Raw genomic sequence first — 60,948 nt, forward strand, 5'->3', positions numbered from 1 at the left:
CAGTAGTGACAGTAGTCTCCTGCAACCATAAAGGTTTCCTACTCTGCTTGTTCTTTTCAGGAAATTAGATAAAAGCCAAGAGATCCTAGTAGATAATATGGGTGAGGTGCAGAAAGTGCTTTTCACCTCCCTTGAAGCAGCTAAGGCAGTGAAATATATTTAGCTTGATAGACAGAATTATTACTCAAGTTTGGATTGAGTTAATTTTGTCAGTTATTGACCCTTAACTAATTGGTGTCCATTACACTCAAGAATATCAGTTTACAGTCGGGTCAAATCTCATTGTGTTCTGAAGTGACTGATAACAGAACTTTGGGCAGAAGCTGCACAGTCTCTTGTGATAGAGACCTCTACTGTCATTAAGTAAAAGAACAAAAGCAGCATTTCTGCTGTACATGTTCTGTATTCCACTCACAGTGAAGTTCCCATTTGCTACTGCTTCTTATTGATCTTCTGTTGCACCGGGACACTCTGACAACCCAGTGACACTCTTTGTGTGCTACTCTGTAATTTCTCTGGAGAATCGGTTCAGTAGAATTCCTACTGGGCTTTTGGTATCACCTGTAAGGAAGGGAACAGGGCTGTTAATGCAGGGAGTCAGAAGTTCAGGCTGGATATATTTTACTGACTGATTAGGGATAAGTAAGAGACTGACCTTCAAAATATTTTTTCATCGTTCACACCCCTGGTCCCCCCAGTTTATATTATGCAAGGTCACATAAAACATGTTATCAGAGAGATGTGATCAAGAAACTCATAAAAGTGCAAGTGGATTGTAAGCTTTATCAAACAATAACTTTTATTTTGTTGGAAAGGACCAACACATTTGTAAGGAGTGTGCAAACACATAAAGAATACATTAATATAAACCACATATTATGTGAGATGACAACAGATATGTTTTTATTACTGCCAAAATACACAGCAATAAGCTGTAACAGCATGTTAAAAGCTTTCAAGATACCACTGCTGAACTGCAATTCCCTAGTGCAGTTAAATCACTCCAAAAGTCCAGTCAGGAAAAGAGGTCTACCTTCAAACAAGATTTGTTTTATTTTATTTCAACAATGAATAAACCTTCCCATATATAATAGCATCTATGGAGCAACTGCACTAGAAGGGGACAGCTTGAGACTTGTGGAAGTGAGTTAAGCCTAGCAACAGCTTGAGTATTTGTTCCTGGACAGGATAAATACTTCCCAGAGCCCTCAGGGAGCCCCAGATTCCTTAGCACAAATTGACTGACTGCATATCTCACTTTCTTTAATGGAGAGTTAAAATGAAATCCCATTTCCCTCCATGGGGTAGCTCACCTAGTCAGAAGCGTGCTTGGATTAGCAAGATGCTCTAATTCAAGTACAGTGGCAATTTTACAACAATCTGTTCTGACAACTTTGTACTCAAGAGAGCATAGGGATTGTTGCTGAACTCTACCCTCTTTTAACATGATAAAAAAACCCCACTTGTTTTGTTCTTTCATGCTCTGTTCATCCACAACAGGGAAATAAAACCAAGTTATGTTTTCATTCTAGTTGCACATAAACAAGCTTGCATGTGTGTGTACGAGGAAGAATAATGGGAATGCAGAAACAGTCCAATGCCATTAAGGCTTCACCTGACTTCCTACACTTCCAGTTTTTCTAAACGTTTCCTTTCAGGCTGTTTTCCTGTTACTCACAGTACTGGACTGATTTTGAGTCCCTCCATTCTGTCCCGGGTTTTCTTAGCAATAAGATTGCATATATGAATGACTAAAAAACTAAAGTGTGAGGGATGAATGTCTTCCTGGGTAGCAGACCAGTTTTCTACTAAAATCATGAACAATAACAATTGAATTTTCAGAATTTATATTGAAAATATGTCTTCTGTAACTGCAAGTGTCCCTATTGCAATGTGCTTCATTGGATGAACCAAGTATATTGAATTTGTATAGACCTGAAACCATACATCACATCCACACAAATTATAGAACTTGCATTATACCTTTAAGCATTTACACTGGAGGTCGAACTCCAAAGGGTTTCTACCTTCAGTGGCAGCAGTAAATTGAAATATACACAACCAGTAATGTCTCTGGAGACCCAGCCATAATAAGCAGTTAGTTTCCAAAGGAACAGATCCAATAGCTTCATTACTTGCAGCTGTTTGGTATACTGAAAGCTCAGTGTTTATTCCTCTTATGGAAATGCCTTCACCCTGACACAGTAGGAGTTTGCCTAAAATTCCCTACAGACTACTCCAAAAGCTGTATTTCTTAGGCTGTGATTCCCATTCAGTAGCAACAGAGTGGCCTCAACCAGCCATGCTGTTCTCTGCTGCTGCTTGTTGCCAGCGGTGTTTTTTTCAGCCTGAGCAGCTGTGATTTAGCTCAGCATGTATGTGCAAAAATGGGTTGAAGTGAGACTTATCAGCTACAGGGCAAAAGGGCTGCTTCAATCATTGAAAATGTTTTTACAGAATCAGAACAATTACAAGCCTCAGTTTAGCAAATCTGAGATTAAACTTGGACTACTCTTGTAAAACTCAGCTACCTTGGTCTAAAAAAAAGTTGTAATGGCTGAAGTAAAATAAATGATTATAAGCAAAAGTCCCTTAACTCTAATTGTGGTGGTGTAGTGCAATAGTGATGCAGGTGTTGGTGATGCAGGTTTACAAAGGAAGAGAATAATATTCCCCCACCCCCTGGAACTTTAGCTGTAATAGAAAGATATACTTTCAGGTACACAGCCCTCCTGAGGTTGTGAAACTGAAACAAACTGCAGCAAAGTACAAGCAGGGAATAGCCATTTGAAATTCTGTAATGTTCATTCCTTCACCATTTTGAGAGTAAAACCAGATAAAATAAGAAGAGCCCAAGTCTATCTAGTGGAGAAACTTAAAATATTTTAAAACCCTGCAGGATGGGCAAAGGATCAAATGGCCAAAGGTTAACTAGAAGAAAGATGCCAGAATTCTAACTGCAGTATGTTTTAGTTTTATGCTGTTCATGGTTCATTATTTTTAATAACCAGCAAAGGTTTCAATTTTAGCTCCCAGGCTCATCTTTCAAGCACCTTTCATGATAACCTTAGGACTTGGGGACCATACAAATATAACAACCAGTTTGATGTTTGCACTACTCCCTCCCCAGTACTTACTACGTGGCTAAGGGTGGAAACAGCAAAGGGAAGGGAGGGAACTTACCTTTGATCTTTCACTCCAGTGAACAAAACTGGGAAGAGTTCTGGACAGAGTGTCTTCTTATTCATTCCCATCAACAAGTAATTTGCATTACTTTTGCTAGGAAAAACTTTGATATGTTTACTGTATGTTAAGTACAGGCTGTACTTTCTTTTCCCTTTACATCATTAAGACAGTTTTTAATAAGTTTATCATACTAATTCATGTAACAGTGGATGATCATTAAAGTTCCCTTCCAACCCCCCTGCCATGGGCAGAGACTCCTTCCACTTGACCATCTTGCTCCAAACCCCATCCAAGCTGGTCTGGAACACTCCCAGGAAGGGGGTAACTACAACCTCTGGGCAACCTGTTCTCACAGGGTGCCTCACCACCCTCACAGTAAAGAACTTGTTTCCAATATCTAAGCTACATCTACCCTCTTTCATCTTAAAACTATTACCCCTTGTCCTATCACTCCATGCTCTTGTAAAAAGTCCCTCCCCAGCTTCTCTGTAGCCCCTTCAGGTACTGGAAGGTCACTGTAAGGTCTCCCCAGAGCCTTCTCTTCTCCAGGCTGAACAACCCCAAATCTTTCAGCCTGCTTTGGCAGGAGAGGTGCTCCAGACCTTTGATCAACATCCACATCATTCCTGTGTTGGGGACCCAACATAACTTTGTTATAAGTTTATCTTACAGCAAACTTGAAGAAACTTAATAGCTTATACTCAAGAAAGGCTAAGTCATTATCAGCCATAAAACAGAGGATGACACAGCCTGTCTTCATACTTCTCTGCTGTGGTACTTAGAGCCCATCTCAAAGGTCACTGGAAAGTGACAAGCTATAGTTTAAAGGATGTTTATTTTAAACACTGTTATTAAAGGCACTTCTCAGAAGAACTGACAACTTCATTATTTAGCAATGAGAAGTAAAATGTCATTACTCAACACTAAGGTCCATCTTACCCTAGTAATATAAAACAGCACACATGATATGATAAGGGCTTCTTTTTGGTTCCATGAAGGAAGATACAAGCATTCTCTTCTCTAGGACAACTGGCCTTCCTATGGTCTCAAGAGGGCATCCAACATGTTATCTGGGAAAGAAAATGGAGTGGAAAGTCACAGATGCAAAAAAGGAAAAGCTTCCCTACCACCAATGTGTTGTCTTAGGCTTCTTATGGGAATCATGATCTGATATTGATATCTAAAGATCTTTGCTACCTTTCACAGATGTTAAAGTTGCAATTGAAGGAATCAGTAAAAAAGCTTCACTTTATCAGATACAGCACATTAACCAACCTGTCCTGCATTCTTCATACCACTATTTATGATTAAAATTCTGAACTTAGTTTTGCTTCTCACTCTGTAGAATTGTATTTTGCCTTCCATCATCAACCAACAACTTAAAAGTTGATGATACACCAACAGTCAAGAGGAGACATTTCAAGATACACAGGATTATGACAGAGAAAAAGAAGCCATTTAAATGATCTCTACAATGCCTTTCACAAAATATCCTGGGGAAACAAGCTAACATCTTTTGATCATGGACTTAGTCTTACTTTAAAACATCTGATACAGCCCCAAAATCGAGCATTTTATTTAATATGAAGCTAGATTTGCTTAAATTGAAATGCAGATACACATATTAACATCACAGTTTTCCTTGTGGTTGTTGCAAAAACATCAGCCTCCCTAAAATAATGGTGTGAACAGTAAAAACAGTCAAAAAAACCCCAGCACATTTCCACATCAATAAACAGTTAGCACCTCACAGGCATAACAACTCCATGAATCTCCCTCAAATAGAGGCATTTCTCAACCTTTTTTGTTGTTGTTGTTGTTGTTTTAATCTGGTAGAATAAAGAAAACAAACTTTATACAGTCTTTTAGTGATTTTGGGTCGATGGAATTTCAATAAAGTGTCTTTGAGCTGGAACAGTGATTCAAAACTCAAAGGAACATAGCAAAGGGTTTTCTGCAGAGTATCTGTAAACTAACATGAAATATGAGTCAACATATTTTTCCCTTTTGGCACTGAATTAATGGGGAAAAATTAGAGTAAAAATTATGCATGAAAATTTAATGTTTAAAGAGAGAATGCACCAGGCTTCATTAAGGAAATAAAGCCTGTCCTTTTGAGCTACATGAAAACTGGTGAAAAGCTTTTATTAAAAGCAAAACCCATTCAAGTAATCACAGAACATACTTACCAATTTTTTTATTTATTAGAGGCATATTAAGCATACATCAAAAAATACAGGAGGCAACTAGACAAAATGAGCTCAAAAGCCTCAAAACTGAAGAAAACAAATGAAAACAAAAAGAAAACAATCAGGTATAAAATTTATCCTACTGAAGAATGTCTGAAGTCTGTAAGAGAACTCTACTGTGACACCTCATGGCCACAGTCTTTGGTGGAGTATCAGTGTATCCTAGAGCATAAAGAAATAACTTGTTTATACATGCCAGCATGTATACATGCCAGCAACAATGCTTAGTGCCTGCAGAAAAGCTTTGAGATATTTGCAGAATACCAAGTGTCACTCAAGAGTATTTACCCTGATGTTCAATTTTTAATGCCTTGTGCCAGTAGAGCACCACAGAATGGGATTAAACACCTATTGCCTAGGAACCTTCTCTCTTTCCCCATTTTCAGGAAAAGTAGACATGGTTTTCTTCAAAAAATCTTCCTATTTAAAATACATCACTTGGTAACTAGAACTCAGTATGAACTATGATTTGATCTAATTTTTTTCTCTTGGTTTACTCATCTGTACTATTAAAGAAACACTGAGCCACAGGTAAGCTAAAGTTTCTTTCTGAAACTGCACAAGGCAAACTGAGATGTTGGCTGAACATGAGGAAGCTCCAAGTGGCTCTACATTCACTGACCACAAGCTAATAATGACATCAGTTCTCCATTAAATGCAAATAATGAAAATAACATATGCATGGCATGTGATTCCTTAAAAATAAATGTTATATAAACCATCTGAAATCAATATTGAAGCTAATGAGATAAATACCTTGAGATGAGGGGAAACGGTGATGATGGTATGGATACCAAGAACTGACTTTAACTTAGTGGGTTTTGGTAAGGCAATGAAAACTCTGAGGTAAAATGTCTGTAAGTACAGGAAGGGAGGTGGCTAGAAGGATAAGAATTACTGACAGCTGGATGGAAAGAAACTTCAGAATTACTCAAAAACAACCAATCAAATTAATTATATGCACTTACATTCAAGAAACTCAAAATGCATGCAATGTAACTTCACCTTCAGGAGTGACTTCAGCCAAAAATATCAATTTAACTGAAGAAAACCTAAGGAAATCTCTCCAACAACATCATAGAACTTAATCTTAATAATTATGCAGTCTCCTATAGTGTATAGTCAGCAAATCAATTACTTCATAGAGGAAGCATTGGAATGAACTATAGTTTCTCATTCACAAAAGTACCATGCCACTGTTCTCATGATACACCTTAGTTGCCTATTTAAAGCTATCTGATGGTCTTGCTAAAACAACCTATTTCTTCTCTCTTACCTGTCCCTTTGGAAGAGCTACTAAATACTTGAGGGTCTTATACCTAACATCATCTTTTGTATAAGCATTCTCTACATGGTTTGAAAGAAACAACACTTTACATATTAATTATCTGAGAATATATATATACTTCTGCCAAATATGCAGATTTTTCAATGAGTTTTCCAACTTGTCATGATAGGATGTGGCCAAATTCTTCCAAATTCTTATAAAAATGGTAAATGTTTAAAAAAGTTAATAATAATAATAGCACAACAAAAGACAGAGGGAATTTACAAGCAGGTTTCATAGAAGTGGTTCCAGTTGAACTTAACCTTTTCCAAAACCGAATCTCAGAGTGTTCTTCAAAATATATTAATTTGCATGGAAGATCAATCAGTCAAAAATACTAAAGAGATTTCTCTGGGTTTAAAACCAGATGCATTCAGGAACTCCTTCACTAACATACACATCAAGTTCCATCACTGATTAGGTAATTTAAACTGTCCTCATTGCAATGATGTATTTTATAATCTTTCATGTGCACATGCATGAAGACATCAGACTAGTTAATCACACCTTGAGTTAACAATGTCACTAAAATCTTTCAATGAACAAAAGAATACTGCAGCTTATTGCTCTCATCTTTTTCATGTGTCTTGTTATTTGAAGTTCTTAGTGGCAGATCTTGAAGAGCTGTGACTAGGTAAACTGTTCCACTTTTCTTTAAAAAGTCTTCTAAACCTGCATGGATGAAAATGAAGATGCAATTCAAAATTCAAGTCATGGAACTCTTTGGAGTCTGAAGCAATTTTTCAGATGCTGAGATTGATATGGTTTATTTAGAGGCTCCAACAGTAAGCTGGATGGTGTCTAAATTTTACTACTGTTGCTGATTAGAACCATTTGGCAGCTGAGCCCAGTTATCCTAGGAGGACAGAGTAGACTGGAGTTGCATGCTAAAGGTCCAGAAAAATCTCTCTATATAATCTGGAACCATCTTACCACAACACACACCTACAAAATATGTTTAGGGATAGGCACTTGATTTTTTAATTCTAAAAAACCTAAAAGACCAGCCAAAAGAAACCCCCCCAAACCTCACAGAAATCTCAAATTCACAGCTTTGAAGTAAAATAACTTTTCTGTAACTCTCAATATGTTAAAAAAATGTGGGAAGAGTATGCCCAAAGTTTCAAGCTGAGCATAAAATTATGCACAAAGACAAAATTTTGTTGCAAATATTTACTCAAAAAGGAATAATTTACAGCAGTACTTTAACAGCTGTTCAAAACATTTAACATTCATTAGAAACAAAACTGTAATTCCTAGCACATTCTGAATGTTTCAAATGGAGCAAGGAAGTCATAAGAGCAAGCTACCATTAATCATTAATCATATGCATTCCTACATCTAGCTGCTAACTAGAAGACAAAAACAAAAAAAAATCCAGCAGCCATCTTTCTGTACACAATTTAGACTACAAAAACTCCTGAAATTGAACTGTACAATCCTACTCCATATGCTTTTGTGTCCTTTTTGTAACAGCGAGCCAGTAGCAGCTGCAAAATGGCAGAATGCATGTCCATTGATGCTTCCAGTTTGGGGTTTTCCTTCTTTTTGCTATAGTTTTTACATTAAACCATACTTTGGTGTGACTTACAGACCATTCCTACAGGTCTACAGCTAAGAATAGTTAAAAAAAGTGATAAAAGCCTAACAGCTAGAGTACTTTCAGCAGCATATTCTACTTTATACAATTATATTCGGTATTTCTGCACAGCCTGCACACTGAACCCCCCACAAATATATATTTTTATTGTAATAATTCCACTTTCACTGAAAGTTTATTAAGGTAAGCATACAGCCTGGCAGGATTACACCTGTACAGAGGTGCATAGATTCATATAATTCTGTTTACATGCTTTTACAGACAGGAATGTGACAGCAAGTCGAGAGGTTTATTTTTACCCAAATTATCAGTAGACCAATAACCATCACTACAAGTGTGCTCCATTTCAGCATCAGAAGTGAATTAATTCTAAATTCCACTGTTTAATGATATTCACACTGAGGGATTTAAAAAAATATTTTTTTGGCAAACAAATAACCTTATCACGGGCTAGTTAACTATAAAAATTAGAATTTATTCCTCCTTTCAAATATCAATCTAATAAGATATATCACAGCCAAGAAAAAGGAAGATATATATGAAACGTGCTACCTTTGTAGATTTAGTTAATTCAGTTGTACATACACATACATGCTACCCTCATATGCAAATCTTCCATTTAGTGTCTCTTTCTCTCCTCCCTCTTCCACTTTTTCATTTTTAATACTTAGCATCAATGAGCACACTCCTCAGGAATGGTCGATGGTGTTCTTACCATTGTTTATAACAAACAATAAAAGTAACATTATTTCAGCTTTCTTCATTTTCATCTGTCTTGTTTGCAGTTGTTTCCATTCTGCTGGGACTGCTTTCTTTAGAAGTCTCATCTGTTTGTTCAGAGAGCTGTCCAGCTTTCTTTGATGAAGGTGCAACATTACCTTTTTGAAGGATTTCAGTAGCTTCATGCTCTAGCACTTCTGATGGAGTCAAAGGCTCCAAATGAATACTGCCTTGTTCACTAATGTCTGAACTAATGGATTCGGGGTCATCTCTTTTTCTCAAGAACTGCTCAAAACTAACATCTTCACCCAATGTTAGTTTTAAATCCCTTGCATTCATTGCTGAAAGTGTAGTTTCATCCAGGCCATGTACTTTAGTCTGCTCATTCAGATTAACAGTAGCTGAACTTTGGCAAGTCTTCAACTCGCTTTCATCATTAATACACTTTTGTTTTTCATCTACTAATTGTTTGTTAGTTTCTGCTTCACAACATGCTCCTTTCTCATGTGAAGAATTCTTCGAGCTGTTGTCTGGGAGTTCCAAACTAGGAACAATTTCTGTATTTGACAAGGATGAGTTTTCTTCATTCTTTTCAACTGGTGACATTTTTTTAGTTTGATTTCTATTCCATTCTTTTGTTTCATCTGAAGAGTTATGTTCTTGTTTGCTGAAAAAGACAAAACAAGTTATTTTTGTAACGAATTAAATACAGCAACACATGGTTGTACTGTGCAAAGTGGCATTGTAGATTTCCTATTTTGTTTTTCTGACAAATGTCCCATACCAAGTTGGGCTGAATTTAAAAAACAGTTGAATTTTTCTTTCCCATTTGCCAACTCAGTTTTGTATTCAGCAGTGATTTACCACTCTTTAGTTCTTCCATTTCATCTCCAGAAAAGAAGGTTGTTTTCCCCTTTGTAAGACACATAGAATTTTCCAAATTACCATGTTAAACTCCTCTACCTGCACAACCTCTTCAGCACAGATAAAGCCACATGGAAATTTTCACTGATGATGTGCAAGGAAGAGAAGCCAGTTCATGCTATCAAACCATCTCTGCAATACTTCTGAGAGTAAAGTGAGGAAAAAAAGCTAAAAGCTGGAGATCTAAATTTACTTCAATCTAAAATTTAGACAACTACACATATGAAGTCATGGGAGAAGTGAATCTGTGAAATAGCATTTTCAGTTACTTTTCAGAGTAAAACTTTGTATTTATAAAAAGGTAATATAGATCAGGACTGAAATATTCAAGTAAAAATGAGAACTTTATTGCATAGTAAGATCTAAACCACAGCATATGAACTTTGTATACAGACTGTTTTATGCCTTGTATTACTTCAATAAAGCCACATGTACACAGTGCTCCAGGTGGACCAGGAAGACAAAAAACCCAAATAAATCAGAATGCTCCAAAGGAATATTGAACTGTCCATTTGGTAAAAGTTTAACATAATTTCTAACCCATTCAATTTTTTTTCAGAATTATAATTACCACAAATTACCTAAAATGATGATAGTGACAGACAAAAGAAATTGAGGGGGAAGATGGAAGAACAACAGTTGGTCTGATTTCAGATGTAAGTTCTATAGAGAAGTAAAATTAGGTGCAAGTTAAGTCTCCCAAATTAATTACTAAAATTAAAACCTGAAATTTAAAATAGTCTCTGAAAAGTGGCATGTGAGCAATATAATATCAACAAATATAATTAATTAAAATACATTTATATTTTATTTCTTCAAATACTTTTAGAAAAAGCTTGAAATAATTATTGGCTGAACTACCTTTTACCATTACCTAAGCAACAGATACTTCCACAACACTTAAAATGGACAACCAATTTCCTGCTACTATGTTTTTATGATGTATTTTCAAGATGAAAGTCTAGACATGTTGTTATGCTGATCCAGGAACTTAAAACAATTCAAGTGTTTTGCTTATATGCTAACTGATAAAGTGCTAAACAAAATGGTTATTCTGGAAGAGAACCTACATACTAAAAAGATTAAAAATTTTTCTCAAGTTTTACTTTCACTTAAATAAACTAAAGCAAGAATATTCCATTTCCTACCTCAAATATAAGTGAGAGGAATTTTTTGAACAGGGATAGAGACAGTCAAGATATTCTTAAGTGGTGAAATCTTATGGTCCCTGATGCATTCATAATATTATTTTCATCCTGTTACACTGAATTTTCATTCATAAGTACTTAACTCAGGAGACAAGCCAACCTCTTTATTAAATCAGAAGCTGTGTTTGCTACTTGTGTCTAAGGTTTTGTTCTTTTTTTTCACTTATGGGACTATAAACCAGTAAATGACATTCTCAAGTATATAAGTTTTCTATCTGAGTTCTTCTCCTCTTTCAAACTTCTGAATAAAAAGGGAGGAGAGGGTAATATCTGAGAGAAAACTCAAGAGTAAGTTCCAGCACAAAAGCCAATACTCATAACTACTCATCAGCTATGGCTGACTTAACTGGTCTTGCCACAAGTATTCCTAATTACCTCCTCTATTCCAGAAAAAAATAAATATTTAAGCTACATTAACCATCTAAATGCTACCATATATTTAGAATTTTTTTTCATATGAAAATACAGTCAAGTCTTTATGAAATAATGTGTATACATGACCTTTAGCTACTACTTCTCAACAACCAGCTTGAGGATGAGGTGTAGTTGCAGAGTTAACAACCACATTACGCTTCATAAAAGAAGATTTGACCACAGATATGTAAAGTAATTAAAAAAAAAAAAAAAGTTTTCAATAAAGGGATGCCTCAGTAGCACACAAAGAGCATTTCCAAACTGGAAATCCCAGATGGATTACATACATGCATATGGACACACGATTCACTCAGAGAAACTCTCCAGAGAAAAAAAACCTCAACATAAAATAAGGATCCAGTAACCTGCAGACTGTCTGCTACAGTAACCAAATCCCAGCCTTCATCCAAATCCCAGCCTCTCATTCTCACTCATTTTTGGTAAAACAGGAAGGGAAGGAGAGGGAGTAGGGAGAAAGAAGAGAAGAATTTACACATATATATGTATTTCTCATGCAGGAAAAAAACCCAACTGTCTTATCAGCATATCTTCCCATGCATCATTTATACCAAGATGAATGTAAAAAAAACTGAACAAGACTTTGTACAACAATCATCATCACAAAAACAATTATCCATGAGGAACAGTGATAAGCACAACAGTCACTTCATTCACATAAAACAGTTCTCCAATGAAATTATTTATCTCTGCTGTGAACTGTAGCTGAATAAACAAAACATAGCAACTATGGCTCACTAAAATCCCACAGAAAAAGAAAAATCATAAAGCATTTCAAGAACACATTCTGTTACTAACTCTATAGCAAAAAGAACAGCCTTTAATCCAGTATTAGGGATGAAACGTACCCTTATGTGCAAGCAATACTGCTTAACATATAAGTAAAAATTCAGACATCATAAAAGACTGGAAAAATGCAAGAATGATAATAACTGCATTTTATAGAAAGGAGGATTCCAGTGAACAGTTAGAATAAAAAATCTGATTTTTATATAATAAACTTGTTTTCTAAATGATGAAACAAACCCTGTTCAGACTATGGAATGTGGGCTGTACTAATCAACTGGCTGCTGCATCAGCTACATGAGATCAGGGTTTAGAATACGATGACTTCTAGCATAAGGTAATTTTGAATCCAGCAGATGAGTCTACCAGGTGCAAGCATACACCCACCCCAATGTACAAAAGCTTAGCAATTGAAGTTTTGTTTTTTCTTTCTTTCTTTTTCTCATTCTACAGAAACTGCAAGATTTGGGTGATTTATTAAGATGATGTATTGTGAGATCATTTAAGCTTCCTTGTAGACAGAGCAGGAGAAATTTTGTATATGTGTCTAATAAAAAAAAAACCTCAGGCCTGAAGAGGCATTTCCAGAGGTTCTCCTCTTTAAAGCTGTACAAATAAAAAAAAATAAAACCCACTCATAAAGTACAGTTCAGAGGCAATATTTAACAAGACCTTGGGTTGTATTTCAGGTAAATTTTCAGGTTCCCTGAAGATATATCTTCATCAGGCAACTGAACCAATCCTTCACTGGAGCCTGGCATATAAGGGAATAAGAATGAACAGACAACAAACTGGAAATATTTCAGTATGGCAGAAGTATAAAGGTGTCCCTACAACACTGCCATATCTTTTTGTAGTAAAAGACAGAAAAGCAGGATTCCCACGCTATGTTTGTTATCTGAACACCATGGCCCAGCAGTATATGTACAGTTAAAAAGAGAACTGTCTTGGATCTTCAAACTAGTTATCAAGTTCAGAGGTATTATTAGACTGTGTGGAGAAAAAGAAAGACTAACTCCAAATTAGCTTCTCCCTCTGTAATGATGAGTTCATTCTTTAGCCTAGCAGATAATGAATTAAGATTCAATGTTTTAAAACACCGTATGGTTAAAGTAAAGATAAGGCTGAAGATAGAGCAAGAAAGCAAAGTGGTAATCTGAAATCAGCTTTTGAAGCTGAAATTTATTTTGAGCTTAAACATACTTCAGAGTTCCAGAAAAGTATTTCAGAATTTTAAAAAGTTGTATGGGCTACATAGAATTTATAAAATAAGCTAGTTGCATGTAACCTGTAAGCAAGTTTCAAGATGCCTGGCTATATTTTTATTCTAGCACTCTCTTCCATTCTACGCGAGGAATAATTTCCTTACCATAAAAGCCTTTGAAAACCATGACTGAAGTATTCAAGATCTGAAATGATAACTTTGCTGTTATGCACTTTTTAAAAGCACATAAATCTACATGTGATCCAACAAAAAAATTCTGCTAAACAAGCTCACTTTTCTTTTAATTGTCTTCTATGACCCCAATACCCAGAACACAGCTGTAGCTTACTTTAGGCCAACTGCATTACCATTGCTGATGACCTCCAACTGCTATTTGCTGAAGATACTTCCCTCAAAATACCTTCACAGGTACAGTCCAGAGATGAGCTATAAATTATTTAAATTTATTGACTTTTAAAACCACATTAAAGAGCTTATCACAACATCATTAAAATTGATTTTCTGTGTTTATATAAGAAAATGCTATCACAGAGATAGCAAAAAGTGTCTCCTACAAAACCTTGTTAAGTCATCAATATAAAATCTAACCTTTCAAAGGTTTCCTACAAAAAAATAAAAGGAAACCCCTCAAAATTGCTTATACCTGTATCTTCTTTGTTGATGCTGCATTAAAGGCAAATTTAATTTGCTGAACTATGCTACTGCTTCTGTTATACTGAAGCAATGTTATTAATCATAAACTACACGATTAGCAACCTCAGCAAGTCTTAACTGCTGTCTGCAAGGCACAAAATACTTGACAAAAGAAATAGCTTTATCAACTTAAATTCTATGAAAAATGTATACTAATACTAGATTGACATCCACCACATGTACTTTCCTGATTTAATCCAAGAAAGCAGTGCTAAAACCAGACCTTTTAAAGAAATTTAGCACATGCTTCCAGTACACCATGAACACCTTCTAAGATTAATGTCCTAGCAGTTTACCAAGAAGGCAAAGAACCATTTATAATTATTCTAGTTTTTACATCTTAATTTTTAATAAAATGTGGAAAAAAAGGACCCAACTACAAAAGGGATTGTTTTAAAATAACATTGCTGTGATGGCACTGTAACAATTGTCACCTAACAGCCAGAAACAAATCCAGGGTAAATTGAACAACAAAACATTTCCTGGGGCAGGGGCTTGAAATACTCTCAAGTATTTAGTCATGAGCAGCAACACCAGTAAAAGATGATGCAACACCAAATACTTAGCTTAGCTTCACTGCTTTAATGATCACTGTGCAAGAACTTAAATATGTTGGAAATTTGTCTAAAACCAGTAATTCTTGAAAAAGCAGAACAATTTAGACAGAAGTAAATCATATATTGTACATCCAAGGACAACACATACTGTTCTTGTCTAAATAATTTGAAGTTTTATCACCAAAATATGAGTATGAATTGTATCTAGTATCTATAGATTGTTTTAAATACCATTATAAATACTATTTCACATCAGTCTCCAATAGATTTCTGTGGACATGTTTGACAGCTTGAAACCAGATTCACATTAGCTATTTTATGCTAGTGTGGAAGCAAACATGATTCCTAACATTTTGTGATAACTGCATCTTTCTTAATATGGTTCACCTTGGATTCCAGACATATTTTCTCAACCTTAATTCTGTTTAGTAATAAGTTTCAGAAAGTACTTCCTTCTAACTTAAGCAGAAGTTTCATAAATGGATACTAAGCCATAGAAGACTATCTCCTTGTGACATTCCCAACACTCTTACAATAGAAGAGAACTGAAATCCCACAGTTCTCAAACAGTAACTGTGTATTTTTGCACACCTGTGGAGCTATGGTGCTTCTGGCAAGAACATGATACAAAAAATCATTACCATCTCAGCTAAGTACAGCCTGCTGGTCTACAACTTCAAGCAATTTTGCAACCTGTCTAGAACTCTCCAAAGATTCTTTTTTCTACTAAATAAACTTTCTAAATAAGCTTTTAGTAAGTACAATGAAAAAAATGGCCCTTGCCAAGCCCTCAAGGAAATGCCCCCAAAATGTAGCAGCTGAGTACATTTTAGCTTGACTGAAACACTCAGTAATATTGGCCATAAAACCAAAAAGACTCAAAATAAAAGCCAGGTAAGTAACAACAAATTTAGACACCTCAAGTCTAAATTCAAGTTGATCTGAAACCTGGATACATGAGGAGTCACCTAGGACTAATGGAAGAGATTCAAAATCAGTGAAACAAGTAGACTTTAAAAGTGCACAGTCGAAGCATGGCTGGGAGCAGTCTCATTTCTGACATTCATACTCTCATTGCTTCTTCTGCTCTCACATAATAAAACTATGTATGTTTGCACACACATGCACAGAGCTCAGATTACAAGCAACTGTCTTCATAGTGACCTGTCATGTTTTCTTACAACCAAGAAGTTATCCCCATGGCTTCTTTGGGCAAACAGTACTGAAACGTAGCTGCAATCTTTTGCCAAGTATTTTTTTTTGTCCACCCATAGCCAAAAGTAGCTTTTTCTAGGATGACTGTAGCTTCAAGAACTTCTAGGAAACATCTTTACATTATTTAACTGGTTTAAGGTACCTTCCAGAAATTCCCCATATTGCAAAATGTAACTCTTAAGTAAAGCTAATGACTTATAAAGCACAATTCTCCCCCAAACATCTGACTGTATGAGCACTTACTTGGAAGGTACATGTGAATTCATAGAGGGAAGAAAAAGCTGCCTCTTCACTACGGTGTTTTACACTGTTAATGAATGAATGGGAAAGGAAAGATGGTGACAGTCAGGTTAGGTGACACTGTCTCCAGTTTCTCCACCTGTAGAGTGGGGTATAGCAATGAAGACAGCTACATAAAAACTACTATTATCACGAGCAGTGAAGTGTTATTATTCAGAAAGCTGCAGTTACAAACATGTAGCAGAACAATGGAACCAAACATTTACTTTCTTGTTAGAAAGACTTTGAAAAAAGGTAGTCTAAAATCAAGTAAGGTTGGTCTGCAACTACACTTCTTTTAAGAACTCATAATGCAGTGACACACAACATCCTAAATATAACAAAAGTAACAGCTTAGGGCATGTAAAAATTAAATCTTACTTCTTTGACCATTATAACCATCTATAACCAGCTAAACTAGTTATACCATGGATATTCATGACTAGTCCTTGTAGATGTGGTTGCACATGTGGTATTATTTGTGTAACTTGCTAGTTGTTGGGACCACTAGGGATGGATATTTATTGTATCAACTTAAGCAGGTTTACTTGTATGTTTACTAGTATTGTTTTTATGTTATGAGTTTGCCACATGAGTAACTTTTCTGAAATCCTCACACAAATCAAAACAGGATGTGGTGATGCCAATTCTTTCTCTATAAGTTATTTACGCAGGGCTGGCAAATCTGAATGTAGCTTCTAAGTCTTTTTAACTGTAACTCAAACTTGAATGATTTCTGTAGCAAAGCTGTAAAAGAACCAAATGATAATATTCCAAATGAGCATTCAAAAGAAGTATAATTAACAGAAAAGTGATGCGTCAATCGGGTGTAATTTCTGGGAAATTAGAGAACATTTCTGAAAGCCAGGAAAATCTGCAATCATATTCCAGTCTTGCTGTTGCTATAAACCTGAATGAAAGTGAAATATCAGACTCAATGTTCTCTGAAATGCAAAAGCACGTTCACAATGAAAACACAAACCCACTATGCTTTTCTGAATACTGCTGTGCCAGAACAGAAAAAAGTCCTGCAAGAAAAAACTGTAATAGGTAACTGATGCTTGAAGTTGAACAGCAGCATTCAAGATGGAACATAGCTTCTGTCAGAAGAGAAAAAAAAAAGTAGCAAAAAGAACCATGAGACTTTAGAGCACTGAGTAAGCATGTAGATGCTCAATCACAAAATATGCATAAGAGACAATGGATGGCAGGATCCTTGCTATTATTAGCAATACCACAGTGGGTGTCGAAGCTCACTATCACCAAAACTGTCACTGAATACTAGAGCTGAAGAAGACAAAAATACCAGTAAAAACGGATTATTCTCACAGAATTTGATTATGCAGAAAAAGAAAAGTGCTGCAAATCAAGAACACCTTGCGTTTATCAGAAATAATCTCTTTATAAGTAGGAGATTGTAACAGTGACTGCTCTCAGAGTAAGATTAGCTCACTCTATTAGGTTACTTGGAAGTGAATAAATTAGAGTTAACCAAGACACATATCCACTTGCAAGCCCGAAGTCGAGTTCGGAGAAACACTGGATATTCATCATGACAAAAGAAAAGCCCATCATATATCCAGACAACCTGTTGATGGATAAACTTGCCACAGATAATCTAGAACTAAAGATGAAGTCAGATGTAGTGAAATCAAAAGCAGCAGATGTCTCAGCAGCTTGAGTAGAGCATCCCTGAGGATGAGAGATGATACCAAAAGAACAAGGTGTGAATGAACTGTGGCTGCTCCACTCTCAGAGTCAAGGCTCAACAAATGTACCTGCTCCCATCACATACTTTCCTCCTACATTTAGGAGCAAAAAGAAGCTTAGCTACCGGAGCAAAGCAGCTAATAAATTCCTTTAGCCAAGATTCAGTTTATGCAATTACATGTGACAGAAGTAATTCAAAGCATATTTTGCCACTACACACTGTAAAGTCTCTGGCAGACAAAAATGCAACTTACTTGAATATTAAACAGATCAGGACTTTTATGTTTTAGTGAAAACCCAAAGAGAATGACAAAGCCCTTTAGGATCAAGTTCAGAACAAAATGGGCTTTGATGTCAACACATACATATCATTTATACACTACTCTAGCTTGGGATGATATAATTAGACTTAAGCAGCAAAGAAACTGCAAACACGCAGCAAAGAAACACTGCAAATCAGCAGCAAAGAAATGCTGCATCCCAACAGTGAAACTGGTAAGCCTCTCTTCAAAGGAGTACAGCCCCCAAAAAGCTGCACATCCATGCTGCAAAGCAGAGAACATTATCACAGAAGGGCGTTTGCCAGACTACAATACTGGGAGAAAAGACCAGACCTGCTGCCTAAAAGATACAAGAAGAGAGTATCACAGCTTCAATGCATGAAGAGAAAGAAAAAGGTCTGGTCAGATCCTTGTTCGCTTACATACCAAAATAATCCCAAGCTGGACTGGGTTCAATTTTCTGGTCCACAATGATGTATCAGTGAGGCAAGGCAGTATAGGATACCTGCTCACTTTCAACTCCCCTGCAACAAAAATGTCTGCTGTCAGTTCATTTAACAATATGTTAATTGTTGCGCAAAGCAGAGAGTTGAGCATTAGAAGTGCACTGGCATAGTTATTAAGTCTTATTCCCTCCGCACAAGGTGGATTCAAAACAAACAAGGCAGTGTTTTGCAGAGTAACAATTTAAAGAGCAATTCCTGCTGGAACATCTCCAGCTAGGTTATCTGTATTACTAACGGCAGGATTCTGATCAAAAGACAGCCTGATCAACCCTACACAGAGCCCATAGAGCATATCTGGTCATTAGCAATATAGATGAGTTTTACAACACATACAGACAGTCTGCTATATAATAAAAGATACCAAAAGATACCATCTGAGAGATGCAAGAGAAGATCCAAAGGTATTCAAGATAGTAACTGTGAGTCATTGTTTCCGACGATGAAGCAATTCTGAAGAGCCCCATATGCAAGTCATACCTCATTGAATTATAGATCAAAGAATGGGAAGAAACATCCATAGATCATTGAGAAACTACACAGCAAAAGTTATGACTATAGTCTGCAAGTTCCTCTTCTTCCAAAGCAAACCAGAGTACCTTTAAGAACCATCCCGCAAAAGATGAACACTTTTGTGCATATTCTGTATTTCAATTATAATTTTAAAAATCTGCTCATACACTTAGCAATGGTATGTTCTTGTCCAAAGAACCACAGAATTAGCATACAGAACAGGACAAGATTTACTGAAATTCATGACTTATGAGCACGACAGTTTCAAAGAGCACCATCACAGACTACATCACCTCATGTGTACAAGGAACTAAACTTACGCAAACAGAGCTCTCAAAAAATGATGTCTATCTGCACCTGTCCTCATTCAACAGCTTGCAGAAACAAACCTGCAAAGATTGGTGACTATAGTTCAAATCTTTCCAGTGCTCACCCACCTGTTTCTGTATAAAACATACTTTGCATATCCAATATTTTTACAAATTTTCCTATGACATATGACAGTAAGATCCTTGTGCAGTACTGACAAAAGACTGCCCCAAACAGACCTCTTTCCCGACTGTTCAACACATTTATCACCTTGCCTTACATGCAGTTCAGCAACTACCAATTCCCAACATTTAATCCCAACTCCAAGTAGAAAAGCTAAGGTTTTATCACAGCTCAACACTTGATTTTTCCATTGTCTGCGTTTCACTGAAATCTAAACTGTTCAAGGACAGAAGGGAATCTGAGAATATAGCTCATCTTCCTAGATGACTTTCTAGTGTTTTGTCCAGTTTGAATTTTCTGTGTTCCAAAACAAGAAATTCCAATTTTCAAATGGCTTACTGGAATGCCTCTTCAAATTAGCTTCCTTCCCCTGTTTATTCCTGCCAGAATATCCTCAGTTCTTTTTAATAATGTATATTAATCACGCCATCAGATCATCAATTTTATCCACACACTAAACTGTTACTGGTAGAGGTTAGAGGTTTACAGCATATATTTTCCTCTACTACCACTCATAGCCAAAAGATAAGTATTTCTCTGTTTGGACCAAATGACAGATGATTCCAGTAACTTGCCTTACGGGCCACTTTATGGAAAACAAGAAAGAAAATACTTAGCAGTTACTCAGTCACCTATTGGGGATATTTCACACAGTGAAGGCTGACTTATGCTTGGAGGCCTACAAAATTCTGTTGGAAAGGTTCACATCATGCATGAGAACATGCAAAATCCCTTTTAGGATCTTGCTCAAGGCTTAGATGGACTCAATAGCACCATGTTTTTAAATCAGGGTCAAACTATTTTCTTCCACCTTTTGAAATACTGCTCTTTGCAGCCTGATTGAACATTTTTGTTCCTGTGTTCTGAAACAGTTAAGAGAATTCAAATGTTTGATACAACTGACACACCTCTGAACCTCCATTTAAGGCAGAAGTAAGCCCACAGGCTACACTGTAAAGCCTCAGGTACTGTTCCAGCATAACCAGGGATGGCTTGGCATTCTGATTCTTCTAAGGTTAAAAAAACCCCAACCAAACCCTGCAACACAATCTCAATACTGCAGGTTTTTTTTCAAATCCTTAAAAAACCAAAAGCCTAAACCCTCAGATTATTTTTATTTGACAGTCAAAATTAAAATGTTAATACCAAAGAGTATGCCACTGTCATATAAATAACATAATTTTGAAAATAATTTGCTTATATTTAGAAAATGTTAAGACCAAATTTGACCTACTTCAATAAAGATCACTTTTTCATTTATATTACTATTCCAAAAAGAACAGAAAACATTTAATGAAGCTAATATTAAGAGCACAATGAAGCAACAGTCTCACTATGTCTAGACTTAAGGCTGAGAAGTTCTAATACTGCAAGAATTATGTCTCTTTGTCCAAACTGAACAAAAAACAGGTTTTGGTTTTGGCTGTAGTAGGTAACCATTTTATTTCCCTATTCATGTAATTGTGGACACGGTAGGAGCAAAAGGCACAAGTAAGGGACTAGATTCATCCCTTTGTTTCAAAGTCTGTGAAATCCAAAGAAACCCAATTTCAAAGTGCAAATTTTGACTGTCACTGAATTAATAGAAATAAAAATTGAGCAGTAAAACAAAACTTACTCAGATACTTGTTCAGCAGCTGGGATATCTACAGAAACTGCAAATAAGAATAAAGGATTTAATTAAAAATATTTTTAAAAGTGGAAACAGAGAAGTTTTAAATCCAAGTAGACAGAAATCATGATAATGTAATTGAAAAATAGGACAGCAGTAACACAGAGACATCCCCATTTAAGGACTTATATATGTACACTTTATACAAAGAAAGACACTTCATGCACTCACCTTTCTCTATAATAACTTGACAAGTATGAGTGTGGCTTTCACTCAGATGTGTTGCCATGCTATCTAAGCCAGAAACATCAGTGAGGAAATCACAGTTAAGACATACTACAGTCACACCTCTAGAGAAGAGAAAGTAAAAAGAAGTATAAATACAACACTGTTGTGAAAACAACTTTAATTTACAGCAACTGAACAGGCTGTAAAAAGATAAATAGAATTTCCTGCAACTTTAGATGAGATGACCCAAAATACTTCAATTAGCACCTGGAAATCCCAGTTAATGACCAGGGCATCTCCATGCTGGATGTAGTACAACACAACTTTACACAGAAAATTATCTGTAAAGCGTAAGTTTCTTATTTTGTTTGGGGTTTTGTTTCCCTCCCCATACTGCATTTTGTACATTATGAACAGTTCTTTATCACTGTAAAAACAATAATCTGTAACTGAAAAAAGCTGAATTACCGTAGCTCTTCTGAATGCTTCTTATAGATCCAAAACCTTTTACTTGGACGAGCACTGTGAAAACTAAATATAAGAAGACATTACCACTTAAGACTAACTTTCTTGAATACACTCCTCCACACATCCCCTACACTGCACATGATAGTGTAGTTTGCTGGTAACTAGATATGAAAACAGAAGGCTCTATTATTGACCTGCATTATTCTAAAACAATTAAATTGCTGAAAGCTTACAGGCTTGTGAATCTCAGCCCTAGTTGAGAACACAGTCTTGCAAATAAAAAGCTTGGGAGGGACAAAGCTTAATTTCATTGAACAGTCCTGTAAGAACATTGTTACATTGCTCCCATCAGCAGTTCAGCTCTTGAAGCACCAGGCTATAGCTATACAGTGCTCCACAAAAGTGAAGCTTTGCTGAACTTCCTAGAGAGATGGCTTTAAAAGAGATAAATCACATTTTCTGACAATCTAAGTTCTCATATGCAGGTTAAGTATGTGCCAACACTGCACTCCCAGGTGAAACAAAAAGTGAGCAGCTGAGCACAGGGGGTGCTGCTGCAGAAACATCCTCCCTCTGACTGCCTTCCTCCTCACCATCCCTTGGTGCCATCCACTCACCAAAAAAGATGATGACAGATACTGTGAGAACACCAGTGCATCAAGAAGGCAAAGGACAAAAGACTACCTCAGATTTCTCTGGGGTAAACTTTCTCTTTACATCCCAATTAAGTAACTAATTTGAATCTTGGGGTTGGGGTTTTTTTTGTTTGTTTGTTTTGTTTTGTTTTTTTTAAGCATGCAATCAATAGGTCATCCGCATGAAAGCATATATGCTATTCACCTAGGACTTACATAAGCATTGAAATGAGTATTAATATGACAACACAAAATACAGACAAAAACTTTTAAGGGCAAGGGTCATAAATTCAAGACTTCCAGCATTCAAAAATGCCAAAGCATTTTATACATACATATATTAAAAAAGATAAATGCATTCTGTATTTTTCAATACATCTGGCTTGCTTAGGGCATAGGATTAAAAATAAGTTTTCAGAATCTTGTTCTAGCATCACTGCTACATGATCTGTGTCTCATTACTGCACAGTACATTTCTAATGCTCTGAAAAGTAACTCATTTTCTTAACAAGCTTTTTTACAGCTGTCATCACTACTTTGCTACACTGTCTCACAATCAGTGACAAACTTCCTACAAAAGTGAGCTATTATTTTACAGATGACCACAAGCAGCATAAGAAAAAGCATCCACTTGAGAATGCTCTAGAGACACAGTATTCTGAGCACAGACTCCATTAGCAATAGCTGTGCCTGTATGCATTCAGCACCTGTAAAATCAGATGGGGTATTCAATCTGAAATCCAGAGAACATGCAACAATTAGTCATTGTTTGTTAAGTCTGTCTGAAATGAACATGCACCATTCCACAGAGACTCTGAATCAAAACCAGAACACTTCCTGAGCCACTGGAAGAACATTAACGTGGCCCTCAGGCCCTCATTACAAAGTAAAAATTTAACTTTACACATTTCCCTGCCAGTCCTGTGTCCCAATTCAAAATTCAGCTAATAGAAACACCTAACACACCTTATATGAATTAAGGAAGTGTTTGATAACCCAATAAAAATGTGGAGTCCTTACCTCATCATGTGATTCACATAGGCTTTGCTACAGCTAGTGTTGTATCTGCATAAGCTACAGTGGACATAAGCAGGAAAATGGCTTGCAAAATCTTTTATTTCTGAGTAACACTCAATGCATTTGTGAGCTCCCAAACGACACCTGACAGTTATATGAAAAAGTTAATAGTTAATATCAACACTTTTAAGAAAAAATAACTTTTTTTTTTGCTTTAGGTTAGTAGCAAGCTTGCCTCCATTAGGGAAAAAATGAGGAAATTGCAAATGTAACACTGTGACCACCTTATTGGAAGTGAGATATCTACATGCTTTGATAAAGAAAACTGCCAATTAATCTAGGTCAGTAAAATTATATTCTAGTCCATAAAAGACCCATATTATTATTAACATAAGGATAGCAAACCCCAGGAATTTGTAAATATAAGGAAAGCATTCTCCCAGCAGCTTGCTTTTACTTTCATGGGGTTGGCTTTGTTTGACTGTTGTTGGTTTTTTTGTTTTGTTAGCTTACCAAATTAAGGTATCTCCTGGGACAGACAAGGTTTAACCTTTTAAATAACGGGTTCAAATAAACCCCTTAAAAAACAGAGAGGAAAATACTTTTACCTCTATAATAAAACTCCCAAAGAACACCCAGGCAGATGTATCTCTCCCAGCAGGTCACTTTTAAACATGAATCTGCCTAACAAGTCATTATTTCAAGAGTCTCTATCTCTGTGCAGAGATCAATTTTAAGTTTAGAACAGGAAAGTTTCCAGAACATCTGTTCCTTCATCATAAAGTAGCTTATCACAAAGAAAACTGGTGAATAAAGAGTCAGAATTATAATTGCATTACCAGTATGTTAGAAGTTTGTGCATGTGCTTTTTCTGCAAAACTGAAGTGTCAAATCTTCTGTACTGCAGTATGAGAAGTTGCCAAAAGATAATTAAATGATCAGTTATTTATATTCAAAGTATTAAGACATTTTTAATGGTAACATTTTACCTTAGATTATGCAATGCTGTATTTGTAAGTTCATTTTTTTTTTTCCTGTTCGTCCATGCATTTTGCTTCCTGGATGTAGCTGGTTTTGATTTTGCTTTCGACCTATTTGTATTAGATCTGTTATGGTTTCTAGTGGTTGTATTTTTAGCTTTAGGTGATAACTGAAAGGTGGAAGTGCTTGTACTAACAGAAGATGTAGCTGATGCTCCTGATTGAAGAGATCCAAACGATGCTCGAATAGTCACCTACAAGTATGAAATTAAAAATTTTTTATTTAGACTCAAGCTTTCTAAGTTCCATCTCCTATTTGTCTCAAAGTTTAAGCCACAAAGGACAAAAATCAGAGTTAGAAACACTCCCCAGTAAAGACTGCTCTGAAAAATATGAAATATGACTTGAGTAAATCTAACCTCAACAGCCTATTGTATACTTTAAAAGCTCTTGTTCTGGTGGAAACAGTTAACCATGACAAAGCACAACTGCTCTCTTTTTCAGATCTTCACACATCCTGCTTTTGTAAAACCAAAAAAATGTAGCTGTGGAAGGGAAACAGAAGGGCCAGGCCAACTAGAGCTAATTAGAATATAAAACAATACCATCAGTACCTGGATTTTACAAAAAACTCTGTATCTTGTTGCTTCATGATCAGTTTCCTTCAGATATTTTTGCTCCTCATTCTAGACCCCCAAGGACTAAGTCTGGTCTCTGATATCCCATCTGGCATCATTGCACTCCCTTGTCTTGGCCTGAAACTGAGTTCTGCAGTTTTCACTCACAGCTTGATTCCTCATTATACTTCTTGCCCATGCTCATTGTTTAGAAGCACCTCATCTTCTAAACCTGGTTCCAAGCTCTCCAAGACTCATCATCTACATCCTGTCAAGGTCAACTGAAACCAAAATTTTAACATAACCCAAGCTTTTATTAGACCATGAAGACCCTGAAATCTTTGGAAAAATGAGGTATTGTCACAGAAGAGAGAATCTGTGCTTTACATTCAGCCAAGAAACATAATCTGCATCAACTTCAGTCATTTTCCCTTCTGATTCTACCAAAAATGAATAGCCAAGAGCTGACCAAAATGCTAATTTGCTTCTTCCTTTCAACTGAAGGGACATATATCTTCACACTTCATTAAAAAAAACTAGTAAAAAGTTCTGAAATCGACAGTTTAAGTAGTTCCTTCTGTTGAAATAGAAGACTGACTTAGAGATAGCCTAAGCATTCTGAGAGGATCCAAGTTTACTTCCTAAAACACTTAGTAGAAAATTCTGTCCTCCCCCTGCTTTAAATGCTGGAGCTAAAAATGACCTGCTGAAGCCAGTTTTAAGCCCTATGGTCTATTGAGAAGTAGGTCTTGCAATATGCTTTTCTGCCACCACCTTCCACAAGTTGAAAATCTTTCACAAGAAATGAAGCAGACTCCTCAGTCCAACATCCAGACTATCTCCTTTATGCCAGACACAGTAAAGGATCAGTGGAAGAGAACAAATAAACCAACAGCTGAAGAAAGCAGCAGTACTGACAGGATGGCACACACATGAGTAGGACAGAGGACACCATGGATGACCAGGAAGAAACCATAAACTGTGCCTGGCATTTATTGCAACAAGAGTTGCAAAGTTTTTTGGAGTTTGACTTTTCAAGGTGGGAAAAAAAAGAAAAAAAAAGAAAAAAATCTTTGCTTTGGAAAAGAGAGGGGAGAAGCACTTCTTTCTGTTTCACTCCTTTCTTTACCAATACATCTATTTCCTTTGCCCCCTCTATGTTCTCCCTTATGAGGAAAGGCTGAGGGAGCTGGGTCTCTTTAGTTTGGAGAAAAGGAGACTGAGGGGTGACCTCATCAATGTTTTCAAATATGTAAGGGGTGAGTGTCAGGGAGATGGAGTTAGGCTCTTCTCAGTGGTGACCAGTGATAGGACAAGGGGTAATGGGTGTAAATTGGAGCATAGGAGGTTCAAGTTGAATATCCGGAAAAATTTTTTTCCTGTAAGGGTGACAGAGCCCTGGAACAGGCTGCCCAGGGGGGTCGTGGAGTCTCCTTCACTGGAGACATTCAAAACCCGCCTGGACACGTTCCTATGCGAAGTGCTCTAGGTGGCCCTGCTCTGGCAGGGGGGGTTGGACTAGATGATCTTTCGAGGTCCCTTCTAACCCCTAGGATTCTATGATTCTATGATTCTATGTTTCCTCTATGAACACTTACCTTTGTTCCAGGAGGCAATCCCTCTAACTGTTTTGGTTTCCTAAACGTTCGGTGATGCTGAGTCTTGTGATCCATTTTTTCTTTGCATGTCAAAAACTGAAGTCTGCACTTAGTGCAGCGGTAAATTCCTTTTTTCTTAAAAAAAATGAAAGACAATCTACAGTAAGCATGAATATCATGATAAACAAAACCCCAACCCTAGCCTGTCTCCAGCAATGGTTATCCAGTTTCTAAAACATCAACAGGACAAACTCCTAATGTTGTACAAAGATATCGTGTAGGAATTAAAAAGAGAATTATTTAATTACTTGAACATGCAAGGCAGGCAGTATCACTATGAAGAGTATGAGGAATCAGGTTACCATTTACAAGAAAACACAGTACTTCATAATCTTTTTCTCTGCTTTAAATAGTGAAAGGTTTGCTACAAACCACAAAAAAAGCAGAACCCAGTGAAGAAACAGAATAGCAGAGATATTCTTTCAAGGATATTCCAAGATTGTTTTTAAAGTGGGAGCTGCTTTCACACAAAAACATGGCAAAGTCTAACAATTCCCTTAAGGACTTTACAAAAGAAGCAGTTATGATTTTTCTGCCATATTTTATTAACTATTCTTATGCAATAACAACCACACAAAATATATTTAATATTTCTCTAGCACTAATGATGGAAAATATCTGCTTACCTGATGTCTCATGTAATGATGCATGTATGGTGCTCCAATTTTAATTACTTTTAGGCAAAATGGGCAAAGCAAATGTTTAGTATTTTCATGAACTGATCTAAAATGTGTTTCTACATCTGAAAAAGCTGAGGATCTGTAGTTGCATACCTGAAACAAAAAGGTTGACCTTTTTAATAAAAGCTTATTGACTATAAAGACTGGGGGGTAGTGTAATCTAAATACAAAACAGTCATTCAGAGATACCTGGCAAACATACGGCATTTCACCTGGCTTATGATTGTCCTTCATATGTTGCAAAAGAACTTGTTCTGTGTCGAAGGATAATTCACAGATTTTACATATTGCTAGGAAAGGGAAAAACAAGAAAACAGTAAAAATTCCTTTGGGGTTTTAAGCAGATAAATTACAATAGGGATACATATATGCGTATGTGAACTGTATAAATATATAAAAGTAAAGTAGCCTAATGATTAGTCTACTGTTGGGAAGAAACTTCCTGTACAATTTCAGGAAATCAGAAGTGCAAGGTTGTTAGCAAGAATTCTTGCAGTAAAGCTTTCAACTAAAAACAACACAAAAACTTTGTAAAACTTTTCCACACACATTGCTTCAACTTAAATTGAATGAGTTCTCAGACTCAAGATTTTTTCTACTAAGTACAACAGCTTTAGTCTGAAGTTACAAACCAGCAAAGTAGAAGTCAGAAAATATCTAAAAATTTTAGGTGTCAATAAGATGCAAGGTGATCCAATCCAACTTACTTGATGACTCGTAAGGCGTGTGTGTACTTTCAATGTGGCACTGGAGCTGGAAGGGGGTGGGAAACTGCCTGTAACAATGCTGGCAGGTGGTGTGGCTTTCCCAGCTTTCACTGCTCTGCTTCTCAAGCTCCAAGTGATGCTTCATGTGGTTCATAAACCTTCACGTGACAGTGGACAGGTGCAAAAAAGGACATTTTAACATTCACATGATACATCACAGGCAAGACGTACAGGATTCTTTATAAACTTTACTCTGTAAGGACTTCTCAGTTTAACAAAAACAACCTAAAGACAAAAAAGTTTAGCAAGCTGACTATGCTAAAAATCATCTTTCAAAGTTTGAAAAGAAATCTGCACTATTTTAAGCAACATGCAACATTATCTGAAATGTGTTTTAAGACTTACCAATCTATTGCATTATGTTTGCTTAGAAAGAATTCTTGCCTTGAAATAAAGGAAAATTAACAAAGGCAATAACATGTCAGCTGCTCACACTTCACCACCACCAGTTTCAAAGCCACGTTCTGAAGCCAGTATAATTTTAGCTCTGCTGAAAACTATTAAGTAGTAAGAATTCATCTACAATTAGGACACTATAGCTCTAACTGAAACAACCTCCAGTCAAATCTGGCAGGGTTCCAGAAGTTTTGTATCAAGCATTTATGACTTTAGTTGTATTACAAAGGACAGTTATTAAAGAATGCCACCGTGCAGCTGACAATCAAAGGAGTATGAGAAACTTGGTGGTATGCTACCAGTTCAAGTTACCACCTCTACCTCATTAATATGTCCACGTATCTGTAGGAGGAACCTATCTTGTCTGAGAAGTCTAGGCACCCAGGACAACACTGGCAGGTCAGTTACTGGTGGAGCAGCACAAGGACAGGTTAGTTACCCAACCCACTACTATTAAACTTCAATAACTGTTCTATTTGGAGCATGCTTCATTCCAGTACAGCCAGATGAACTATTAAATGTAGGTCACACTCACAAAAGGAATGTAGTTCTAAAAGCAGTGACATTGGAATTTGAAAAAATCAAATGAGCAAGGAGAACAGTCTCAAGCTTCTTATATCTTATAACTGCTTCTTATCATGCAGTTGCTTACAAAAAAAGGGGGGGAGTGGGGGCAGGAAAAAAAAAAAAGCTAACCAAAGATCTCCAGGTACCTGGAGAAAGGAAGGAATTGACACTAGTTCTGCATCCTACTTTAACTGAACTATTTCACTGGAGTATTCAACCACAGCTCTCTTAACAGAAGCAGGGGATTACTCTCATGAGTGTTTTCTGAATTTAGGTCCAGAAAACTTCCACCAGAATTACAGAGTAATGTGGGATTTTTTTGTCGGCTGTAAATGGTCAAAGGTAAAAAATATACCTTGGAATAAAAATTCTGAAGTTACAGAACTACCGACTAGAGCAACAAAGTTAGAGCAAAAAATAGTATGGCTGAAACTTGACTTGAGAAATTCAAAGAAAAAATTAAGTGGTCATTTTTAATGACTTGCTGTGGAACACAAAGGAACAACACCACCAAGAGCTTACACAAGTAGAACATGATACCTGAAAAATATTATTTTTACAATGAACCCAGTTATGTGGAAAAGTATTCTTTCTGTGGATCACTTTTCTTGAAAAGCTTATTTGGAAAGTATTATGCATAGAAAACCAAGAAACACCTCTGGGCTCATATCATGCATTGCTTATTACTCTTAAAAAGATAAACTTCAACTGAAGAAATACCATAATTAACAGGAACTACAAAATCATGAGTGTCAATTCTTTTGAAGTGTAACAACACATATTTTCAAGCTGCTTAAGACAAACTACCAGCAATTTATTTAGGATTTACACATACTTCAGGATTAATAGCAAATTTAATGTTTGCTATTGCATGAAACTTGTTTTGTTCAATAACGAGGGTCTAATGTTAGCATAAACCTGTTTATTTTCACTTGCAGGCTGTGCCCTTTAAAGGGACAGCCCATTTTTCAGTTTTACATTCTGCTACTTCAGCTTCCCTTGAAGAATGCATGCAAAAAAGCTCAATGACCTTAACTTCAGAAAGAATTATGACAAACTCAGCTACCTAATAAAAAAGACTACTGAAGATTTTTGCAGCATTTTGAAGTAAAATTATTCAATTAAAATAACCAAATAACAATACCAACAATAACTCACTGGGTATTCTTAAAGGGAATACACATTCACATATACTGATACCACCAATCCTGATGGCAATTTGTAAAATACTTTGTGTTGCCCTTTCTAGCCCCAAAGTCCTACAACTGCTATCATTACAACTCTACTGTTTATGCTGGACACCATTAAAATTAGTGTAGTCACCCAGTATTATCATTTTTCAACACAAAACAATTTTCTGTTCTAGAGAAACAAACTTTTAGTGCATGAGACTAAGTGCTATGGGCTGTAATGATAACCAAACAAGTAAGAAAGTGAATTCAAATACCTTATATTATTTTTAAGAACTTTCTGACAACTGAAGCACTTAAATGTCGTATGAGTCTTCTGCTCCTGCTGTACCTGCTGGGAGTCACCTTCATGCTTCCCATAATAGAAGTCATTAACTAACATAATCAATTTTCCTTTCTCAGATTCAGCAAACTTGCTTGTGCTTGAACATTCTGTTTTGTCCGTTGCAGGGAAAAAATTATCTACCATATCTGGACAGCAATACTGGATAGAAAGGAGGAAGAGAAGGGACAGATGGGGACAAAGGTGTTACTCTGTCTTCAAACTGCATCGACAACAACAACAGCATTTTAAAAACTACAGACACTCCTAACTGGAACAGATGCAAATGCCAATTCTCTGACATACTGACTTTATTCATATTCACATTTGGGTTTTGAACAGTGACAGATCTTTGGGTAGCATTTAGGTAATAGAATACTACGTTCATTTAAGAGAAATTGAAGAATACCAGTATGGCCTGACTCATTAGAAAATATATCTACTTCATTTAGATTTAGTAACAAGAAGGAGAAAAATCAGCTTTTATGCAACTATTTTGCTGACAAGCACAAGTTTAGTGAGAACTTATTGGAAAGTTCTATATTTTATTTCTTTCAGAAGGACATATGTTGAAACCTGAAAGAGTTCTTTCCAGCATTACTGAAAAATTAAGAAACTCTAAGTCACACGTCACATACTTTTCAAGCTTCTTTATGCTGAAGTGCACATAATGAATGCTTAACTTGATGCTATACTATGCAACTTAATGTCTAAAAAATAGTAGTGAAGTACTTTGTCCAAAGATACTAAAAATTTTCTGACAGTGAACAGAATTAGAATGCTTCAGAGGGCAGATCTTTCTCCTGCTGAATAACGTGCAGGCCTACTTTCAAGAAGTCTACAACTAAGGACTTAATTTCACACTGCTGAAGTGTAATTTGCAATACTTATCCAATACAGTTTAACTAAAAATTTATATAATACTAAGTAAACCCACTTCTTCAATGGTTCTTTCATTCAGTTAATATACTCAGTGCAAAAGCTATTCTCTGGAAATATTGATTAGAGAAAGATAAAACCCTTGATTTTTTTTTCCACTCCTGTGAATTTCTCGATTGTTTGGAAACTTGAAGAGGACAATAGCTAACATTTACAGTACCTTAAACCCAGTATATTGAAATTATCTCTGCTAGCACTAGCTCAAGGCCTCGCAGATTTCTGTTACAGCAGTTCATACTCCTTTTTGCATGGGTTATTGACTGGTTGATCATAGGCAGAAGCCACACTATCTTCATATCAAAACAGCACTCTTTCACAACCAAACAGAAGCCCACATAAGTTTGTTATAATTTTTACCAACCCCAAAATATTTTACCTTCATATGATTTTTTAGAGGATCCATAAGATTGAAATGAATATTGCACTGTGGACAAGCTCGTGGAAAAGGGCCTCCATTTTTAATGGTGCTTGATGCAGGATTTGTACCTGTAAAATTTAAAATATGTTAAGATTCAGAATTCATCAGCAGAACTCTATTATTATTATTCTTCTAGCAAAATATGTTCTTTCAAATGAAAGCTATCACAAGTGATGTAGCTGTAGTAAACATAAGCAAGGTTTTACAACTGTCTTTTAAGTACTCCTTTTCTCCAAAATGAGTTTGCATTTGTTCTGTTTGATACTGAAATATGAACAACTTTTACAAAATCTTAGCAACAAATATGAAAAACACTGGAGTGGGTGAAGGTATCATGAAAGAGGAAAAACATTAATTCTGTGCATGATCACCCCATAACCCCCTGAATAGCATGGGTTTTTGATGGTTTTAAGGACTTCAGTCCTCAAATGATCACATAAAAATTGGTTTATGCCATGACCTGATGATCACCACAATAAGGTTCAGATAACTGGTTTTGGAAAGGAATTTCAACATCTGGTTCTCAGAGATGAGAATATTTCTGGACACTTGTTGGAACCTAGGTCTGTTCAGATGCATCACTCCTGTTGAGCAAAGGTGTCTTTGGAGAACCTGGAGAATAAAACCTCTAAATAATTACTTCCAGTAATGAAAAGAAATAGCATTTCTCTTAACAACATAAAACAATTGATACCTTTTGAGCAAAACCAAAACTGATGTGCATTAGCTTAAACTTTAATGAATAAATCCAGGCTTCCTTTTTTCTCCGAACTGTCAAAACCCATGAGCTACTTTTCCAGATGAAGTTTTCTTGCATTCTTGAGTCAGGCAGACCTAGAAGACTCCATGCTAAGTAGTTTAGAAGAACAGGGTAAAGACGGGAAGAATTTTAAGTAACATCTTAACTGCAGAATCAACTGTACCCTGTCAGGGGAATATAAAAATGCAATCAAAACACACAAATACATCCACCTTTCAGCAAGGGAATGAGTAAGTACATGAGTGAAGAGATGATCATGCCAGTGTTATACATTTTCTTACAAAAATAGTCTCCCATAGTCCACGAGGTAGATGTGGATCAAACAGTATTCTTCCTTGAAGACAACAGTATTGCTAAGAACTGTTATTAAGCAGGAAGTCCTTCACGAGTGGATGGTCATGCAAGAGATGCACTGCAAAACAGTTCTACAAGTCTCCACTATTATGGTTTATAAAACATTTTGATGCATCATAGGTAAGTGCAAGCTGATTTAAAGGAAAGCAGATTCTGCAGCAAGATCTTGTGTTCTGTGGTGCTACAGTGCTGGATTCTGTGATAAATAAGAAAGGGCTACACTAGCAGGGGACAGCTTAGAGACAAACTCATAACAATAAGGTTGTCAATGAACATGATCTACTTCTTTTTTACTATGTTTAGTAAGAGTTTGTGGTTATCTTGTGTATAACAGGCTGGAGCACAATATCTGTTTTACCCAACCTAGGGCTGAGGAAAAATATTGGCTACAATATTTCATGTTATAGCCACTTCTTTCTCATTGCTGGGGAAGTCTGCCAGAAAGTCAGCTGCCAACAAGATATGGGAAAAAAAACCCCATTAAATTATTCTAAACAACAGATTCACGCTGTAGGTAGCTCCTTGTTTTAACATTACAGCAGAGTATTGTGGCTGGAAATCTCAGTCATGAATAAAATCTCATCCATTACTATCAGCTGGAAAGTGCCTTGTGGCGCAGGAGGAAAATGCACCTAATTATTAATATGCTGAAAGAACAAGACTACCCATTCTCTTGTAGGGAGAGAAATGCCTTTCAAAGAACATCCTTTTTGAAACTTCAATCCCCCTTCTCCCTTCCACTATATTAAACCACATCAAAAACACTGTCGCAAAAGAAAAGGGGAAACCGCAAAGCACACTTTGCAACAGCTAGTTGAGTGCAGAATTGCTTAGGTTGGACTTGGAGAGGTGCTTTTGTCCAACTTTTCACTCAAAGGAAGTCCTGCCTTAATAGGATTGCTCAGAGCCAGGTCTAGTCAACTTCTGAATACCTCAAAGGACAGTGATTTCACGGTCTCAGTCCTTGCTGCCTTGCCTGACATTCCTAGAATTATTTTTTTCCTTCATCTAATCAGAAATAGTTGATAAACTCCACACAATTTTTTTCAGTCTTGATTTCCTGACTGTTTGGGTTTTTTAGAGTTTCAACTCTGCATTAAGTTGACAAAGAAAATCTGAAGTAAGAGTATGAAGTCAGGGACATTTATTTTGATCATCTGTCTTCACAACCACAGAGCAATGTGATGAGTCATTGATTTAGAAAATTCAAACATACCTACTACATAGTAAGGGTCTAAAATTTTAATAGGTAATATGCTGGGGTCTATTAATTTGTAAAGGCAGGTAAAGCTTTGCACAGAAAGGTATTTATGGCATAGGAACAGAGTAGTTTATTTAAGTTGCCTTAATAAAATTAGTAATACCAATCAACTTAAACATTACAGGAGTGCAAGCTTTTTCCAATAAAGAGATGCACAGATTGACAGACAGACTGTTTGAACTACCCTACATTTTCAATATATATTTTGTCATGATGTTACTGTTGAAAAGTTTGCTGCAGGTGAAACAGCTGAATTGCTCCCAGCACCAACTTTGTTAGGCTTGGCCTTTTTTGGAGTTACACTCTTCCCTTCAGAAATAGCAAAATGCTTAGATACAAAATTACTCTCATTCAGACCTACAGTCGTTTAAATTGAAGAATCTCAGGTTTCTGTCCACAGTATATTACAAACACATTATTGATGCCTAAACTTTAAAGGATGGACAAGACTACACAAAGCACTTAAGATTTCCTTAGCTTAATAAGTCATACAGATGCTAAGACAATAACGTTGAACTCAGACTAAATATTCTAAGGCCAGTGGAGAAGGAAAGGGTAAATGCAAAGAGATACAGACCCATCCCAAACCCCAGTAAACACATTATGACCACCTGAATTTCTCCAGCCTATTTTTTTACATCTTGACCTGAAGATCTTGACCACATCTTGATCTTCACACTAATCTGAAACAAGGTGAGTTTACAGTAATAAAGTTAAGCTAAGCACCTGGTTTCTGCAATGTCTCCTGTTTGGAACAACCTCCACTTTTCTGATAAAAAATATATCTCCTTTTTTCTGACGTTATGTAAGTGCTGGTTTAGTTCATTATTTAACTCTGTAAAATACTTGACTTCAGTTTGTATGCAAAATAAAAGCTGTTGCAGCTTTTAATGTCCAATCACAGAACATCTATTTACTCTCTTCTGAAAGAATAGCTGTTTCACTTATTGATTGCAGCATTTATTCTAAAAAAAGAAAATCACTAAATGTAACTTGGAAATTCAGAGGTGTGATGCCTGATTAACATGCTCATCAATACTTGGCTCCATCTTGTCCTGAAACCCATGTCTCACACAAATCTTACAATTACTGTAAGATCACCCTTGATGATATCTCAATACAGATACCAGTCCTCGAGTAGACCTGAAAGAGAACAGCTACACACCAAGAGGTTTGAAGTGCCAGCACAGGACTTGTAAATCTCTTAGAAACACAGACTGCAAATAGCCTTAAGGCTGTCATAAACTATGACAAAGAGCAAACGTCAGATCCAGACAGGATGATCTGAACTAAGGACATTCTTGTATATTCCCCTCCCAGTAACCTTGCTGCTCTGATGGTTTCTTTGTGGGTATAATAAGAAACTGAATTAGTATCTTTAGAAGTCTTCTCATCAAGCAGAAATAATGTGTGTCACATAAAATTATTCAAACTTCTTGTAAGGAGAAACATAACTCCTCCTCTCCCCCAAGTTGTGTTACTCAGTGGTAACTATCTACACCTGGCAAACAAGCCACAAAGAATCCTAGTGGGAAATACCCTGGAGAATTAATGACACTGTGCTTCATATACAGGAAAGTATCATTCACTTATTATATACATATTTAATGATCCTAACTCTATCCTTGGCAGCACACCTTTCCTTCTTTCTGATATAATGAACATATTAAGCCAAAATGTCTCACTCTATGCATGTGAATTAACATTCACAAAATAAACAGATTATTAAATACCACTGCTTCCTAGGGGGGTCTAATTTACTTATACTTTCACTGTCAGATATATGATCTGGTTACTGTAACATATGTCTCCATAAGCAAAGGCTTCCATGCAGCTGCTATGACTTCAGCATTCTTCTGTATCACTGAAGCTATTTCAGTATCGGGACATCAACTTACAGCAGGAACTGTTGCTATATATTTATGTGCAGATATGTAATGAGGGCCAGGGAACAGACAAAATGTCTTACTGATTTTACAAAACCTTTAATGAAATATTTTATTTTACTGTATAAAACCTGAGTTGGAAAAAAAAGGATTATTTTATTTTGATGGAATAAATTATCTTTCAAAAGAACAGTAATAAAACAGGAGAATATACATAGGTGTGCATTTGAATTCTCGTTTGATCATTTTAAAAGAAGAATTTACCCTATTTTGAAAAATAATCCAACCCATTCCAAGTATTATTTAACATCTAACCAGTATAAATCAGATTGATCCCTCAAAGTGCCTCTCTCAGTTGGTGTGTGGACAAAAGAATTCCTTAAACCACCCACGTTCCAAACTAGTTTGTCCAGTCCTCTAACCCAGACCATGCAGCTGAAACTGTCAGGGACTTCTAGTACTCAAGACAGCACAGAAAAGAAGCAGTCAAACAGTTCTTGTTTAGTTTCCTGGCTGCTCAGGAGTTGATTATCTTCACAAGGTGGTATTAGTGAATACTTTTGTTAATATTTTGTAGCTATTATGAAACAGTTGGCTACGCTTACACACACAGTATGACTGTATGCCGTATCTAAAATGACTTCAAGCAGCAGCAAAGTATACTCACTGCAGCATCACCTTGCTGACAGGTTTCTAAACACATATTACAACACTACTGCAAAATTCTTAACACTTATGTGCATCTGTGCTGGCTAATCCTGATTCTATGAATTATGGCAAAGGACATTAGAAATAGTAACCTGGAATAAAAGCATGAAATATACTGTGATAACAGTCAGTCCGAACTGGAAGAACAGGGACATAAAAGCCAAATTGTTTCCACTACACTGCACCTCACCAACATCTCTCATTAATCTAGCACTATAAATGCATGTGAACATCCAATCAACTTGTAAGTACCACAGAACAGTTCTTCTATTGGTTATGGCATTTTCTGCTTCCACCAAGTGGGTAAAGTTTGTAAGAGAACATTACATACATCCCTGGTGCCCATCCAACCTGCAGATAAGAGCAATGCTGTTCAACTGAACACCACCACCTCTTTAGCAAGCTTACAAAATGTTTGGTTAGTGTCCATTAGCAGCTTGTCATTTCCCTGCTTAGACCACAGAAAGAAATATTCATATTATATCAAGCTAAATCATGTCTTTACTGATCCACATAAAATTAAATTGTCCTGCAGAGTATCACAATCCAATTTCTAACAGGATTCTGCTTCTAAATAATGTATTCCAGATTGGCTTGTGCCACACACCAATGAGAAGCAGCATAGCACCAACACAGACAAGTAGGCATTGGCACAGACAAAAATAATGAATTTGAGCACATTATGTGACCTCATGCAAGCCAAACCACAAAGTACAAAAACACTTCCTTGTTGAGAAGTGAAATGAATCTTAAATCTGCTTTTTTTGTCAAAAATATTTGTCTCAACCCTGAATTACAAACCTTTCCTTTTAATTTCTGAATCCTATTGCCATCTTGCAGAAATGAACATAGACTAAGTATGGTATAATTGAGACACTGATTTACAATCCTTAATGCTTTAAAGTATTTTTCCCAATAAGAGACTAATACAAGCTATTTTTACATATGCAAGCAGGTCTCCCAAATTAGAAAATCAAAAGACAAACCCACAAAAAATTTAAACTTTTATACCTATTCTCTGGAATACAAGGGCTAGAATACCAAACCACTTACAATAAATAAAGCCTTTGCTTACTTTACAAAAAACTATTTAACCCAGTATGACAGGAATGAGATCACAAAATAGTTGGGGCACATGCAAGGGAATACACTACCAACCCTTCATTCATAAGTATCTGGAATGAAGGCCTAAAACAGATGCAATATCATTACATCAAGGAGCACACACTAGCAATCACTCTGATCTATGTAACTGGTTAGTATGACCTGGTTAGGCCATTCACTGTACATTAACTGCTACTGCATGGGAGAAGAGATGGTCATCTGTATCTTATGACAACAACTGATGGAAGGATTCTGGTCACATATTACAAAAGTTAAATCCTCCAAAAAACAGAATTGAAGTCCCAAATTATATCCTGTTTAAGACTGAATAAATTGCATGCTTCCAATCTACTTCACCTGCTGTGACACAAAAAAAAAAGCAGCTTGTGCTTTTGTTTGTTTTTCAGTTAAATTGTTTCTGCTGAAACCCAATTTAGCTAGTTGAAAAAAAATAGTTTGGCATCAAACGATGTACCCTCTCCCTTCTTTTCAGACAGGATCCTTTTGATCCCATCTACTCCAACTCCTATGTACAGCAGTCAGGAAACCAAGATCATCACCACAGGGAATCCACTCAGATGACTCAGTAAGTTCTTGTGGTACTCTTCCTAGCTTCCTCTTTTGCTAAGTCATTCCTATTCATGCTAGTCAAAGAGTGATACAAATATACTAAAACTGAGCTTTTATCTGTCAAAAAAAGTACAGTGGATCTGCCAGTACTTTTTTCCCATCTAAATGAGCATAAGAAGACACCACTTAATATTACAGTCAGTCAAATGCACTGAAAAGTGAAGTCCAACCACACAATGCTCCAAAATTTATTTCATGAAACATTATACAGTGTTGTGTATAGGGGGAAAGAAAAAGTAGCTATACTATGTTCTAGAAATCCTATTTAAAGTTATAACTCAAAGATCTGTACTATAGTTAAATGACATTAGGCTGTTTCTTTCTCTTATCAACTACTACAGTTATACCCACCTGTTACATTCACTGCTGGCCCAGTCTGGTACTGTGGAACTCCCGAGTTCTGTCTCACACCAAACAGTATACCAGATGTATTATCTGGTGCAGCTGGTGGAGAATCCATAATATAATCCTAATAAGATATTTTCAAGAGGGAAAAGAAATTTGAGGTTTAACATTTTTTTAGTTGCAGGCTTCAAAGGGTTTATTTCAAAAACATATGATTGCTTTAAAGTACTCATATGTACTGAGCTGTAAATCAAGTTTATTACAATCTCCCCGAAATAGTTTTTTACATTTTAAGAAGTTTGCAACTCTTTGTCAGTGATTTCTAATGTATTCATAAATGTGTATCAGAATAGTAAAGCAACTGTAAGACCTGGGAAAGTTCACTTTATTAAATATTACTAAACCTGTTTGAATTGTTAATTGTAACAGCGTTTGTTCAAGTCTGATGATGTTTCAAACAATATGTGAATTGTTTTTAAAAAAAAATCATGGTTTCTTTCCCCAACCCAAACTCAGTCGCTCTTCTGCAACAGCTAGATGCACTTAAAAAAAAAAAAAAATCAGAAAATGGAACAAAAATAGATACAAAAGTATCACAAAATTGCAGCAAGTAGAAGATTCTCAAAACATGATACTAAATCAGTCAAATTCTACTAAGTGTTCAAGCTTTAATCAAAGTAAAAGTATCTTTAGCATGTTGACTGGGAATGGCAGTCATTCACGGTATTATAAAGGCTTTTTTCCTTTTATGTTATTTCTTAAAAACTTCTGCAAATAATATAACCAAGTTCACTTTCCAAAGCACAGCTACCCTAAGAGTTGGATCATGTTTCTTAGCACCTTACACTAAGTTTTGAGCATTACAGACTACAGGTATCTTCATTCTCTTCAGTTTAAAAGGTTGGCCCTTTAGTAGTACATATGATATAAAAAATGAAATAGCCCACACACATTTCTTGACTCCAACACTGGAAGATGTTAAGACCAAACACTTTCACTGACTATTCAAATAGGTAACATTTGGAGGGAAAAGAAACATGAAATTTAGTTCTCTTTACAAATATTCAAGGGTAGGGGGTGAGGTAGGAGAAATAAACTTTTCAGTATTCATCAATACTGCTCCGATTTTAAAAAGCCATTCCTCCCAACAAAAACAGTCTGAACATGAAATATTTTCAGCAATAGCAAGAAGGAGTTAAGAAAAACCTTATACTAGAGTTAGTCTTAATTTCACCATTAAGGGATGAACTGCAAAATATTGGTACTTGAGCTTTCTACTCTAAAATAATTGAGTTGGTTATGCTTCATCAATCTCTATTGTGAAACAAAAAACTTGACATGAGTAGATCCATTTTCCTAAAAGTAATGATTTAAAACATCCCATGTATGCATGAGACAAAGACCAAAACACTTTTTGCTGCAAGACTGATCTCACAAAATGCTTCCCGTTCACAACTGTGACACTTATTTGAAAATATCTCTGTGGAAGTTACCACATTTTTAACTAACACCATGTTGGCTAAGCTTGATAGAAAGAGGTCTAAAGATGTGTACAAGTACAGATACAGGTAGGATAATCTATTTTCGGATTCCTAAGTACCATAATTTTAACAAAAAGAGAAGCAGCTTCTTCCCGTCCTGCCTTTTTGTTCTACATCTCTCAAATGTCCCTGCAGGACCTTAACGTGATGACTTCTAGTCACTAACCTCATCCAATCCAACCAAATTAAATATTCAAGAGTAGCTGTGGAAACAGTTAGTAAATTTCTCTGCTCTGTTTCCTACCAGTAAAAGCTTCAAGAGCTACAGTCACAATAGAATAGGTGTTACTGTAGCCACAATGGTTTCAGACTAGGCAGTGAAATTACAAGGAAAGCAGTTCAGGCTGCAAACCTCAGGTCAAGAGCAATTTGTGCTCAGGTGTTAAGCCTGTGGTAGGCTTACTGTGGAGGTCTATGCAGAGAACCTTCGTTTGAAATATGGCCAGTACAAGAGCTGCACACAAAATCTGCTTCTCTTACTACTCTGTGATTTGTTTGATTTTAAGTCTTGCTAACATTTAAACTACCTTCAAAATACCAGCCTGGGTAATCTGATGGCATACATACATCTCCCTAAATATATACTGTATCTAGTATATATTGTATCTAGCAAGAAATAATGTGAAACAAAGGCATCCTGGGAATTAAAAGTTTCATAATTTTCAGTGCAATTTAGCTCAGTCATTTTAACATCCAGAAAAACCCAGTATCTTCCCATGCCTTAGAAAGCAAAAATGCTTTGAAGAAAAACTCAAAATAGCTTTACCACATAAAAAAGAAGAAATTAAACTAACATGTACAGGTGATCTCACATGCAAATCAGCAAAACCCAACACCATTATTAATTAAGCTTTTTGGGCTCAACTGAAAAAAAAAAATCCACCATAACCCTTGGTTTTCCAAAAGACTGGGGAAAATACTGCCTTCATACTGTGCATCTTAGGTTTCCTAAATGTGAAAAACAACGTGGTAATTGTAACAAACTCCACAGAGCAAAATTATAATGCATGGTATTAGACCTTAAAATTAACTAGGAACACCTGGAACCTGAATCACAGTGAGACTGAGAAAGATGCCTATTAAGTAGGAAACAGCTATGGACAGAATTGGCTGGAGTCTACTGGCAAGCATTCTGAGCCCTGAATTATAGAAGTTTTCATCACTAAGGGCAAAGTTTTCTTACAGAGGAGCATAGCCCTGTTGCTACCAGATTCAACACCACTAGCTCTGATTGAATTACAGGTGATGTAAAGATCATGACAAAATCCAAATCCAATTCAGAATTTCTGGAACTGCATTAACGTAGTGCAGTAACAAGGAAACACAAACTAGACTTTTAAAGGAAGCCAGCAAGTCTGAAGTCTGTGACTGGAAAGGGATACTTCAATGATAAAACTGGAATTCCCCAAGACTGACAAGAGGAAAATTATAGACCTACATGATATGAAATTGAGGAAATGTGTTTCAACTCACTTGGTGATCAAAGCAAATAGTTGCCACAGACAAAGTTTTGACATCCTGAGGTTAAAAAATATTGCACCATATTAAGAATGCAAAGGCATTCTGAAGGCTGTTCACCTAAAAAGGGGTGACAGTGTCTAGGCATACCTGACAGTCATCTTCACATCACAGTATTTTAAATTCAATGGTAAGTTCTAATATCTGGAAGGTGAAAATGCACATATCAAATATTTCCCAGAAAAAAAGCTTATTTGAAGCCCCTGCCACTTACGAAGATTCAATTTAGGAAGAAAGAGAAAATCTGTGAACCACAGAAAGCTCAGGGCAGTAAATCACCAATATAAAATAGTGGCCCCAAGTGAAATAAAGACTAGATAAAGGAGAAACAAAACAAAAAAATCCTAAGTTCTTCAATACAATTCAAACCAAGGACATGAACCAAGATACAGCCATCTGACACTAAGAACAAACGACATATTGAAGCAGAAGTGATACTAAAGAAAAAAGAAATAAAGAAATCATGGAACATTTGACAATATCAACAGTGGAAGCTCTAAGAGACCATAGAACACACCAGTACCACATAGGTACCGGATATCCCAGAAAAGGATGCACTACTTTCTAAAGCAAGACAGTGTAACCTCAAATAGCCAGAGCTGACTAGTACCCATTTGGAGATCCTTTTTTTTTTCCTATATACCTTTTTGAGAACTTCAGCTTTTCTAGGTCTCTTTAAGATTTTCTAAAACAAAACAAGGTAGAGGCCACTAGCAGCCTTATCTATTAGAACAAAAACATGAGTATGTATCTGCAAGGGAAGTAAAAGAGAGTGCTTCCTTTTGCAGAAAAGATTCTGCAAGACATCCCAGCACTCCTCTGAAGGATTTAATAAATCATACTATGCCATATGTAAACACAAAGTTTACAGATCTGAAACGTGTATACATTGCATGAAGTAGCAGACTGTATTATCTGTTCTGCTTTATAAAGACAGATTTAAGAGGACTACAGAGGCAACCCAGATATCCTACTGATCTCTGGACTTCTGATTAGGTAAATTTCAGGCCTTCAGTGACTGTTTCAGCTAGCTAACTTCGCTAGACATGTCCATGATTTCTCTCTGCAAACTAGCAATCAACTGCTGAACTCAGAACTGGAAACTTCAAGTACATTCCTAATGAATCTGCCAAAGATTCAGCTACCCAGTTGACAAGAAATTATTACATTGCATTAATTTTCTTAAAATCCAGTCCCCCTATTGGCAATGACTTAGCCACAATTCTTACATAATTCTTACATTTTAATGGTCTTACTATGTCCATTCAGACATGTCCATTCTCCTGTTCAACAAATAGAGAATACATTAGACTGCATGATTTTTATTTATACTTAAAGACTGGCAGCTGGGACAATGGTAGGTGTGTATATTTTTATGGACAATGGAGACCAGTTCTCATTCTAACCTGACAGCAGTTGATAATATTACAGACACACAGTCTAAGTACTTTCAGTTTAAATTAGTTTCAATAAAGGTATCAATAAAGGTATCACAGTTAGCCTCACACAACTGGGAAATTTTAACCTTTATTCTTTCACTCACAATTTCTAATCATAGAATTGGCTGGGTTGGAAGGGACCTCAGAGATCAAGTCCAACCCTTGGTCCACTACTGCTGCAGTTACTAGACCATGGCACTGAGTGCCACATCCAGTCTCTTTTGAAATATCTCCAGGGATGGAGAATCCACTACTTCCCAGGGCAGCCCATTCCAATGTCTGATCACCCTCTCATTAAAGAAATTCTAATATCCAACCTAAACCTCCCCTGGCAAACTTGAGACCCTGCCCTCTTGTCCTGCTGAGAGTTGCCTGGGAAGAGAGGCCAACCCCTACCTGGCTACACTCTCCTTTCAGGGAGTTGTAGAGAGTGATGAGGTCTCCTCTGAGCCTCCTCTTTTCCAGGCTGAACAGCCCCAGCTCCCTCAGCCTCTCCTCATAGGATCTGTGCTCGAGTCCCTTCACCAGCCTAGCTGCCCTCCTTTGGACCTGCTCCAAGACCTCGATATCCTTCCTAAACTGAGGGGCCCAGAACTGGACACAGTACTCGAGGTGTGGCCTCACCAGTGCCAAGTACAGGGGCAGAATCACTTCCTTGGACCTGCTGGCCACGCTGTTCCGGATACAGGCCAGGATGCCATTGGCCTTCTTGGCCACCTGGGCACACTGCTGGCTCATGTTCAGCTTCCTGTCAATCCAGACTCCCAGATTCCTCTCTGTCTGGCTGCTCTCAGCCACTCTGTCCCCAGCCTGTAGCGCTGCATGGGGTTGTTGTGGCCAAAGTGCAGGACCCGGCACTTGGCCGTGTTGAACCTCATCCCATTGGAATCAGCCCAACTCTCCAGTCTGTCCAGGTCCCTCTGCAGAGCCCTCCTGCCTTCCAGCTGATCGACATTTCCCCCAGCTTAGTGTCATCTACAAATTTGCTGATGATGGACTCAATCCCCTCATCTATATCATCAATGAAGATATTGAACAGAACCGGGCCCAACACTGATCCCTGGGGGACACCACTAGTGACCGGCCGCCATTTTGATGCAGCCCCGTTCAGCACCACTCTCTGGGCCCGGCCCTCCAGCCAGTTCCTAACCCAGCACAGGGTGCTCCTGTCCAAGCTGTGGGCTGACAGCTTCTTCAGGAGAATGCTGTGGGAGACGGTGTCAAAGGCCTTGCTGAAGTCCAGGTAGACCACATCCACAGCCTTCCCCTCATCCACCAGTCGGGTCACCTGATCATAAAAGGAGATCAGGTTGGTCAGACAGGACCTGCCCTTCCTAACCCCTGGGGCTGGCTGGGTCTAATCCCTTGTCCATCCTGCAGGTGCTGTGTGATTGCACTGAGGATGATTTGTTCCATAACCCTGCCAGGCACTGAGGTCAGGCAATGGTTAATGGTTAAGGCAATAAAACCAGCATCTAACTTTTCTCCCTAAAGTTATCATTCTGAGGTTCTCTGGCAATCCAGAAGGATCTATGATACATGATCTATGTGCATAATTCCCTTGGGCTTTTCAAACAAAGCAAATAAGCTGAGCTGCTTTGTGCACCAGCCCTGCAACTTTTAGCTGTTTAAGCCCTCCTTACCATACTACTGTTTCACTACAACTGACATGTGAGACAAAAAGCAAAAATCCCTAAGGAGCTACCACTACAGCATTCTCTTAAGAAGTGAAAATCCCAAGAGAGGCACTGTAAAAATCAGGTTGGGAAACCACAATCTTACTGTGAACACCAAGTCCAAGATGTTTAAAAATTAAATTGATTTATCAATACAGAGGATCCATCTCTGAGCAGAGAAATCTGCAAAATTTAGAGTATGATAGTTTCCATCATTCCTTCAAACAACATAAATTAAATAAGCCCTTGTGCCAAATGTTCCCAGTTAATGTAATACCACTGCTACTAAAGCTACCATCCTTGAGTCTTGCAAATCAGTATTTAAAAAAAAAGTATTTTAATTTTCCAGTGCAAGGTCATGGCCCTACAATCTTTACAGTTTATATTATGCTAGTCTATATTATTCCAGGTCTTCAGATCACTAGATGGATTCCATATATTCCCCATTGATTTATTCAAAGTTAATTTCACCTCATATTTTACAGCTTAAGGGACTAAAAATTTACCTGATCAAGTATTAAAGGCTGTGCAGGTACAGTAGCCACTGGCCTGGATACAGGTTGAGCCCCTACAGGAACCGTGATATTTCTTGACCCTGGCTGTGTTGTCACTGGGCTGGTTACAGGTCTGGTGACAGGCTGTGGTATTCCAGAACTTGACCCAGGAATCTGCTGTGTTGATAAACATCCAGCAACTGGTCTCTGCAATGTTGGTGAAGTTCCTGAAACGTTCACTGGTATGGACAATGGCTGAACTCCTACAGAGCTAGATGCAGGTCTGGATACAGATTGAAAGATTGATGAAACAGGCATGGCACCGGGGCTGGACGCAGGTATCACATAATGGTGACTTTCAGACTTGAATGTAGTGACTGTACCTGTTGCAAAGGATTCCAAAGTTACTTTTATGTAATTTTGCAGTCAGATGTTTCATAAGTGTTGTGGATTTTTTATTTTTAATTACCATATTAGGACAATAAAGTACCTCTACTGGGTGCACCATTCTGTATCCCCCTTCGTGATGAGCTGAGGTTGACTCTGTTCAATATATCTGTCAAAAGTTACATTTATCTTAATTGCAGTTAAATTAATAGCTTAATTGCTTTTCAAATTAAAAATAGCATTCATATCCACTAATTAAGCCAATTAGGATTCTATTTACAAATTTGAATATTATTTTAAAATAAATACCAGGCAAAACAAGTTATTTGTACAAATTATGTTCTGCTCCTCTTAGGTTAAACTAGTTCATCTCAGCTTTTATTTTCTTGGAGACAGATTAACACACAAATAAGAATGCAAGCAAACAAAATAAAACAAAAAGACAACCAACCAAATAAACAATATTCCAGAATACCAGAACTGCTTCACACTAAAGGAAACATTTGCTCTAAACCAGTAACTACATAATTTGCTTCTGTATTACAGGAAAATGCAGCACTTGCAAACTTGTTTTTAGACTTCCTGATCTCCATTTTTTACACAAAAGAAAAATCAACTGACCAGTAATCAAAGGAGTTGTGTTGGCCTTGTATTGCAGGAGGACTGATATTCTTACATATTCTGCATGGTAGTCTAAGACCTGGGTTCTACCACATCAGAAATACACTGAATTTCTAAGCTATTATGCTTACTCTCCAGCTAATGCCACCAATATCCCCTGACTTATTATGTCTTAGTCTGGCCTTTCTGATTGTCCCAGAATATCACAAATATATTAATCAAATGAAAATATTTTTTCTACCACCAGATTCTCAATTCCCTTAGCATTGCTGTCAAGTTTCTTGCTCTGACATGTGAAAATATGCATATGAAATAAGATTGATCCTCCAGTATCTAACCAACAAGGTTTAGACACCCTCTTAAACCAGGATCAGATTACACCAAGATCTCAAACAACAGATCTCCACTTTATATTTAACAACCTTAAGGTTATTTCCACCAGCAATGGCTCATTAGTATACACTGCTAAGGTTGATAAATAAATCTAACAGCAGTAGAGCTCAGAAGATCACAGCTTTCACCTGCATTTAGATAATATTAGAAAAAAAGCAGCTGCAACCAACAGATCCAAACTGGTTTGCAGTTTTAAAGATATTACAAAATTTCATCCTGTAATAGCGATACTATTTTTACTTCAACACAACTCCATGAGCAAGGATTAACTTAATTCAGGATTTAGCTGAGCATACACTTTTGTTTGTTAATAAATCTAACTCTCATGTTCGAATTTCAGAGTGAAATGAAACTAAAGCTTTAATCTAATTACAAAAAAACAACCCTATCCTGGAAGTTCTGTTTCACAAAGCATATTCAGCTTCAGACAGCCTGATGCACAAAGAGTTCACATCCTAAAATACATAAGTAAAAGAACATTTCAAGAAGTCAGTGATTTGAAATTATAAAGTAGTTTTACATAACTCAACTGATTCATCATAGACTTGATGTGCCCTTTTCCCTTCCCCATCAAAGTATTAATTTTCCTGTTAAGGTAAAACAGCATTGAAGTATAAGAAAGTTCAGATGCATAACAACATTTTAAAGTAGCAACAAATTACAGGTTTATATTACTATAAAAGAGGAAGCAAGAAAAAAATGAGCAGTGAGTGTAGAGAAAATGAGCAGCTGCAGAAAACAGTAAGGGGAACAAACTGTGAATTACTTTTCATCCCAGTCAAACTAATCCTTCAGTACATCACAAGAGGCACTTTGTTGTACATGACATTGTGCCAGCAGGTCAAAGTTGGGTTGTTAACAATTGCCTTCAAATCTTCCACACTAGCAGGTAAACAGCCAGTAATTGCATTGCCAGAAAAAAGTAAAACAGAAATTGCAATGTATTTCAGAAAATATACCTTTCAGATAAAGTAGGAATTACATGTGAGCCTCCATTTGTCATCTATTTTTTCACCTGATCAGACAGGAATTTTCTAATGTAAAAACTAAGCAACAGTGATAAGTAAAGTTGAGTTCACTGTGTCTTGCCTGTCACCAATAACAAACTGAAGCCTGACTGCTGCCAGGTAGTACTACTTACAAGCCAGAGAAGAACTGAGGTCATTCTTCCATAGCTGTTTTTGATAGTGAAGTAGAAGATTACAAAAAGAAAAGTTGAGGAAAGAGAAGGAAGAGAGATAAAGTAAAAGGTTATACCATTAAGTGATATTACTTGTATCAGGACTGAGTATGGACAGCACTAGAATAAGAAGTATAGATCATATGTCTCTTTTACCAAAGCTCTGGAAGTTGCTGCATTTTATCAACATTATAGTTTTCACATGAACTATTTCTTGTCTTTATGACTACAGAAAAATCTTGAGACTATGATGACTGCAATGACACTTGACATCTTTGTTGTTCCAACACATGCCTTATGGCTAACAGTTGTTCTATGCCAATGCCAATGACCAACAGCAATCCCTGGACCTTCCAGAAAACAGAATATTTTTCAGTCCTTCTAGAAAGCTTTTAACTGCAGAAAACTGGTTTAGAGTGATTTTAAAATTTTCTTCAAATTTTCAAGGGGATTGAGAATATTCTGAAAATATTAAAAAATACTAACCCTAAAGAACTATTTTCAGGTGAAAGAACACCAGCTTCAGTATTTCTCTGATATTTAAAACGTTATCCTTCACTGTTTCAAGCTAGTGCAAAAAGCATTAGACTTACCATACCAGTGAGTAAAAAAGTAAGAGTTCAGATGCAAGATGAAAATATTATGAACTAAAATGACTGAACAGAGTCCACGCAGCAGAGTGTGACAGAGGCTAAGTTTAACACTTGGCCTTGAGATTCTTCACTGCCAACTATCCATCTTCAGAAAACAGCTACAGAAATCATGGATATGAGCATGGTAGAGATGAGAAAGAAACCAAAAGCCGTAAACCTCACCAAGCAGTCTTGTGTATTCCATAGCTAGAGAAACCTGAGGTCGAACCTCTTTACAGATAACTACAAAATGGCCAAATACAGAAATCAAAGTTTCATTACTTAAATTAAAAGTAACAAAAGCCCAAGCACAGGATAAACATGGAATCCTGGCAAATCTGCTGTCATCATAACCACCTGACCTCACTCCCTGCACTAGAAGAGAACTACAGAACTTGATGAAAAAAGCCTATTTTAGTGGGGATGAATGAATTTATTATTAAAACTCTCTTATTTACCAGAGACTTCTACTACTTTCAGATTAATCACTTTTAGTGATAGTGCTTTAATTATAGACACTTAAGACATTTACCTTGGTTTTGTCAGAATGATGTGCCACCCACTCACAAACTTTCCACCATCACAGGCAATACGAGGTGAAGGAAAAAGAGGGACTGAAACATATAGACCTAAATTCATGCACATTCCTTTAGCAGGGGAACGCTTTCAAGTATCTAAGGACTACTTATATTAAAAGCAGTTGCATGCATGGTTTCAGCATTGCATATATTGGTTTTTAACCACACTGTTAATGCAAAAACCTTTAAACTTCCTGGCTTTGACTTCAGAGATTTCTGTGCATAACCTGGATTTTAGGACAGAATTTTTTAAGAATTCCAGTCTTCAGTATGACAGCAAACTACAGAACAGCTTTAAGATGTAGAATTTCTTAAGTCTTACTGTTAAAAAAATGTGTGTTTTCATAGCAAGTTTTAAGTTTTATCCTTTGAATTATGTTTTAAATATGGAGAATATCTTACATGTATTAGCTGGCTTTGAGCTGGAGATTTCCCCAACAAAGATTGGCTCATCATCATCATCATCCTCCTCCACTTCTTTCACTCTCTTTTGCCATGGTTCTAGCTCCTCTTCTTCACATTCCATAAATAACTCTGCCATCTTGAGACTAGACAGTAAAAAACAAAACACACATCGAAAACATTCATGAAAAAATGTTTCACTGCTCAGTAGATTACTGCACTTGACAATAATCCCATAGAACAGTCTCCCTTCCCCCTCTCATGATCTGCACATGTTGAACCTGATTGGATATAGAACATGTCCAAAGGTTGACACCATAATTATTTGAATTCTCACATCATTTTAATTCCTTTTGTATAATCCACAACTATCATCAGAGGCCTCTGACATAACAGTTAAAGGTATCTTTTAAAAAATACTCATACTCCAGGTAAGTGATTCAAAAGCAATGTGAGGACCCTACTATGAAATATGCAATACACGTGGCATGCCTGAATCACTGAATACCTAGTTAGAGCTTTGCTCTTTTCATATCTAAAACACCCACCCAAACCATATCCCACTCAAACCCACAGTCTACCATATCTCCACAAATTCAGTACTTCCAGGGCTTCCCATATAGTCACATTTTGTTTAAAATCCATCAAAACAGAAACTTCCAGTGAAGTAGAAGACTTCAGCACCGACTCTGAGAAACTGTGTAACATCTAATAAGACAATTTCAGGACAGGAATCATGAGCTGTAAGATTTGGTGATGGACTGTAGAAATAATTAGTCTGTAACAGCTTAACATGGGGAAGCAGACAGAATTCTGTTCTTGCATTAAAGTGCATGAGAATGGGGTTCCTTATGTTCAATGCTAAATGTGGGGGATAACAGAGCAGCAAAGCTATACGCCAACAGCTTCAGGTGCTGAACATTCTAGTAGGAAAGCAGAGAATAAAACACTAGAGTCTTGTTGAGGGAAAAGCAGAAGAGTATGAAGCTAACTTCCATTTGACAGAGACAAGGGCCATGTGCCAGGTCTTGAAAAGATAAGCCTGATTCTCATTTTTAGAAGCACGTTCTTCAGAACACCTTTTCTTTACCAACACAAAGTTTATTAGACTTCAAGGCAAAATGACAAACTATTTTCAAAGACTTTGTCATGGAACTGGTAAGGCGAAGTTGAGAGAACATGTAACTTAAACTAAAAACACAAAACAGGCACAAGCACTCTACCTGTTAGCAGAATTCTAACAAGATGGGATAACCTCAGAGACATTATATTGAAGCAGATTTTTTTTTTTTTAATACAGGTTAAGCAATCTGATAACACAAGCATGCACTTACAGAAGGTTACACCAACTGGTATCATCTCTCATAGGTGCCTTATTTTATGAATAGGGATGTGTGTTTGAAGGTATTTTCAAATGACTCAAAATGTATAGCAGCTTTTGAAAGACAACTATCAACATAGTTTCAGCTCTTCCAATCTTTTTACATTTCAGTGCTATTATTTGAAGCCAAGCATCCACTGACTTTTTTCCTGGCAACAAAGCCAGCCTAATTAGTTCCCACCCTACTCCTGCACTGCTCCCTGGGTTGTGCAAGTGACTTGAACCAGTGCAAGTTAAAAATAACCTGGCCCACTAAGTTTTACCAGCATGACTGAGAGGCCAAACAAAACTGTGATCTGGGGGAATGGATATGATTACAGAAGGTGTGCAGGAACTGCTCAAATGGTCTCCACTGCCAAAGGAAACATCTATGTCCATTTTTACAGCACATGTAACTTCCAAGCTTTCATCTTCTTTAAAGCTTCTTTAGCTACTTGAACATAGAAATACATTCCAGGAATCCTGTTAGTGGTTGGACTCAAAGCCAAAACCAATAATGAATCCTTCCCCCACTCTCCCCAGGTACTTCCAAGTGGAGATACAGATGCCAGTTTAAGAAAGGTAAACTTATTGACAACAGTCTTTATTTTCCTCAGTTTTTACTATGTATAAACATAGAAACACATTCATACACACATATCCTCAAAGACAGTCCATGGACCAAAGAGGTCCAAAATTCCAATATAATGGTATCCATACATAATTAAAGAAAGTGTCTAAACTATGCTCCAAGATAAAAAATGTCAAAATTGTTCTTTTAAAAAATTTTAGAATTATCATTAGACTACATCAAGACATTGCTTTAAAAGTCCAGAAAAAAACTTAGCTTACTCATGAAAGTTCATTAGGCAGGCACAATTATCAACAAACTGCAAAACCATGATTCTGTGGAACACTACTATAGTTATTAGACAAAAACTGAACTAAAGGCCTGATATATGGCAGAAGAAAAGCTAGCACAAGAGCATTAAACACCTAATAAAGTGTTTTAGAAGGACCGTTTTTGACACCTTTATTTATCATGGCGAATACCTGTAAGACAACAAACTTGATTAAAAGCTAACTGCATTTTAACTTTTTTTTTTTTAGTTACTATTTAAAAGCACCATAGAAATTTATAGCAAATGCAGTTGCAGTAAGACTTGCAGTTACTGAAAACCCATCCTACTTTACATACAATTCACTTCTTCCACTCTTAAGGTCAAATGAGCATTTCAATACTCAATTCTTTAGACTGGCTTAAAATAACTGAAACAAAAAATAACTAATACGAAACTGGTAGCAAGGAGTAAGGACACACACATTTACCAGAAAGTTCTCAGACTAGCATTGTTTGTCTTCTTTCCATAATGGTATCACCAGTAAATTCTTCAACCATGTTTTCCTCCAGTTCAATGCTACCCTTCAAACGAACAGGGTGAGTACCCACTGTGTATTTTTCAGTCGACTGCCTATATGGACACATAACTACAGCATGTTATTTGTAGAAGAGTGTGAAACCCACAGCACCACCAAGCTTGTAATTGTATTTTTATTCAGTAATGCATTTATATCAGCAGCGAAGAAGCAACAACCAAGCTGAAACTGAACCTTAAAGTTTAAAAAACGTAAAGTCTAATCCCACTTCCCTCAAAACCAGACCAGCCAGCACTATCCTTTCTGCTATAAGATAGCATAAGCTCCGCCTAGAGAAGAGCAACGTTGCCTTTGCAAAGCAGTCAGAAGTTCACACCCCTGAGCAGCGATGGGTGCGAGGCCGCGGGAGGAAGCCAAGTCCCCGAGGGCAGCCGAGTTGCTGCCGCTCCGCCCGCAGCGCCACCGCCTCTGGCGCAGCCTGACCGCCCCGCGTCCCGCCTCCCCAACGCCGGAAGACCGCGAGGACTCCAGCGAGGCTGCAGCTTCGGCTTTGGACGAGGCCAGCATTCCACAGCCGCGACGGGAGGGAGGAGGCCGAGCGGCAAGCCCGGCATCCGCTGCCAAAGGCCGGGGGCCCTGGCCACAGGCAGCCACCAGACGGCGGGGTCAGGGCGGAGCGAGGCCTGCCCAGGACGGCCCCGCGGGAGGACGGCCCCGGTTCGCAGCGAAGCCCCCTCACTGAAGCCCTCGTGGCTCGGGGTCTCCGCCCCACAGACCCGAGGCGGGGATGCAAGGCCGCGTTCCGACCTAAGATGGCGTCGGTCTCACAGGCGACAATCTCCCCGCGGCCCTCCCGCTCCAGAGCGGCGGCTCCCTCCGCCCGGGGAAGCTGCAGGCCGCCCCGGCAGGGAGGGCCGAGGGGAAGGAGCGGGGCTGGCTTACCGTGCTGCGCGTCCGGAGAGGCGGCGACTAGGCCGCCCCGCTCCCTTCCTCCCGGGCAGGCTGGGGGGATGGGATGGGAGGCAGCCGCGCTGGCGGAGGCGCCTCACTCACATCGCCGAACCGCGGCGCCCCACCTCAGCCGCCGCCGGGGGAGGGAGAGCGGGCGAGGGCGGGAGGCGGGGGCGGCCGCCCGGCGCGCTGCCTGACGGGTAGAGCGCGCGGGTCAGCCCCACAGCGGCGCCTCCTTTCCGGCTGCCGCGGGGCGGGGCCGGGGCGCGCGGGGCGGGGCCACGCGCCATGTGCCGGGCCTCACACCCCGCGGCCTGGCGGGAGTCTCCTCGGGCGGTACCGGTACCGGGCCTCACACCCCGCGGCCTGGCGGGAGTCTCCTCGGGCGGTACCGGTACCGGGCCTCACACCCCGCAGCCTGGCGGGAGCCTCCTCGGGCGGTACCGGTACCGGGCCTCACACCCCGCGGCCTGGCGGGAGCCTCCTCGGGCGGTACCGGGCCTCACACCCCGCGGCCTGGCGGGAGTCTCCTCGGGCGGTACCGGTACCGGGCCTCACACCCCGCGGCCTGGCGGGAGTCTCCTCGGGCGGTACCGGTACCGGGCCTCACACCCCGCGGCCTGGCGGGAGTCTCCTCGGGCGGTACAGGGCCTCTCCGCTCCCCGGGGTTGGCGGGGCCCGACCAAAGCCAGGGCCGGCGGGGAGAGGACCCGCGAGAGTCACCTCGGCGGTGCCCCGTAAGTAGGCCCTCCGTGCTCCGCTGTCAGTTCGGTGTGCCCGCCCGTGACAGGCCCGGCAGGCCTTGCCCTTGAGGTGCCGGCAGCGTCACCCACAGCTCGGGAAAGCTCCACTCACGATGAGCACGAAATAGCCAAGTGCGGCTGTAGCGCAGAGCGTGTTGTCGGAAGCTGTGGAGCACGAGTCACTGAGCTGAATCCCCTTCAGACTTCAGGAGTTCATTAAACGCCTGTGTTTTCAATGTGATTTTTCAGAGCCATTTACCCCGTGGGTTAAATAACAATCATATCTATAATGCAGTGCTCCTCACCTTTGCTCAGCTAACCATTCCTGTTACTGCCAGCGGAACATTGCAGAACTGGTAGGCAAGGCCTCAACTGGGCAGAGGAGCCACAGTGGCTCGGAAATTGTGCTGGAGCAGAGTGCTGCAAGGGGCTGTGCTGTCATTCCACTCAAAATTCACATATGAAAATGTCTGAATGAAAAGGTGACTTAAATTCATTGTTTTCTCATGTCTTTTCTCATGCCTTATTGCTCTTTCCTCCTGGCCGACATCTATCTAAAGAATGCTCCTGGGTTTAGATTTTTTTCTTGGCAGTCTTCGTTACCCATTCTAGCCTAATTAAGAATGTATTCTGGTGAATTTGGAATAAAAATAATGGGAAAGTACTTGATCAAATGTCATCCATTAACTCTTTCAGCCCATACTTCTTACAGCTTAGTGTTGGTGACATGTCACATAGTTCCCTTCACAGTTCCTCAGTTTATATAGTAGAAATCAACAAATGTAGGTATTTTTTAGAAGAATTACTGAAGTGTGCATCTTGTTGTGAATTTAAGCTATAAAGTTTTGATTGCCGTGCCCAGACTTGAAAGTTCTTTGTTTATTTGCACTGTTATCTTTAGCCTTGAGATGCTTCTGAAGTACTCTAGAACCTCTGGGAAGTGAAAAAAAAAAATTAAACAAAATTAGTAATTAAATAGTTGCTGCTTAGTGGTTCTGCCATTAAATGATTTGGTCATTACAGTTTAGTAATTAAACAATTATTGAACGATGCCATCCTGCCCAAGCAGAAGGAAAAAAAGAAATATTCTTGATATTGACAGAAAGTAGAAGAAAAGAATGAGAACTGTATATTATTTTGGACAGAAGTGATTAAGAAGGGCATGGAAGTCCAGTTATTAGAAACACATATTTCAGCTGTTCATTTACCTATGTAGAAATCATTGCAGATGTTTATGTTCCATTTAAAGCAAGATAAATATAAAAACAATATTAAGATGACAAGGTAAAATGTTGAAAAAGTGGGAAATAACAGAATTACTATCAAGTCTGTGCATTTAATGTATGCAGTTTGAGCATTCAGGTTTTGCACAGCTGGATAATATCTGTTCTGTGAGACCACTACCTCAGTCACTGCACAAACTTACTTGAATATCATGTTTTGGCATCACCTTAGAAAGCCACGGGAACAAAACTAATTTACTGAGGGACAGCTAATGTGTTCACAGCTTTGAAACTCACAAGTGAACGAGCAAATACCCCCATAATTACAAAAAATTAGTTCTTTCCAAGGCTTGCTCATTTTATAGATGAACATCTTGGCTAAGCTTGGTAATTGGTTAATAAGGAAGCCCTAAAACTTTGTGTTGCTAGAGAAAAATACCCCAGAAAGCTTAATGAGATCTGAAAAAGCTCCTTATAAAGAAAAGACTAAAAATGCAGTGTGCAGTGGTGCAGGTAAGGTGTTTCCTTGACATGTGAGGCTTCACAGGCTGCATCAGTGTCCTTCTAACCTCCCTCATCAGCCATGGGAATGACATGGGATGTGTCAGGTCTCTGAACAATGCATCAGAGTCTGCAAAAGCTGAGTGATTACTTCTTACCCTGGCACCATACTCCTTGTTGATCCTTTTGATTTTTTAGCCACAGCCATCCTATCTGTACAGTCACATCTGTCTGTAGCTAAAAGGCAAGAATTCCATCAAGGTTTTTAGCAAGACAAATAGTTTGGTTGAACTGCTTTGTAGTTCCAGATCAAGACTGAAGAGCTCAATAGTGGGGAAACCAGGAAATGTAGCTGATAGTTTAGAAACCTGTTTAGACAGCAAAATATGTGCTTAAAACATGTAAACCACGTTACCTCTTACCATGAAATCCTGTTTTATTCATCTGTAGCTACAGGCTTATTCAGAAAACCTTTAACCATTAAGCATTCACAAAATCAGATATACATTACAGATTAAATGGTTTGGGTATTAAGAGTTTTAAGAACTAATTCTTAGAACAATTACTATTGAGATTCATCTTAGGAAATCCATTTTGTTACTGTGATGACCTAACCAATCCCACTAGATTTAAGAAGTCCTCACTTGCCCAACTCTTTCCACTAAACAATGGGGCCAAATGGGAGATAGTATCCCAAAAAAGGTTATTCACATTTCCTGATGGAAGCAGTGACAGATGTCACCATAAAACATCTGTGGAAGCCTCTTACAAATTTATAGCTTACATAAAGATGAGGATCAATGAAGCTGCTGGTAGATACGTCTGTCATAGAATTTGGAAGTCAATGCAATAATGCCCACAGTGTTCCTCGTGAAGGAAAGGGCCATGTATAAAGAAAGTGACAGGCAATTTAAATAGGGATCATGAGTTTACCTAAACAGAAGTACAAGCATAGTACTAGGAGAACATAAAGTTATCAAACATTTTAGGAAAACAGAACTTTTACAGATGAAAACTTAGAATCATAGAATCATAGAATTAGCCGGGTTGGAAGGGACCTCAGAGATCATCTAGTCCAATCCTTGACCCACAGGAGCAGTTGCTAGACCATGGCACTGAGTGCCACATCCAGTCTTCTTTTTAAATGTCTCCAGGGACGGAGAATCTACCACCTCACCGGGCAGTCCATTCCAATGCCTGATCACCCTCTCCGTGAAGAAATTCTTTCTAATATCTAACCTAAACCTCCCCTGGCACAACTTAAGACTGTGTCCTCTTGTCTTGTTGAAGGTCGTCTGTGAAAAGAGTCCAGTTCCCACCTCGCTACAGCCTCCTTTCAGGTAGTTGTAGACAGCAATGAGGTCTCCCCTGAGCCTCCTCTTCTAACTTAATAGTGCAATTCATACATATCCTTCTGCTCTACTCATATTAAAGTATCTCAAATAATTTTCGGGGTGATATTTAAAAATAAACTTTTAATATTTTCTTCACTATCAATTTAGTAAACAGTATTTGGTGAAAGTGGTTGAAGATTAGATGAAGTCTTCACCAGAATTCTGAAGAACAAATTTTATATATGACTTGAGTTTAACATAATGTTACCTTATTATTAACAAAGTTTACTTCTTCAGAGTTACCTAGGGGGACATTGAAGTCTCCATTACCGAGGATTTCTGGAGTAAGTTAAAACATGTCAGAAGCAGACATTTAGTGCTACTGAGCTACTGGGGGAAGTGCTACTAAACTGCTGTGGCAAATACACCTAATTTTTTTAGAACCCCTAGTGAATGAGAACTCTTAGGTTGTGTCTGGTCACTATTTAAATGTAATCTGGGAATAAGGGTGCAGTTGTTTAGTTCTGATTTCGTATGTCAGTAACATACCTGCAGCAGAGTAAGGAAGTCTTGCTCATTAGTATTGAAGTTATGGTTTTTTTAAATATTATTTGTTATTCTTAGAGGCTCTACACACACAGAGCAAGTACCAACCTGCACGACATTGCAATTAGAGCTGCTGCCAAAATTTTATTAGAATGGATACATTCAGATGGGAAACCTGTAACTAGGAATGCACAAACAGATATTAAATGAACATTTGCAAAACAAACAATATTCAACACAGGTATGGTTTATTCAAGTATTCCATAAGGCATGCTTGTAAAATTGATTGCATTTAGTCTGCTGTGGTTTGTTGTTACAGTATCATACCTTCAGGAATTTGGCACAAGTATAAACACGAAGGGGTGACCTAATTTGTTTATAACACTATTTTATAATGTTTGTTAGGCATATAGAATGTTTATACTTGACTTTTTGAGACAATATGAAAAGTCTAACATGCAACCCTGAAGAAAAGCATAAGATTTCAATCTTTGCAAGTATGTTTCTGTAAATTAAGAAAAAAACCCAACTCTAAATTGTCTTTATAAACATTCCTAACCTACAACCCTGCAAAATAATAATAAAAAAAATCTAGGAGAGTCAGTGCCCTTTCAGTGTGCATGCTTTTTTCCTATTGACATGACTCAAACTCATGAGAACACATTCTAAACTGCTTGAAGTTACAAGATAAATTTGAATTGCATGAGCTCTATCAGAGTTAGGTTAAAATAAAGTTTGTAAATGAACAGTAAGAAATAATCTAGTTTTTATCTAAGAAAAAAAAATGTTAGAAATATGATACTATATAAATCTATTTATCTATTGCAACTGCTATTCCAGGTGTTATATCAGAGACACAGTCCATATACTGTGTATTTTGGATTCATTTTCATCACTTACATTTAGCAGACATTTTCTAAATGTGTGTACTTCACATAGTAAAGAAATTCCAAGCAAATAACTACGTGGCTTAGACTTGGCATCAACTTCTACTCAGTTAAGTAATTCAGTAGTGAAGAACCTTGTTCCACCGGGCTGATGCCAGTGTTGACACAATGCTTGACAGAAGCCTTAAATAGCATGAAAAGTGATGTAATACCAACTGAACATGTGTCCCAGAGACCTGCTGAAAAAATGATACTACTGGGTAAAGTTTAGTTGTATTTTCTGCTTTAGAAGAAAGGAATAATGTGTATTTATTGGAGACATTGTCATTGTTGAAAGCAGTTGCCAGGTGTTACTGACAAGTGCCAGGCTGCAAGAATCCTACTGCTAGATTGGTTTCTCCTCACAATCATTCTCAGGGAAAGAAAGCGTTGTACATCACTTTGCCAAAAAACTTTAGTTGGTTAGAATATTGTGAGCAGATATTCAGCAGCAATGTACTTTTTAACAGGAAGCAAAGATTTCTCCTATGATGCTTTCTTTTGTTGCCATCTGTAAAAATTTATTAAGCTGTTATGCAAAATTGGAGCCATTCTTCCCATAGGTTCCCACAAGCAGACCATGTTGTGTTGGACAGACAAAAAGAACATAGTTCCTTGCAGAGTAGAAGAGAAGTGAAAACTTGCAGAGTTCCAGTGCTCCAGTATGGCTTTTAAACTAGTTGCTGTTGTACCCACCAGCCAGTTTACACTCTGTAGGGCCAGACCCTTTATTAGTCCTAAAATCAGCACTTCCCACAGGTCTCATCTAATCAGAGTTTTGCAGGTATTTGGGGTGCTCTTCTCTGATTTAGCTGTTCCACTTCAAGAATGCTAACTAATAGGATTTGAAAACCAAGGGTGCCCTGTCTCCCCAGTTCCTTGTTCCCGTGTCATTCTGACTGAGTGGATGCTTAAGTAAAGTGAAACAAAAGATTTATTCCAGAATCTCTACCAGTCTGGGTGAGCAGAAATCCTCAAACAAGAGAGGGAACTGAGCTGTAGTTTTCTCTGCCTCATGCATGCACCCAGATGAATGCACTGGTGCCTGCACTCTGGGGTGAAGGGCAGCATCACTTCCACTTTCCTGTTCTTGCTTACAAATCTAGCCAGTCATGTCCTAGGCTTTTGCTTTCACATTATTTTATGAACTTAAGAAACCATAAAACCAGTGTTAGCTTCACTAATACTGTCTATTTCATGTGTATCATTGCCTTCCCTTAAACTGCATTTTTTCCAGGTTCTACTGAGAACAGCCTCTAGAAGATTAACATGTTTACATTTACATTACATTTACACTCTCCCTCTGTAGCATAAGAATGATAAAATTGTGGAATGACATATTTTTTAAAAACTAATTTTAAAAAATTGATTGTGCTGTTTGGTTTTTTTTGTCATAAGTTTTCTGATCCACTGACTGCTATTTATAGTCAGAAACTGCCCAGCAGCCCTTACATCTACACAGCCATTTTCTTTTTGCCTCAAATTCAGCAGAGCTGACTTATTTATCTTTCCTTCAGGCTCCCTCCTGTTCAGCATGTAGTGTTCTTAGCAGAAATTGTTGTACTCCTTGAAGAAAACCCAACAAACCAAACCATAAGCAGTAACTCTGAAACAGATTTAATATTGTAAATGTTCTCCATCATAGAATCATAGAATCATAGAATTAGCCGGGTTGGAAGGGACC

General features: G+C 37.7%; 1 protein-coding gene across 7 annotated transcripts; it reads right to left on the reverse strand.

Annotated features, from left to right (window-relative positions):
• Positions 1–7,920: 7,920 nt before the first annotated feature.
• On the reverse strand, positions 7,921–54,246 carry ZNF280D (zinc finger protein 280D). 7 transcript variants are annotated; one of them, XM_030457099.1, is made up of 17 exons: positions 53,983–54,136; positions 50,304–50,449; positions 46,601–46,666; positions 46,123–46,493; positions 39,449–39,566; positions 32,353–32,462; positions 30,973–31,199; positions 28,503–28,660; positions 27,985–28,085; positions 27,742–27,888; positions 27,056–27,190; positions 24,850–25,094; positions 23,864–24,004; positions 22,209–22,271; positions 21,744–21,862; positions 21,519–21,555; positions 7,921–9,749 (listed from the first exon to the last, which is right to left on the reverse strand). In XM_030457099.1, exons 2-17 carry the CDS (start codon positions 50,440–50,442, stop codon positions 9,113–9,115), a joined length of 2,814 nt encoding a protein of 937 aa, XP_030312959.1. In that variant the 5' UTR covers positions 50,443–50,449; positions 53,983–54,136; the 3' UTR covers positions 7,921–9,112. The 7 variants fall into 7 exon arrangements, with proteins under 7 accessions (XP_030312959.1, XP_030312963.1, XP_030312964.1 ...); XM_030457103.1 differs by lacking the exon at positions 53,983–54,136 and adding an exon at positions 48,042–48,098 and having other exon boundaries at positions 50,304–50,357; XM_030457104.1 differs by lacking the exon at positions 53,983–54,136 and adding an exon at positions 48,032–48,098 and having other exon boundaries at positions 50,304–50,357.
• Between the last annotated feature and the right edge of the window lie 6,702 nt (positions 54,247–60,948).

This window comes from Calypte anna, chromosome 10, assembly GCF_003957555.1.
Source record: "Calypte anna isolate BGI_N300 chromosome 10, bCalAnn1_v1.p, whole genome shotgun sequence".
Taxonomy (NCBI): Eukaryota; Metazoa; Chordata; class Aves; order Apodiformes; family Trochilidae; genus Calypte; species Calypte anna.

What these genes read in the sequence shown, in the direction of transcription:
- ZNF280D (XM_030457099.1), bottom strand. Translation starts at nt 50,442, where the DNA reads ATGGCAGAGTTATTTATGGAATGTGAAGAAGAGGAGCTAGAACCATGG. An exon ending in AGCCTTTAATACTTGATCAG is followed by an intron (nt 39,567 to 46,122) that starts GTAAATTTTTAG and finishes ATATCTTATTAG; the next exon opens with GATTATATTATGGATTCTCC. An exon ending in GCCAGCAGTGAATGTAACAG is followed by an intron (nt 32,463 to 39,448) that starts GTGGGTATAACT and finishes TAAATTTTACAG; the next exon opens with GTACAAATCCTGCATCAAGC.